Source organism: Carassius auratus, chromosome 13 (genome assembly GCF_003368295.1).
Source record: "Carassius auratus strain Wakin chromosome 13, ASM336829v1, whole genome shotgun sequence".
Lineage (NCBI taxonomy): Eukaryota > Metazoa > Chordata > Actinopteri > Cypriniformes > Cyprinidae > Carassius > Carassius auratus.
In genome coordinates, this window is record NC_039255.1 from 19,231,769 (window position 1) to 19,292,716 (window position 60,948).

At 37.5% G+C, this 60,948-nt stretch overlaps 2 protein-coding genes across 3 annotated transcripts; both read right to left on the bottom strand.

The window, feature by feature from the left end:
• Nucleotides 1-27,067: 27,067 nt before the first annotated feature.
• LOC113112975 (protein LBH-like) lies at nt 27,068-33,459 on the bottom strand. Its single transcript, XM_026278997.1, has 4 exons — nt 33,199-33,459; nt 29,654-29,738; nt 28,888-29,083; nt 27,068-28,697 (listed from the first exon to the last, which is right to left on the bottom strand). Exons 2-4 carry the CDS (start codon nt 29,735-29,737, stop codon nt 28,645-28,647), a joined length of 333 nt encoding a protein of 110 aa, XP_026134782.1. The 5' UTR covers nt 29,738; nt 33,199-33,459; the 3' UTR covers nt 27,068-28,644.
• A 6,043-nt stretch (nt 33,460-39,502) lies between these two features.
• Nucleotides 39,503-58,401, bottom strand: LOC113112976 (protein AHNAK2-like). 2 transcript variants are annotated; one of them, XM_026278998.1, is made up of 7 exons: nt 57,993-58,401; nt 50,565-50,611; nt 50,349-50,447; nt 50,097-50,207; nt 49,842-49,989; nt 49,556-49,722; nt 39,503-49,456 (listed from the first exon to the last, which is right to left on the bottom strand). In XM_026278998.1, exons 1-7 carry the CDS (start codon nt 58,042-58,044, stop codon nt 40,199-40,201), a joined length of 9,882 nt encoding a protein of 3,293 aa, XP_026134783.1. In that variant the 5' UTR covers nt 58,045-58,401; the 3' UTR covers nt 39,503-40,198. The 2 variants fall into 2 exon arrangements, with proteins under 2 accessions (XP_026134783.1, XP_026134784.1); XM_026278999.1 differs by lacking the exon at nt 57,993-58,401 and adding an exon at nt 52,825-52,918.
• Between the last annotated feature and the right edge of the window lie 2,547 nt (nt 58,402-60,948).

The following is a 60,948-nucleotide window of genomic DNA, read 5'->3' on the forward strand; positions in this document are numbered from 1 at the left end:
TTCCTAAGGGGGAAGGGCTTTAAACCTTTGTCTTCACAGAAAAGTCCCTTTGCCAGAGAATGGCAAAGAAACTGCTTTTTGTACATTATATATGGACCAGAATGAACTCAAAAAGACTTATAAATGAATCGTTCCATTGCTTAACTCCATATTCATTTATGTGTAACCCACACCTTTGACTATCATGTATAATCACTTATTGTGTATGTCTTTTGATAACTATAGGATACATAGTCATGTCTAGAATTGATATAATCAAATTTTCTTGCTTGATATTGTCCTGACAATCATTTATTTGTAAAATATATCATAATCATGTTATAGGAATCATGTCCAAAATTAGACCCTGTGAGGCAAGAACCACATGCCTGGTAAGATAAACAAATGATTTATGATACCCCAGAGCCAAGACCATATCTGATTGGTCAAGGCAACATTTGAGGGGTGGCCAACAAGGAAGTTTAAATACTTTGGACACCATGAAATTTTGCTTTTAGTCTGCTTTTAGTCCCTTGCTGCTGCTATTAGCCATGTCTGTTTCTAGTCTCTAGCTATGCTTCTGCTAGCTTGTAGCTTCTAGCCATGCGGTTTAGTCATCACTGTTTGAGCGCAGTTCCTGCGTGCTTCGGCCTGCCTGCTGCTAATATGCCACGATAAGAAGGAACACAACCTAGTCTCGTCAAACTTTATTTCTTTTCTTTTTCCGTTTGAGAGTTTCGTGTTCTGAGTTAAGTTTTGTAACGTCGAGTCTCCGAAGCCTGACCTCGGATGCCCGTTCAACTTCGACCAGCGCACACGACTCTGCACTTTCAGCCAACGCCCAACAACCACGGGCTTCCCAAGACATCACTTCACTACTGAACTTCCAGCCAATCAGCGACACCGGGATACCCCTTTCAATGGGAGTCCCTTTCACAGAAAACGAAGGCAACGTATCCCCAGATATTTGTTGTGCTGGTGTATCTAATATAATTTTAGTCACATTGAGGAACTCAATGCGAGGGCTAATTACGTGATTGATGGTTGTTCATGTCTATGCAATTTAACGTATTGCTGTAAACTTGGAATTCCATATTTCCATTCTCTTAAACTCATCTTTTCCTAACTTTCGATCTTCCTGCAACTTGTGTGAAAGTGTGAGTGCGTGCGTTTATGTGTTAGATTAGTTTATATGTCTTAGATTTATCTAATAAAGCCTTATTCATATTGAAAAGAGAAGTATCTTGTGTTTTGTGCTTACAAATTAATGTCTTAAACTGCCGATCTTGTTACTGTTCTAATTAATAGTGTTTTCACTATAGTTTGGATATTAGTATCCAGCGCAGATTTGATGTTAAACGGCTAGTTCACTGAATCGCAGGGCGTCTCCGTGAACAGCCGTGAAACAGTGATTCTGTTCAAATTCCCTTTAAAATCTTAAATGATTCCCTTTGAGCTAAATTGACCTGTTTCCGTTACAACAAACACACCTGGTGCCCATTGTCAATGAGTATATATTCTCCACTCTCTAACCACTCTGTCAGGCTGTATTAATTGTGTAATGTAAATTGTGATTTGTAAATGTTCCTGGATACTCGTGTTTTTGCATCTTGGCTGCGTCTGCTCTTGTCTCCGTGATTTGTTTCTGTTTTGTTTTGCCTTGTTGGCCTTTTTGTTCTCATTTATTAAAAAGTAATTTATTCCCTGCACTTGGACCCAGACCCTGTTTTTTCCACTGCTCCGTTTCTACCACGCCCTGACATCTTCAAAGGGATAGTTCACCCATAAATGAAAATTCTTTCACCATTTACTGACCTCTGTCATCCCAGATGTTTATGACTTTCTTTCTTCACATGAACACAAGCAAATAATTTTTATTTTTATTTTGAAAATGCAATTCTCTAATCAGCCACTAGGGTTAGAATGAAAGGTTGTGAAAAATGTCCACTCTCTCCCTCTATTGATTGACACTGGTTTCATGTCTCTATGTTCCTGCTGTAGAATGTTATTACAAAAAGGAGGTTAATTTTGGACATACAATTCCCTTTCCTAGCAGTAGGGGTAAAAAGAAAGGTTGTGAAAAATTTCAACTGTCCCCCTCTATTAAATTACACTGGTTTCATGTATCTGTCTCACTGCTGTAGAAAGTTATTATAAAAAGGAGGTTAATTTTGGACATGCAATTCCCTTTCCTACCAGTAAGGGTAAAATTCAGGGTTGTGAAAAATGTCCACTCTCTCCCTCTACTGATTGACATTGGTTTCATGTCTCTGTCTCCCTGCTGTAGAATGTTATTACAAAAAGGAGGTTAATTTTGGACATACAATTCCCTTTCCTAGCAGTAGGGGTAAAAAGAAAGGTTGTGAAAAATTTCAACTGTCCCCCTCTATTGATTGACACTGGTTTCATGTATCTGTCTCTTTGCTGTAGAAAGTTATTACAAAACGAAGGTTAATTTTGGATATGCAATTCCCTTTTTTACCAGTAGGTGTAAAAAGAAAGGTTGTGAAAAATGTCCACTGTCCCCCTCTATTGATTGACAGTGGTTTAATGTCTCTATCTTCCTGCTGTAGAATGTTATTACAAAAAGAAGGTTAATTTTGGACATACAATTCCAGTTCCTAGCAGTAGGGGTAAAAAGAAAGGTTGTGAAAAATTTCAACTGTCCCCCTCTATTAAATTACACTGGTTTCATGTATCTGTCTCACTGCTGTAGAAAGTTATTATAAAAAGGAGGTTAATTTTGGACATGCAATTCCCTTTCCTACCAGTAAGGGTAAAATTCAGGGTTGTGAAAAATGTCCACTCTCTCCCTCTACTGATTGACACTGGTTTCATGCACCTGTCTCACTGCTGTAGAAAGTTATTACAAAAAGAAGGTTCATTTGGACATGCAGTTCCCTTTTTTACCAGTAGGGGTAAAAAGAAAGGTTGTGAAAAATGTCCACTCTCTCCCTCTACTGATTGACACTGGTTTCATGCACCTGTCTCACTGCTGTAGAAAGTTATTACAAAAATAAGGTTAATTTTGGACATGCAATTCCCTAATAAGCCACTTGGGGTAAAACGAAAGGTTGTGAAAAATGTCCACTCTCCCCCTCTATTGATTGACACTGGTTTCATGTCTATGTCTCCCTGCTGTAGAAAGTTATTACAAAAATAATGTACATTCTGGACATGCAATTCCCTTTTCTACCAGTAGGGGTAAAAAGAAAGGTTGTGAAAAATGTCCACTGTCCCCCTCTATTGATTGACAGTGTTTTTTTGTCTCTGTCTCCCTGCTGTAGAAAGTTATTACAAAAAGAAGGTTCATTTTGGACATACAATTCCCTTTTCTACCAGTAGGGGTAAAATTCAGGGATGTGAAAAATGTCCACTCTCTCCCTCTAATGATTGACACTGGTTTCATGTACCTGTCTTACTGCTGTAGAAAGTTATTACAAAAAGAAGGTTCATTTTGGACATGCAATTCCCTTTTTTAACAGTAGGGCTAAAAAGAAAGGTTGTGAAAAATGTCCACTCTCCCCCTCTATTTATTGACACTGGTTTCATGTCTCTGTCTCCCTGCTGTATAAAGTTATTACAAAAAGAATGATAATTTTGGACATGCAGTTCCCTAATCAGCCACTTGGAGTAAAATGAAAGGTTGTGAAAAATGTCCACTGTCCCCCTCTATTGATTGACAGTGGTTTAATGTCTCTATCTTCCTGCTGTAGAATGTTATTACAAAAAGGAGGTTAATTTTGGACATACAATTCCCTTTCCTAGCAGTAGGGGTAAAAAGAAAGGTTGTGAAAAATGTCCACTGTCCCCCTCTATTGATTGACACTGGTTTCATGTATCTGTCTCTTTGCTGTAGAAAGTTATTACAAAACGAAGGTTAATTTTGGACATGCAATTCCCTTTCCTACCAGTAAGGGTAAAATGAAATGTTGTGAAAAATGTCAACTGTCCCCCTCTATTGATTGACACTGGTTTCATGTCTCTGTCTCCCTGCTGTAGAAAGTTATTACAAAAAGAAGGTTAATTTTGTACATGCAATTCCCTTTTCTACCAGTAGGGGTAAAATTCAGGGTTGTGAAAAATGTCCACTCTCTCCCTCTACTGATTGACACTGGTTTCATGCACCTGTCTCACTGCTGTAGAAAGTTATTACAAAAAGAAGGTTCATTTGGACATGCAGTTCCCTTTTTTACCAGTAGGGGTAAAAAGAAAGGTTGTGAAAAATGTCCACTCTCTCCCTCTACTGATTGACACTGGTTTCATGCACCTGTCTCACTGCTGTAGAAAGTTATTACAAAAATAAGGTTAATTTTGGACATGCAATTCCCTAATAAGCCACTTGGGGTAAAACGAAAGGTTGTGAAAAATGTCCACTCTCCCCCTCTATTGATTGACACTGGTTTCATGTCTATGTCTCCCTGCTGTAGAAAGTTATTACAAAAATAATGTACATTCTGGACATGCAATTCCCTTTTCTACCAGTAGGGGTAAAAAGAAAGGTTGTGAAAAATGTCCACTGTCCCCATCTATTGATTGACAGTGTTTTTTTGTCTCTGTCTCCCTGCTGTAGAAAGTTATTACAAAAAGAAGGTTCATTTTGGACATACAATTCCCTTTTCTACCAGTAGGGGTAAAATTCAGGGATGTGAAAAATGTCCACTCTCTCCCTCTAATGATTGACACTGGTTTCATGTACCTGTCTTACTGCTGTAGAAAGTTATTACAAAAAGAAGGTTAATTTTGGACATGCAATTCCCTTTTTTACCAGTAGGGGTAAAAAAAAGGTTGTGAAAAATGTCCACTGTCCCCCTCTATTGATTGACAGTGGTTTCATGTCTCTGTCTCCCTGCTGTAGAAAGTTATTACAAAAAGAAGGTTCATTTGGACATGCAGTTCCCTTTTTTACCAGTAGGGGTAAAAAGAAAGGTTGTGAAAAATGTCCACTCTCTCCCTCTACTGATTGACACTGGTTTCATGCACCTGTCTCACTGCTGTAGAAAGTTATTACAAAAATACGGTTAATTTTGGACATGCAATTCCCTAATAAGCCACTTGGGGTAAAACGAAAGGTTGTGAAAAATATCCACTCTCCCCCTCTATTGATTGACACTGGTTTCATGTCTATGTCTCCCTGCTGTAGAAAGTTATTACAAAAATAATGTACATTCTGGACATGCAATTCCCTTTTCTACCAGTAGGGGTAAAAAGAAAGGTTGTGAAAAATGTCCACTGTCCCCCTCTATTGATTGACAGTGGTTTTTTGTCTCTGTCTCCCTGCTGTAGAAAGTTATTACAAAAAGAAGGTTCATTTTGGACATGCAATTCCCTTTTCTACCAGTAAGGGGAAAAAGTAAGGTTGTGAAAAATGTCCACTCTCCTCCTATCTTGATTGACAGTGGTTTCATGTCTCTGTCTCCCTGCTGTAGAAAGTTATTACAAAAAGAAGGATAATTTTGGACATGCAGTTCCCTAATCAGCCACTTGGGGTAAAATGAAAGGTTGTGAAAAATGTCCACTCTCTCCTTCTACTGATTGACACTTGTTTCATGTCTCTGTCTCACTGCTGTAGAAAGTTATTACAAAAAGGAGGCTAATTTTGGACATGTAATTCCCTTTTCTACCAGTAGGGGTAAAAAGAAAGGTTGTGAAAAATGTGCACTGTCCCCCTCTATTGATTGACACTGGTTTCATGTCTCTGTCTCACTGCTGTAGAAAGTTATTACAAATAGAAGGTTAATTTTGGACATGCATTTCCCTAATCAGCCACTTGGGGTAAAAAGAGAATATTGTGAAAAATGCCCATTGCCCCCCTCTATTGATGGACACTGTCTTTATGTCTCTGTCTCCTTGCTGTAGAAAGTTATTACAAAAAGAATGTTAATTTTGGACATGCAATTCCCGTTTCTGCCCGTAGGGGCAAAAAAAGAGGTTGTGAAAAATGTACACGGTTCCCCACTATTGATTGACACTGTTATCATGTCTATATGCCCTTTAACTAAAAAGCTATTACAAAAACAACGCCTACTGAGCTATAGCAAAAAACGAAGAAAGTTTGCACTTCCCCCACGGTCCCTAACTGAAGGCTCTGCTGAGAGCGTTCTCTCCCGGCTTTCTGCACATTGCGACGGCTTGCACGGGGCCATGCTTATTATATCGAGGGAAATATAGTAAAAGAAGGCTGTGGAACATGATCAGCTCTTCCCTTTTGGAGGTCACACTGTTTAGATTTTTGTAGGGCAATTCGTTTTGGAGTTATTGGCGTTTACTGCTGAATGTGTCACGAATATCGAAAACAAAACCAACTTAACCCCGCTTTCTAAATGGAGTTAAATCTGCAAGCCTGTTTAAGGTTGTGTTTACAAGTAAGCATACTTGTACTTTGATAACTGCATTATTTAAAGTTAAAGAAAAATCAGGAGTTATCTTGTGGTGCTCATAATATACAGTAGCCTAGGCTACCCGGGCTGGGTAACGTTAGGTGCGAATTTTGATTAATAATATGTTCTGTGATAATAAATAAATAAAACGCCATGTGGAATAGCCTATTGCTGACTGTCTTTCCTGTTATTGTTATCCTGCAGTGTTAATTAAGTCGGATGACTGACGTTATTCATTGTCGGGAGTCACGACTTCTAGGTGCATTTAAAGGGGCCGGGGGCTGTGTCTGTCATATGTGAGCCGCTGCAAACTGCTTTTAATTTTTGGTAACGCATGAGTACTCTAACGCGTTACTTTTATGAATAGGTAACGCTGTATCATAACTGATTACTTTTAATTGATGGTAACGTTGTAACCTAACTAACTACTTTCCAAAGTAACTATACCCAACACTGAATGCCGCATACATGTCTTTCAAAGTGTAGATGAAAGTGAAAGTAATTTTCCTGGCTTTTATATACAGCTGCTCTCAGAAGACAAGACATTCCCTACTACTACATTCTACTACTACTATTGCTATAATTAATTTATAAAACTAGAGCAAAAACTATGAAGAACCCTTGTTTTTAGTGTAAATGTTATACCCCCGGAAAAAAGGGAAAGAAATGAATCACATTCCATGATGCATCTCCAATGCGAACTTTATGCATGATGGAGAAACAACCCAAGTTCTCCTTTTAGTGTTCGACAAGGCTCCACTAATAGACTGCACAATTTATTGGACTAAATTAGTTTATCACAGATTAATCAACACAATCAAAGAACATAGTTGCATTTGATGAACCTTTTTAAATGGATTCAGAATAGTCTAAATATTGTATACCTTTAATGTTTTACAGATTTATACATTTTTCAGTATAATTATACAAACATATATTTCAATCTGTCACACACTCCCCCACAAAAACAATATCAGAATAATCATTTTTTTAACACAAAAGTATTTCTATACATTCTCCTTTTTATATCGAAGCAACAGTTTATGAAAATGATTTAAAAAGTCTCAAAGTGCAAAAATTTAAAGATGTATGAAACAACCAGTCCATATTTTATTTGGATTTCAAGAGTCCAATAGCTTCTTAAGATGACAATCCATAAGGCATACAGTCCATTATATTCCCAAAATGTAAACAAAGTTTTAAAGGAAATATTCCTCAGACAAAACAGTCTATGTACTGTATGTATGTATATGTATGTATGTGTATATATATATATATATATGTATGTATGTATGTATGTATGTATGTATGTATGTATATATATATATATATATATATATATATGTATGTATGTATGTATGTATGTATGTATGTATGTATATATATATATATATATATATATATATATATATATATATATATATATATATATATATATGTATATATATATATATATATATATGTATGTATGTATGTATGTATGTATATATATATATATATATATATATATATATATATATATATATATATATATATATATATATATATATATATATATATATATATATATATATATATATATATATATTTTTTTTACATTTAATAGTTCAAGGAATGTCCAAGGCAATATTCTAAAAACAAAACAGTCCACCAGTTTCCTATCAGTATTTTACTCGCCACTTATGGTTGAACCCCACTGGCCTGTTTGGACCTGCATTCGAAAGCTTTGCTGAACACTTCAACGCTGCACATTAGTCATCCCAGGCAATGCTGCACTTTCTGCCAAATCCCTCTAGCTTTGCTTCTGCTTCTAGTTGCTCCAAGTCTGCGCAGACTCAGCAGCCTGTGAATCCTGCGCCTCCTACGGCGCATACTGCACCCAAGCCCGAGCCTCGACAGCACTCCCGCTTAGCGAAAAGCTGCCTGTTTCCTAAGAGTCAGGGCCCCTGGCCCAAGATAGCACTGGATCCTGTGCCTCAGGCGTCATCCTGATCTAAAGGATAGGAAGCAGAAGGGACAAAGTATTTTGCTGCATTCCTCCAAGCACCCCGTTAAGTTCCAGGTGCCGAGATCCATGTGTCTGTTGTGAATGCTGGGCCCGTTTATGGATCCACACACCTATCCGCTGTGATAGCAGGCAAAATAAAATACTAGCATACTCAAAAAAGAGAGCAAACCTCCATCTCCAGCTTATTACAACTGGCAGGTCCCCTCAGAGCGACTTACTACTCAAATCAATCTAACCCCTAATCACGTGGACCGAGGTCTGGTTGGGCATCCCCGGAGTGTCAGACTGGGTCTTGGGGATAATAAAACAGGGTTACTCACTTTAATTTCCTTGAAGACCCAGCAATTAAGCCCAAAGTGGGGAAGTCGTGGTCTAATGGTTAGAGGGTTGGACTCCCAATCGAAGGGTTGTGAGTTCTAGTCTCGGGCTGGAAGGAATTGTGGGTGGGGGTAGTGCATGAACAGCTCTCTCTCCACCTTCAATACCATGACTTAGGTGCCCTTGAGCAAGGCATCGAACCCCCAACTGCTCCCTGGGTGCCGCAGCATAAATGGCTGCCCACTGCTCCGGGTGTGTGCTCACAGTGTGTGTGTGTGTGTTCACTGCTCTGTGTGTGTGCATTTCGGATGGGTTAAATGCAAAGCACAAATTCTGAGTATGGGTCACCATACTTGGCTGAATGTCACTTCACTTTTTTTTTTTTTTTTTTTTTTTTTCAAAGTGAGTCAGGTCTTCTGCCTTTCCCCTTTACCATCCCTGGGAGCTCTTAAAAGCCATCCCTTTGAGCTTTGATGCTACAGTCAACCGACCCAGTTGTCGCTAAAAACTGCTCTGCTACTGGCAGGAACTCTCTGTGAGTCCTACTTGCCTTGAGTTCGGGCCCAGCGATTCCAAGGTAGTCCTGAAGCCAAGGCATGATTATGTACCTAAACTGCTCTCCACTATGTTCAGAGCACGGGTCATTACACTCTCTCTCTCGGAGGAGGAGGACCAGGAGTTTTTCTTGGAATGTCCAGGCCAGGCGTGTCCTCTGTGAGTCTCCGTGTTTCCTTGTATCCCGGTCATGACAGAAGGACTCCGTCTTCTCTGAGATCCAGCGGTATGTCTGTTCATGTTTCCTCCCCAGCCACCGAGGGAGATAGGAATAGTTTTGAGGGAACCCGCCTGGTGGTTTTCCGGGGGACCAGGGGAGGTCGCCACGAGGCAAGACGGCCGCCAGCCCAGCACCACTGCCCAAGATGGCCACTGAGACATTTTTGGATTACTTCTCCATGTTGAACAAGATCCTAGAGATTCCCATGAGTGTTCACGTCATGGCTGCTGAGCCAGCGCCACAGCCTAAGATGGCTGCCAGCCCAGCGCCACAGCACAAGGTGGTCGCCAGCCCAGCACCACAGCACAAGATGGCTGCTAACCCAACGCCAATGCCCAAGATGACCACCGGTCCAGAGCCACGGCGCAAGATGGCTGCTTGCCCAGCGCCTCTGCACAGGTTCCAGTTGACCCTCCAGAGTTGAGTCAGGTTCCAGTTGACCCCCCAGAGTCGAGTCAGGTTCCTGTTGACCCTCCAGAGTCGAGTCAGGTTCCCGTTGACCCTCCAGAATCGAGCCAGGTTCCCGTTGACCCTCCAGAGTCAAGTCAGGTTCCAGTTGACCCTCCAGAGTCGAGTCAGGTTCTTGTTGACCCTCCAGAGTCGAGTCATACTCCAGTTGACCCTCCAGAGTCGAGGCAGGTTCCCATGGACCCTCAAGAGTCAAGTCAGATTCCTGTTGACCTTCCAGAGATGAGGCAGGTGCCCGTTGACTTTCCAGAGTTGAGTCAGGTTCCGGTTGACCCTCCAGAGTCGAGTCAGGTTCCCGTTGACCCTCCAGAATCGAGCCAGGTTCCCGTTGACCCTCCAGAGTCAAGTCAGGTTCCAGTTGACCCTCCAGAGTCGAGTCAGGTTCTTGTTGACCCTCCAGAGTCGAGTCATACTCCAATTGACCCTCCAGAGTCGAGGCAGGTTCCCGTGGACCCTCAAGAGTCAAGTCAGATTCCTGTTGACCTTCCAGAGATGAGGCAGGTGCCCGTTGACTTTCCAGAGTTGAGTCAGATTCCTGTTGACCTTCCAGAGATGAGGCAGGTGCCCGTTGACTTTCCAGAGTCGTGTCAGGTGCTCATGGACCCTCCAGAGTCAGGGTTAGTCACCGTTGACCTTCCAGAGTCAGGGCTAGTCACAGTTGACCCTCCAGAGTCAGGACTAGTCACCGTTGACCTTCCAGAGTCAAGTCAAGTCACTGGTGATCTTCAAGGACAGAGTCAAGTCACTGGTGATCTTCAAGGACAGAGTCAAGTCACGGGTGATCTTTAAGGACAGAGTCAAGTCACGGGTTATCTTCAAGGACAGAGTCAAGTCACCGGGGTTCTTCATGGGAGAATTCAAGTCACCAGTGATCTTCACGAACAAATGCAAGTCACCAATGATCTTCATGAACAAAATCCAAGTCACCAATGACCTCCATGAACAAGTGCAAGTCACAAATGATCTTAATGAGCAGAGTCAGGCCACCAATGATCTTCAGGAGCAGAGTCAAGTCAGCATTGATCTTCTGGAATCCAGTCTAAACTCCATGGGATTACCAGAGCCTCTCCATGTCTCTGCTGAACTACTGGAGCCTCTCCTCGTCTCGGCTGGATTACCGGAGTCTCTCCATGCCTCTGCGGAACTTCTAGAGCCTCGTCACGTCTCAGTCGAACTCTCTGAGCGCCCGACTGATCTTGTCGTGGCCACGGAGGCTACCCTTAACTTGTTCACGTTCTTTGTTTCAGACTTGCCCAACCAGACTTGCTCTCCTGCCAGTCCGATCCCACTGTGGTGGTCTTCGGTGCTGCCCTGGTGAGCTTCAGTTTCGACCACACGGTTGTGGTGGTCTTCTGCTCCGCCCTGGGGGGCTCTGGTCTCGACCACACGGACGTGGTGGTCTTCTGCTCCGCCCTGGGGGGCTTCCATCCCGACCAGACGGTTGTGGTGGTCTTCTGCTCCGCCCTGGGGGGCTTCCATCCCGACCAGACGGTTGTGGTGGTCTTCTGCTCTGCCCTGGGGGGCTTCCATCCCGACCAAACGGTGGTGGTGGTCTTCTGCTCCGCCCTGGGGTCCTGCCTGGTCGGCGCTATCCTGGGTTCCCGAACGCCCTGATCCACCCTGATCTCCTGTTGTGTTGTTGTTGTTTTTTTTTTTTGTTTGTGTTCACTTCCTGTCCCTGTTCCCTCTGTGAGCCTGGCCCTCCGTCCCTCCCCCTGATCCTCCGCCGGTCCACCTCCCTCCTGTTCTCCCTGTTTTGTGTTGCACTTCTTGTCTCTGTTCCCCGCCTTACATGTTCCTCTTGTCTCTGGGTTCCCCATATTTTTTTTTTTACCTGGCCCTCCGTCCCTCCCCCTGAGCCTCCACCTTTCCACCTCCCTCCTGGTCTTGTTTGTCAGTCTGTCTTGGAGCGTCTGGTAGCTGCTCCGTAGTGAGGGGGTATTGTCACAGTGTCTGGTTTGTGTTCCCTGGGTATCCACTAGATGTCCTCCTTCCCCACGGTGTCTGTCACTTCATGAACCACATTCCCCACGTTCTCTGTCTAATCATTGCACTCAGCTGTCACTGGTCATTAATGATTGCACTCTGTCAATTCCCCATTAGCGTTTGTCTCTCCTTGTGTATTTATACCCGGTCTGTCTTAGTATGTGGCATGGAGTTCTTGTTTAATTCACGTCCGTCTTAAGTCTTGCTCTCACCTTGTGTCCTTGTCTGTTTATGTTGGATTGATGTTTGGTATTGACCCCTGCAATGGACTGTTTACTCTTTGGATTACCCTTAATAAAAGACATACTCGCATTTGGATCTCTCACCCGTGTTTCCTTGTATCCCGGTCGTGACACTGATAGACTTCATCCGGCGCTGAAAACTCTCACAGTGTGTTTTTTTTCTTTCTTTTTCTTTTTGCAAAGTTACAAAATGTAAGTTCGCACATCATTAAACAACAGTAAGGATATTAGTACACAATTAATATTGCACACAATATTGCTTGTTTACTTCTTTTGAGAAAGTTTTGTTTACTTCTTTTATTAGCCACGAGTTGTAATAAAACATAACAGTTGGCATAGTGATTATAAAACCTTTTTCCATTTCTCCTTAAATAGCCTGTCTGCCCTTCCAGGTCAAATGTCTTCTCTTGGACATTTTTAAAATCACCAGAAAATTGCCACACAAGCATCAGTTACAACACATCTATTATCTTATATAGTGCTTACACTGCAGTAAATTTTCCTATTATAATGAGTCAAAATATCATGTTTTCAAATTCAATAAATGAATAAAATAAATGTAAAATAAACAAGTGACATGAATCTGATCATATCAATGCAAAGCCTTACTTAAGGATACTTTATAAATGCATATATATACAGTATATATATCTATATATATATATATATATATATATATATATATATATATATATATATATATATATATATATATATATATATATACATGTATTCTAAGTATATAAGTATCCCACTAGTATGTTTACAGTGAGATTTCTCTTGGCCTTTCGAATGCTTCGGGAACCATCAGGAACTCTCATGGGAAATAAACGATTGCGTCATTTTATGAGGCTACTTGTGCTATTTGTCTCTAACCTTCCATTTTTTTTTTGAGCAACTATTTAACTATTTAACTATTTATTGTGCAGCCTTAATTTGGTGCACGTTTTGGTTGTTTGTACATTTACTTGCCAACAGAGGGAGACATTAAACAATAGATACAAACATTGCATTTCCTCCATGTTGCCTAATCATGCATAAAGATACTTGGTGTATTCAGTCTGTTTATCTACTGTGATATCAATTATGTAAATGAGAATTATAAAATATGATGCTGGACAAAACTGAGTGTGCAATATTAACTCCAGGTCGACTCAGCTCTTGCAACAAAACCTATTGGTTGGTTATTCATATTTTTTCACTTCCTCTTCTCTTGTTTAATGCAAATTTAAAAACAGTTTTTTTTTTGCCTAAACCTAATATACCTTCTGATTTTTATCAATGAACAAAACATGTAGATAAAAATCATTTTCACCTCTAACTACAGTGTGTTATTGAACAGGTATTTCCTTTTACATACTTTTGCAATGTTTTTTAGGACATTTATAGATTTATAGATTCTGATGTGAGATGCCATTTTCGTTTACATATTCATGTTTGATTTTGTTTTCATGTCTTAACTATATGAGGTGATGAATTAATAATTAATCACATAATTATTAAAAATGTTCTATGTTTCCACATGCAAATAGAGTGTTTTTGTTTATCTGCTTTAGAGTGTGTTATTTCAGGACAGGCTGGCTTGTGTCCAGATGTCCTGAGGATTACAATCTTATCCACAGTCTCTAGAATTAGATGTCATGAAATGGGTAGGAGGGGATTTTAAAGATATTTGTAGTTCAGAGATTGAATGCCATAGGTCTCTGGCTCGCCCACAAGTCCTTCAGTTAAAAATGACACATTGCTCACTTCCTCTCACCACCACATAAGCATCTCTATCACTTTTGCTTCCTACAAATTCATAATCCCTCTTTTTCTCCAACTTGCCCTACTTAACGCGATCACAAGTCTATTTGCCTTTTTCCTCCTCTCCTGTCTTTCAACAGGATGCAGCTTATTCAAATATCTTCTAGCTGATTTGTATACAGATACTGGAGGCAGCTGATGACTTCCTGGGTGTCATGTCATTGTGAAGATGTGTGTGTTTGTGTGTGTATGAAAATGCATGTCAGGGTTTATGTCTCTGCTGCTCAGTATTATATTTAGCTCATCATAGCATACTTGATGTCAGAGGCGTTCTAGCACTTCTCTGTCTCTCACCCTGCCTTACCTTCTCATGCGGAGCAGGAGTCAAACTCACCAGTCAAATACTATCAGGTTTAATGAAAGTCTCACCAGGTCCACCAGGTCCACTTTACATCACTTCTTTCAATATGGGCTAATGAAGCTAACATCACTTTCAGGATTTAACACTCACATTGTGCTAAGGGAAAAAATGGAAGTTGAAAAGACACATACAAACCCAAAACCAGACATATACAGTAGAATGTAAAGATATCTTTCCTTCTCTCAGTCAGTTTTTATATACATTTCATGTTCTTTTTTTTTTTTTTTTTTGGAGGTTTGGTTTCTTCTCAGACAAAGAGCTTTGATTATTATTACTATTGCACAGAATGTGTGTGTGTTTAAAAAAAAACCCATCCCTATATGCTTAGATGATGAACTTGCACCATGCATTCACATTCACACTAACAACCATCCTGAACACACTTGCAAAAACCTAGCAATGCCATAGCAACTATATAGACTACCCCAGCAACCACTTTTACACAGGCAAACTCCTCTTTTTCAAACACATAAAAATCCATCTTGCTTTGAAGTCTTACATTTTTAAAACCTTCGTTCAGTGGCTGGTGAAGGCTGAGTACTGGTTCAAATGCTGATTATTGCTTCACTAAAAATAAGAGAAGACTGCCCTAGTTTTCTACTTTCATTTTTAGAAACAGCAACATTACTCTTCAAAAGAAGCCTGTATTCAGCCATTCATCTGTTCGTTAGTTCTTAGTTTCAGAAACTCCTTGTGACTAAAGTAAAAAAAAAAAAATTAAGGGTACATAAAGGCATTTTAAGATGCGTTTTAATAAAAAATGACTGACAAATCATAAATACAATATGATTTAATTGTTTATCACTCATACCCAATAGCTGTTACCAAACTGATATGATGTCGAGGGTGAGGTGACAATATATCAAAATTGGCCTCAGATGCAGTTTGGCGTTATGCCATCAAATATGTTAATGCAGTAAATGAAAACTGTTTTGTCTACTGACACAAAATCCATATTCTTTTTTTTTTTTTTTTTTGCTGGCATGGTGTGAAGAATAACTGGAGAAAATTGGAGAAAATTGTCTTAGGTTATGTATATAAATAGTCAACTATTTGTAGTATATGTATAGTTAGACTACCGCTTCAGAAATTTAGCTATGTAGGTCTAAAAATTGTTCGTACATCTAGCATTTTATGTATATATTTATGTTTATGTTAACCTGCGAGACATAACATTTAGTTCCAGTGTATGTCTACACATGTAGCGGAATGACAATAAAGCTGGACTTGACTTGAGTTTGAAAAAGAAGGTTTTCAACATAAATCTAAATGGTGGACATAATTGGCATAATTGGTATTGATGTTCTCTGCATTATCCAGGGAATCTACAAGATCAGTCTCATGTCAATAGACAAAAATAATCCAAAGTTATTAGCATGTTTTGGATTTTTGACCACAAGTGGGCGCTGCCCTGAAACTTTTTGTCGAATTTGTTTGTGTTATCTGAGAACTGTTTGACTAATCATCTTTATTGTCTGTATGGTCTGAAAATGATTTGGTTTTATTTTCATGAAAATAAGAGCAACAGCATAGAAAGAGTTGTAAAAGTTTTTTATTTTAATTTTTTATTATAGCATTCTAAAATCTATTTATCCATTTTATCCTGCCTGATTACGCTTCTGCACTAAAACAGATAACTTACTGTTTTAACCTGTTTACCCTTTGCACAATATTGCATAGACACTAATTGAGTCTGTATTTATAGTTCCCTGTGAAGTGTTGTATGTAGCCTGTGTCTGTCTACTGGTTATGTGTGTTAATTATTGGTCTTGTAAAGACCTGTCATGCTTTAAACATCATCTGCATTGTGGCTCCAGAGACTGTATTTAGCTTTTTTTCTCTGCCACACAGACGAGAAATGACATGACTAACTTAACTGACAAACATCTGTTGCAAACACACTCAGGGGAACTTTTTGCTTGCAAGCAGCTAATTTTGTTGATGCAAATGTAAAGCTTTGCATACATAATGGTCAACAGCCAGAAGCAAAAACAAAGGACTGAAGTGAAATGAGCACAACTTTGCAAACCACCATGGCTGACATGAACAGGGATGAATGAAATTGTTTTCTTACATGTAATCCACAATTTGTTGACCCTGAAACAACCTTTCTCTTTTTTGTTCTCCCTCCATCAGAGATGTTCTCTCATCCTCAAATGTGCTTGTGTCTGGGGATGAAATCAAAGCCGAGCTTGTGTCGCTCCCTGTGCTGTCAGAGAGAAAGATCGTGATTGAGAGTCACCATTGAGAGCTGAACTGCATTATGGGTAAGAACAAACAGAATTGGCAACAAAGTGTAGCCCTCAATTCCCAATGTGTCTCATATGATTCAGTTTTATCTTGATGATGTAGTTTTAAAAATCAATAATAACACGAGAAGATGAATTGACCTAGATTGATCCAAAGCAGGCAGATTCACACTTCGTGACTTACTTTTCATTCAGTTATCCAGAGGCAGTATCTTTTAAGTTGAGTATTTATATGTAGTCTGACTGGGTCCCTTTCATGTAAAAGTATAAATGTTGTTTGACTGTTGAATATGCCACTATGCTCCCTAAATGATTATAAATTAACAAGACCTAAGCCTCACCCTCAGTTCACTGAATGGCTTATAATAGAGTTATCATGAATGCAGTCTTCACAAACAAGCACTGACAGACAAGTGACAAGCTCTTCATGATCCATCTGTCACCTGAGCCAAACATGCCTGAGTAGGTGGAACAGACTACACACACAAAAAATAATATGCGTAGGCATATACAACCAGTAACACAGTGAGAGAAAACAAAGAGGTGTGAAATTAATCAGTGTGCGTTGAGGTCCCGGGATCATCAAAAGGATGACATTTAGGAAACTGTCTATTCAGTGTCATGTCACTGATCCAATTCAAGTCAAGTCGAGTCACCTTTGTTTATATAGCGCTTTATACAAACCAGATTGTGTCAAAGCACCTCTACATTAAAATAGTGTGTTGATAATGTAGGAGGACAACAGTAAACACAACAAGTCAGTTCACTTTGATTCAGTGATGTCACCATTCAACTCAGTTCTTTCCAAACAGTGTCTGTACAATCAATCTGAAAATAAGTTGATGAGGTCTAGTTGACGAGATCTTCACAGAGGATCTGTCTCTAGGGCTCATTTAATTGAGATGGTCTATGCTGACATTCAGGGTGGTAGAAGTCGTCTCAAGGGGCTGATCCACCATCTGGTCTGGATACGGACTGTTTCTGGGTGACAGCTGTGACCATCTGATCTTGATACAGTCTGGATCTGGGTGGCTACAGTGACCTCGGAACAAGAATGAAACAGACTAATATTAGTGTAGATGCAATTCTTCTTATGATGTAACAAGTAGACCGGGTGTTATGGGAAGTGTTCTCGGTTCCGGTTTACCTAATTAATGCAGCCTAACAATCCTTTAACAGATTCGAATTAGAAAAAATGTGAGAGTGTGTTATGGTGTGCCTGGTTAAAGAGATGGGTCTTTCTTTAATCTAGATTTAAACTGACAGAGTGTATCTGTCTCCCAAACAATTACAGGTAGAATGTTCCAGAGTTCAAAAGGAAAATGATCTGCCGCCCGCAGTTGATTTTGATATTTTGATATTTGAAGGACTATAATATGATAAGAGCTCACTCAAGTCCTGAGGAGCCATTCAGGGCTTTATAAGTAATTAGCAAGATAAAATATATAGAATGTTTAATTTGGAGCCAGTACAGTGATGACAGAACCAGAGTAATATGGCCATACTTCCGGGTTCTACTTTTGCTGGTGCATTTTAAACAAGCTGGATTTTGCTTATTAAGAGTGCTGAGCAAACATCCAATAAGGCCTGGTTCACACGGGACGATTTTAAAATTGTCGGCCGATTTTCCAAATATGAGAGACCCCACACACAGCGATAAAAAATCACGGGTTTAACAGTTTTGGTCGTTCCGTGTGTGGTGTGCAGCCACACGGCAATATCAACTCATCACACACGAACCGATTTGACTCCCGAGCATTCCCAGGTCAGACGGGAAATCTCGCAAAATCCCTCGAGATCAAACGTGACTTCAGAGTAAACAATCATGGCGGACAAAGAGGATGCAGTGGCCATAGTTTGTGCTTTGTTTTTTAACGAAAAAAAAAACATAAGAAAAACAAGAAAAGGCGATGGTCAAAGAGGTGGAGACGACGCGAGCATGGACTATACTTGCTATATCATAATATGGAGATAAGTTGTTGTTTTCTCTCATAGAAATGTTGTTACGTACTACACAGATTAATAACCGTTGAAATAAACATTCATATATTCGTTTCCATGTACTCTGGTGGACTGCAGTTGTGGATGTAGTTATGCTCATCGACTTTATTTGTATTTGTTATATTATATACGCCGGCTGTTTTGATTTTGTTTCCCGGTACTATCACTGCCTCGTCACCTCACTTTCTGATTGGCTACACGCCACAGTCCACAGGCTGCGTGATCGTTTGTCCTCGGGGGACACCACACACGAGACGAAATTGGGCCAAATAAATCCAACATGTTGGATATCCCCGATTTGAGATCGGAGCGGTCCCGACATTCTTCCGAGCAGAGGAGAGCAGTCTTAACACACCACACACGGCAGGAATATTTGATCAGATTATTTTACGATAATCGGAGCATCCTAAGATTGTCGGAAGGGGTGAATCGGGGCTAAAATCGGCCTAATTATCCTGCCGTGTGAACCAGCCTTAAAGCATTACAATAACCTTACCTTGAGGTCATAAACACATTAATTAATGTTTCTGCATTTGACATTGAAAGCATAGGTCATAATTTAGATACATTTTAAGATGGAAAAATGCAGTTTTAAAAGAAAGACAGCTTTCAGATAGCACACCCAGATTCCTAACTGGTGATGAAAAATTGACAGAGCCATCAAATGTTAGACAGCTTATTACATGCAGAAGTATCTGGTCCAATAATTCCCTATTAAATAAATAAATAATCAGAATTTTCAGAATTTAGCAGAAGGAAATTACTGGTTATTTAGTTCTTTATATCAACTATGCATTCCATTAGTTTTGCGAATTAGTTTTGGTATGTTTTGTCAGGCCGAGAAGAAATACAGAAGTATCATCAGCATGACAGTGAAAGCTAGCACCAGGTCTCCTGATGATATCTCCCAAGGGTAACATGTGAAGTGTGAAAACCAATGGCCCTAGTACTGAGCCTTGTGGTATCCCATACTGCACTTGTGATTGATATGATACTTCTTTATTCACTGCTACAAATTGATGACGATCAGATCAGAAGGCCATCATAATTGTCCAGTCTATTCAAAAGAATGTTGTGGATGATAGTGTCAAGCGCAGCACTAAGATCCAGTACCAATAATAGATACAACAATGATCAGATGATAAGAGCAGGACATTTGTAACTCTAATGAGAGCAGTTTTAGTATTGACTGAAAATCCTCACCGATACCATTTTTTCTCTCTAGGAAGGAACAATATTGTGAGTATACTGCCTTTTCAAGTATCTTTGACAGAAAATGGAGATTTGAGATCGGTCTATAATTTACTAATTCTCTACGAATGAGTTATGTTTTTTTTTTTAATGAGAGGCTTAATATCAGCCAGTTTAAATGTTTTTGGGACATATCCTAATGATAATGATGAGGTAATAAAATTCAGAAGAGTTTCTATGACTTCTGGAAGTATTCATTTTATTAGCTTAGATGGTATAGTGCAGGGATCCTCAAATCTGGACCTCGAGATACACTTTCCTGTGGAGTTTAGCTCTAACCCTAATTAAACACACCTGAGCCAATCAGTGTCTTTGGGATCATTAGAAAATCACAAGTAGGTGTCTTTGATCAGGGGTGAAGCTAAACTCTGCAGCGCATTGGACCTCCAGGGTAAGATTTGAGGAAGGGGGGTATAGGGTCTAACATACCAATTTGCTGGTTTAGATGATTTAACAAGTTTATAACATTCTTCCTCTCCTATAGCAGAGAATGAGTGGTTGTACCTCAGGGGATTTATTGTGCGCTATCTGATGCGATACTATAGCTGACGGCTGCATTGTATTTATTTTATCTCTAGTATTGATTTTGGAAGTGAAGAATTTCATAAAGTCACTACTACTGTGCTGTTGGGAAATGTCTGCATCTGTTGATGCTTTATTTTTCATTAATTTTGCCACTGTATTGAACTAATACCGGGATTGTGTTTATTTTTCTAAAAAAGAAAGAAAATTAAGCAGATCTAGCAGTTTTTTTTATGCTTTTTTATGCTTTTCTGTAGGAGGAAATACATTCCATCAGTGCAATATGAAATACCTCTAGTTTTGTTTTCTTTAAGCTGTGCTCCATTTTCCGGGCTGCTCTCTTTAGGTGCTGAGTGTGTTCATTATACCTTGGTGTCTGACTGTTGATCCACATATGAACCCTATTTTTATTTTCAAAAGATACAGAACCGAAACAAGGTTCTTGTTTTGTTCACAGAGTTTTGTTAAATAAATATAGAGGAAGGAAAATGTGCTATTTTCTGATTCTAAATTTAAGATGGTCAAATATATATAGCAATATCACAAGAGCATGAGTACTGAAAATCTAGATACATAGACTGACATGTCCTTTACATGCAATCTGCTAGCAGTCACATTATTTACTACGTGATGATTCTGCAGTCAAGGGCTTGCCTGCTCAACATTTAAATAGTCTGGTCCTGTGTATGTGGTAAGCTGGTTTTGTAGCGTGCTATCAGAGCTCCTCTGAAACCCTCCACCTCCCCCACCTATACCTGTCTAGATTTGCTAGGGGATTTATGTATGCCTTTTTGTGTAGCAGCAGTTACATTTATACTAAAACAAATAAAACAAGAATTCTCCCTAATTTATATAGGCTAACTGAGACATAGTAATTCAGAAAAGACATTAAATAACACATACATGGACTGACTCAAAACTTGTTTGAAATCAGTTCCTTCACAATAAAAACAAAAACAAAAAACAAATCGCTAAAATTAATCACACTTTCCAATGTAAATCATGTCATGAGCGATAGATTGCTGAACCATTTCCACATCATTGCTATATTCTGGTAGCTTTAGACTGTCATCTGTCTTCAATGTGGACCAGTGCCACCTTGGTCTTTATGAATCAACAGTAATACAGAGTCACAGAATATTTTAAGTTACTGTCTGTTTCTGCCCCAAACAAATTCAAAGCAGAACACAGTAGTAGTTTTTTGTTTTGTTTTTGATTAACCAGTGTTTTTCAGCTAATTACTGAATGAACGATTCAATGATTCACTCATAAACCAGTCATGAATCAGAGGATTTGAACAAATCATTTAAATGTAGAATTCACTCCTAAAGCTAATTATTTTCACCACCTGATGGTGAAATGATGTAACCTGCAGAAAGAATGACTAAAAAATCCCTACCATTAATAATGTTTTTATGCAATACAAACCAACAGACAAACATGCTCAAATGGAGTATTCATTTAAAAATAAAAATGATTTGAAATATACATGTATGTGGTCATTTAAGTTTTTCTTTTCTTTAATATATATATAAATGTTATAAATATTAATATTATAAATTAATATATTATTATTATTATTATTAATAAGATACTGTACATTAATATTAAGATACTAGATGTTATACTTTTAGGTCACATAGACACTGTATATAATACATGTCTATTGGTATCAGGAAACTAGGTCAAACTAAAGACAGAAACAAGGATGCTCAAACTAAATGAAAACAGAACATAATCCTGACAGTATGTTGTTCAACTGTATTTAGCTTTATTTTCTGTCCAAATGACTTCAGCCTATATTCTCATAATGCACCAGTATGATTTCCTGAAATGTTCAAACACACACACTTACATGCAGATACATGCCTGCAAATGGAGAGCTTCCCATAACGGGATTGTGTAGGTATCATTCTTTCTTAAGAATCAATTTATCTTCTTTTGTGTTTCTTCATCTCCCAAATGATTGAAAATATTTAGTAAATATTTCCTCTTTTAAAAGGTGAACAATGTTTTATCAGGAAAAGCCTTTCCTATTCAAATCTTGAATAAACCTTTTCTGTGCTATGAATGTAATAAAGTACATTCAGACTTATTAAAACATACTACAGTACACACACATGCATGCATACTTGATTTAAAAAACTGTTCATGCTAGCACAAAAAGGAAATATGTACACACACACACACACACACACACACAACCATCTTTAACAGCATGTGTCAACAATTAATGGATGCCATAAGTGTATTTGATTGAAATGACATTTAGCAGGTCTGCCAAGAGGTTAATGGAGAAGAAAAACAACTTTAGTAGAAAGAAAGATGGAGGGAGAACATAACAAGTGAGAGGGAGAACATTAAAGAAAAACATAACTATTTTCTGTGGTTTAAAACACAGACTGCTTTGGCACATTATGCAACACTCATATGAGGGAGTTAAATAAAAACTCTCCTTGTTGATTTCAGGAGAGATGTAGCAATGTGATTCGATAACGAATGAATCAGGCCTTTTCACTGAATCAGATTATATACACAATACCAGTATAATTCATAACTGAATCTCTCCTTAGGTTGTTCAAAACTGTCAGTGTTTGAAATTTTCACAGAAGAAACTATAAAAATGATGTAGAAAACACTTTGTTGATTCTAACTTATCTTACCATATATGTTGAAAAACAGAAATGTATGTTATTCACTAATAATCCAGTGATTTTAAAAAATTTGTGAATAACAAGATTCTGTCTGTTCCTAATAAAGTCACCATTATATCACAATTTAATCATATATTTTTATTAAGTACTATAATGTTAATGCTTATCTTCTGTGATAATACAGGTTGTAAAGCATACAATTGGCCAGTATTCATGTATAGACAAAGTCATACACAAAAAGACAAAACACCTTCAATAACTTGACACTAAAATAATGCAATAAACATGAACTAAATAACAAAATGTAACACAGAACACACCAATGTACATTCCAAATAACAAAAATACATATAAATGTGATGTGTCATCTGGGGACTTTTGGTAATTATTATTATTTATTTGTTTATTTTTACTTGAAAGATGCAGAAATGATTTTATACTTTTTAACACAGTATTTCACCATATATGGTAAGATAAATCAAAATCGACAAGGTTCTTACTACATAATTTTTACAGCTTCTTCTGTGAAAATTACAAACACTTTGATAGTGTTGAACAAACTAAGTGTTTTTAATTTTGGGTGTCTTGCTCCTTTAATTTCTGCTGACTGCAAGATGGGAGGATATTAAATATGTGTATGTTTGCACACGTTTGTGCATATGTGTAGATCAGTGGTTTTCAACCTGTGGTCCGCGGCCCCCTAGTGGGCCGCGGTGGTATTGCAGGTGGGCCGCCAATTATTTTCTGTTCATTTCCAGTCCATTCTAGGGCTGTGCGATTAAAAGAAAAAAATCCTAAAATCACGATTTGAGCGTGCGCATATGCCTAACTCCAGGTTCACACACTGTCTGTGATGCGCCTTTTTTCTGAGCCAATGTTGACGGATCAGAGCGTTCTCACTGCGGTAAAAGGCTAGAAATGAAACGTGCGAAAATAATTCATGTCTAACACATGAGCATAGAGTGAATTTGTTAGTGAACAGGATGCAGTTTAAGTGAGAGGAGACACGTTTTAAGTCCTTGCAAAGCAGCTTGTATCTGAGCAAGCACGACCGGTTTTGTGACAGAGCATAGGAAATCTGCTGCGAACAGAGAGATTATATGCGTTATATTTATGCGCTCTCGCTGCTGACCGCATACACATACTGTATACACACTGCAAACACCTGAGGCACCGCTACAATTAATGAGCTCTATGAACAATGCATGGCAAAAAAGGATACAGGATTTTTTTTTTTTGCCACAAGTCTATACATTTTTTTACATCTTCACTATAGTGATAATTTTGACTTATGCCTGTTCTAGAGATGTTACAACTTTTTGATAAAGCTCTGATTGGTTTTCTTTTGGAAATAGGTTTCAAATTAATCCTGAATGCATTTATGAATGTAAAAGCACAATTGCAAAATTGATAAAAAAAATCGCGATTTTTTTTTTTTTTTTTTGTCCATATCGCACAGCCCTAGTTTATTCAATAAATATAGTTTAAAATCTAGCTTCTGAGTACTAAGTTATTAACCCAACAATAGCGGGGTCAGTTAATTTTTTTGAAGTGGGCCGCGCAAACATATGTGTTTGGTTGTGTGGGCCGCGAGTTGAAAAAGGTTGGGAACCACTGGTGTAGATGGAAGTGTTTCCTCTTTATCATCTCACCTGCCTGTATTTGGGGAAATGAGGGGAAGATAAACCTGAATCTCTCCCTTTAACTACAGAGAGAAACTTCACTAGAGTACCGTTTTATACCCTTAATAGAATATAAAAAAGTGAAATAGATCTCACTAAAAGGCATGAACAAACAATAATGTAAGCTTGAGACTGCAGCTCTGAGGATAATGATGATGAGGAGCATGCAGCTGATAGCTGTGTTGCTAATCAGGCTCCAGCTGAACTAGGTTAAGTGCCACTATCTGTGTCTGATGTAACCAAACCCCTACATTGAACCATCTCCATAGTTACCGAGCATAAGCACAGAGCGGTTTTGACTGAAGTGGAAAAGAGATAAAAAGGAAAACAATGACATTAACTGAGGGCAGGCAATGCAAATCTGGAAATGGCCTACTGGTAGTAGAGTCCCTTTATTCAGCGTTTAAATTCATAAAATAACCAGGCTGAGTTTTGTGTTTTAATACTTAGCACGGTGAATGGGATGCTTTATATGGAATGATATTCCGGACTTTATTCAAAAGGAATTTCAAATTGTATTTGCAATTGCGTTTTCAATTTTTGGACGCATAAAATGTGACATAATCCAAACGCAAATGCAAATCACGCATTACCGTTTACAATTTGCAATTCCTTTTGAATAAAGTCCGGAATATCATTCCATACATTTTAGTATGATCGAAGATAAAACAATTCTACTAGAACAGACTAGAACATATGTGCATTCCCAGAAGAGATGAGAAATGGATTCGTGCTCAGAACCACAAAAAGAACATAAAGTGTCAATATCAGGAAACATCTTTTTTAAGTAAAGCTTCACAGGATAGAAAAGATGAAGTAATTTGTAAGCCACATCCTTAACCTTATTGATTATTAAGTATTTAGATGACAAAGTGCACACTAATTAATTCATATTATTTATTATTATTTAATATTATTATTTATTACCGTCGACTGTGACGTCACTTCCCAATGCAAACACGCCCAATAAAATGGGCCCACCCCTGTCACTTGATTGACAGGTTTCCGTGTAGACGTTGGACATTCAAATGCAAAAGTAATTGCGATTCCATTTGAGTTTTGGCAGTTTACATGCACAGTGCAGAGAGAGTGAAAAGCAAATGTGGTAATTAATATTGCTATTTAAATATGACAGGCTCATAGCTTGTAAGATATGGGAAACACAATTGCAAACGGACTTTGCATTTCCATTTTGAATTTGGCAGACACTGTGCGTTCGTTTTAACGAAAATGAAAACAGTCGTGCATGATTTGCATTTGCGTTTGGATTATGTCACATTTTATGCGTCCACAAATTGAAAACGCAATTGCAAATACAATTTGCAATTCCTTTTGAATAAAGTCTGGAATATCATTCCATACCATAACAATGTAATACTAAATCTGTTCTGATGAACACATTTTTTTGCAAGTAAATTTCAGCATCAACTGTAACCAAACGTAACTTTTTGAGTAATGTGTTCCTTTATTGTTGAAGTGCTAGATGAAATCAGTGCAAGTAGAGTGCATATCATGTTGGCATGGGATTTCTGGATCAGTGGGCAGACAGTGGCCGTCCCATGCTGTGGACTGAACTCGATTCATCAGGGTCATGTTAATCACAGAGAGGTCATCATGCTCCATGGGCAACTTAATCTCTTCATACCCCTTTATCTTTAGGACTCAATGCTCTTATACACAAGGACACTGTGGTCAGCCTCATACTGAACTCAATGGTTCGTAATCATCTTATTTCTGGAATGATTGTGATTTCACTTAAAATACCAACCTTCCCCCTCATGCCTTGTTTGTGTGTTGTTTTTTACACTGGACTCAGAAATTGCTAGTACATTTCAAAATGATTACAAAGAAATAGCAACACATTGCATTTAACATGACATTTTAAAATAGATAGGCCAGCATAAGACCAGCTTTTCTAGTAATAAAATCCTCCAATAATGCTGTGATTGACAGGATCAAATGAATTTGCTCCTCCAATACAAAATTCCCATTATTCCCTGTCATTTTGGGAATAATAGGGATATTGAGCAGAGAAGAGAACTTGTTGTAAAGTACACAAAACAATGCAATAATAGTTTCTAAGAAAGCATTTTTCCGAGCTGAATGGTGCTAATAGAATAGATTACGAATAGATTAAACAAAGGAGAACACAAACTCAGCAGCTATCTAATATTAATCTTTATTTAAACTTACCAAATAAATGAATTAAAAAAAGAAAAAAAGGTGTACATATTAAGACCAAGTTTAATATCAAAATATCAATTCATTTTTACAATGATGAAATTGAAACTCCTAGTTATTTCCAGATTTCCAATTATTCATTTAAAAAGGACTAGAAGTCACAAGTGTCAATGCATGCCATGAAAAAAATAAAATAAAATTATGATAGCGATGGGAAGTGGTGAACACAATGCTTTAGTTACAGGATTACGTAAATATTACAGTAGACAAAATGTGATTTTTAAAATATATGCTATAAACATTGATACACATCAAAGCAGTTTCACTATGGGGTTTAGATACTAAGAAAATATCATGAGTGCAATGTATATTGTGAAGTGGTTTAAGAATCAGTATTACTACAACATCTTAACTATTGTTAAAATAGAGATTATGTTAATTGAAGTGACTTATGTCTGTACAGTATGTGCAATACTCGCAGTCACAAAATCAAAGTTGGCCTCCCCAGTATTTCCCAGCATTATTTGGCTTATCTTCCATGCCTGTTGTACGGTTCAAACTAGTTTTATAATACTCAAGCACAGGTGTCTGTTTGAATTCCTAACCCTAAGACAGAAAATAGTAATAGTACACAAGGCTGGTCTTAGAAGAAATGACTATTTATAACCAGAGGTTGAATTAAGCTGTCTAAAAAGCAGTCTCTGTTTGTAATCCAGTGTGGGACTCTTGCAGTTGTGCTTTGAAAATATTGTGTATATGTGCACAAACGCCTCTAATAATTTCAAGTCTGCAGAAAGTCATACAGGGCTTGTAGATATAAGGAAGTCCTTGTCCTCAGGCGGACATACAGACAGACATGTTTAAAGTTCAGCAGAAGTTATTCCTCACAAGCCTCAGCCAGATTGTGTGAAGAGAGGATGGGGTCTCCTCGCATAAAGTTTTCAGCCGCAAAGCATGTAATGAATCATTTTCACATAAGTGCAAGATTCACAGTGGTCACTGCAATCTTTTTAGACTATGTATTCACAGGCTTCTGTGATATATCAAAGAGCAGGGCATAATAACAAATCAATACATCTCTCACTAGATTGGACTGGATATGCAAAGTGTCCAAATACTATTTTGTATCACTTTGTGATCTTAGACTTCTCACATGTTAAATTAATTTAATTAATTCAGTATTTTACATCCATTTATTTGATAAGTAGCCATGTATTAAGTGAACTAATATAATCAGCTGGTCAAATAATAAGGCAATATTGGCTATCTAACCGTACATTTCTTACTTGAGATCCAGGAACTGTGTTTTTTATACGTTTATTTTGAACAATATTCTGCACATTCATATTTTTTAACTGCTCATACAATTATTATTTTGTGTGTGTGTGTGTGTGTATCATCCATATTCTACACATTTTCAGTATATTCGTAGACATAAATGTAGAGGATACTGTACATGGATGCAGGAGTTTTATAACCAGAATTTCTGCATCAGGAAAAACAATCTAAGCCTTCAAGTCTGAAGGGAATGTAAGAATGTTAAAGCCACTTGCCACAGATAAAATTTATCACAAGTTTAATCTTAAAAAGTACAAAAGACTTTCAAGTGTCTTTTTAAAGCCATGAATGTGTTATGAAGAGTGCTCAGATGTAGCACTGTGAGCTCTTTTCTTATTCACACCTGTCTGCCAGATTGGCTGCTTGTGTTGCTTTGTGAGAAAATGTTGTGAGAACCAAGACTTGTGATAATGATAGACTTGTGACAACGTATTTATTAGATTTCAGTTATGCTCAGCTGCCCCTGATGTTTCCAGGCTGCTGCACTTGACTTCATCTGAGGGGAGAAAATGCATGCAATTCATTTATAAATGAACTTCTCTGAACTGAAACACATATAGGCAGACTTTCAGGAAGTGTATATTTATTTGTTCCTCTTTAGACCATTGCACACTGTAGTGTGGGTTAATGTTAATACCAATAATGAGAGAATACACACCTTTTTCCTGAATTATTGTCTTACACACCTGTACTCTGGCTGTGTGATATCTGGGTTTGTGATGACATGGGTGTGTGTGTTTGGCCGGAAGGGTCTGTGCTTCTCAGGTCATCTGGGGGCCAACGTAACTCTCCGCTCTCCACCTCTCCCTCTGTGGGCTCCACTACGATGGAGGGCAAGCGCTTGAACACCTTGGGGTGGCGCTCCTGTGTGTCTGGGAAAATCTGAAAATGGAGGATGATAGATTTTATCTGTAAGAGAGATGCTGAATGTTCCACTTACAGCAAGTTTATTGGCTTAAAGGAATAGTTCATCTCAATACTGTAAATCTGCTATTACACTCAACACGCATTTTGGTGTAAACTTGTATGACTTTCATTTTTCAGTGGAACAAAAGAGGGAGTTTTTGAAGAATAACTTGGCTGTTTTTGATATATTGAAGGTGAAAGTTGACCAGGGATGTCAAGCAACAAAAGGACTGACAAAACATCAAAAAAGTGTCCATACACTAGCTTTGATTGATATACATGCAGCCAATAATATCTTGAATTCCAGTCAATTATTCACACAAAGCTATTGCATGACATCAGAAGACTTGGAATATATATAAAGAGTCATATAGACATATTTTATGTTTGTGTGTGTGTGTGTGTGTGTGTGTTTTGAAGCTGATAGTTCTCACTCAGTTTCATTATAAGAAAAAGATGTTCTTTGAAAATGCGAGAAAGTTCTGTGGGGTTGAACGACATGAGAGTGTTGTGGTGAAATGACCAATGAAAAGATTAGATACCAACCTGAAATGAAACGCCTTGCTCTGCGGTGTCACTCACAGTGAAGTCTTCCCGACTGTGTTCTGGGTTGTTCATTATATCTGTCATTCTAATAGGAAAATAAAACATAAATCAGCATGAAATTCATCTAAACTACACAGCAATCCATATATATATATATATATATATATATATATATATATATATATATATATATATATATATATATATATATATATATATATATATATATTAATTTTGATACATTTCACTTCTGTACTATAAAAATAAATGGGCTGTTGATTAATGAAATGCAAGTATCTTTGGCAATCGAAAATGATATGGATACTGTAATTAAAAGAGAGCCTAAACTTCAGTTTAAAAGTTAGGGGTTGTTAAAAATGTGTTTGAGGTCTCTAAGGCTAAACTTGATTCTACTTGAGCGTATTTTAAAAAGTCATTTATTCCTGTTATGCAAAACTGATTACTCCAGCTTTCAGTGTCACATGATCCTTCATCATTCTAATATGTCACTTTTGATCAATTTAATGCAACCTTCCAGAATAAAAATAAAATCTTACTGACCCCACTACTTGAACGGTAGTGTATATGTTCTTCGAAACTTTGTATCATAATGAGAACATTCGGATCATAACACTAGCACACAAATACATAAGCTTGAGCAATACTTAAGGAATAGTTCGCCTCAATAATAACATTTCAATCCAGTCTAATTTTCTTCCATGAAACACAAAAGCTAATTTTGTATTGATTATCATGATTAAAACATTAATGGAATTTGGCATTAATGGAGGGGAGTATTATCAATGAATAATTTATAAAAACAACCAAAAAATTTTTTATCCATATGACTATTTGTCATATGGTACTACTTTTATGGTGCTTTTTCGTCCTAGTTACAGCTTGGCAGTATACTGTAAACCCTCCGCCGTTTCTTTTATGGAAAATAGCCACCCAGATATTCTACCAAACATCTAATTTTGGGTTTAACAGTAAAAGAAAAACACAGGGTGGAAGCAGGTGAGTAAATAATCACACAATTTCATTGTGCCTAAACTATTCCTTTTACAAAAAAAAAAAAAACACTTTGATCTAAATCTGTGCTCCAACAAGTCAGTTGCAGCATTTGCGTGTTTGTTCAGTTCGTGATCCCTAAAAAAAAATCCCTTCCTGTCTTCCTTTCAGACTGTCATGGTTTTAACAACATGCACACAACCAAACAAGCCACCTAAACTTTGCTCCAGGCTGCAGTGTGACAGGGACAACACCGGTGTCTGCAGGTGGGTATTCAAATACGAAGCATGGTAAAATAATGAAGAAGGTCTTCATCAAACTCATTCAGCTGATGGTGGTCTGAAGGAACTGACCCTTTTTGTAGTCTATTGGAAAGACAGAAATCATAGTGGAATGCTTAAGGATAATAAAACTGTGAACAGATAAGCCAACCCACTAGTGCACCCACGCTCACGCTCACGCACACGCACACTCACAAATTATGTTCAATTATTCAACAGTTAAAGGCTGGATAGTACAAAGACCGGAAAAAATAAAAAATAATAATATTCATGTTATTTTGACAATGAGACCCAAACTGATCAGATTGCTCTGTCTAAGACAAAAACAATTGTTTTCATTAACTGAAATAAATCTGAAATAAATATTAGGTTATTAGGTGAAAAACTTCATTGTTTAGAACTAAAACTTGAAATGTTGCAGCGAACTGAAATAAAATCAGCTGAAGGAAAAGTAATAAAATTACTAAAACTGAAATCAAATAAAATAAAATCTAAATTGAATTTTAGAACAAAACGAAATCATAAAAATGACAAAAGCACAAAATTACAAACAAAATTACTAAAACAAACTAAAATTAAGATGAAAACTAAAAACATAAAAATAGAAATATTAATAAATATTACAGTAGTAATACAAATCCTAAATAATGCTAAAATAACACTAACAAAGGCATGCTAAAAAAAACAAGTGCAGAAATAATTGAGAGAAGTCTTTTACTTTAGAAAGAAGTGGAACATGTTGCAATGATGGGGAGTTCTGGGTGAACTGTCAAGATGCCCTTCCTGAAGTTTATTACAGGCTATACAACTCAATTTTTTATAACTGTATTGTAAGTTTTTAGATGAGAGGAAAAGTAAATGAAAAGGAGAGTGTGAAAGAGAATATTAAACAGATTTCTGTGGAGAAAAGATATTAGGAGCATGCTGACTCAAATTGTTTGTGTGGTATTTTACAAAGAATGGTGAGGCTGTTGAATACAGTGTGTTTTATGTCTATATTATGGTGTCATTAGAAGAACAATACTGACAGATCCTCTTACTTAGCGCTGTCCTTTAACTATGGCTTTGCTTAGGGTGAATATTGAGGCAGCTTAACTCACGCCCTTTAAAACAGACAAACATGCCATCTAGTATATTACACTGTCCCTTGATCAGTTCACCAGTAGGACATTTTTAAAGTCCTGAAAACCTCTTTTATCATTCTTAACTGTAACCTGTCAAGATTAATAATCATAAAATAACTGCTCTCAGTAAACTCACAAAAGGGCTACTAGACATGATTTGGCATGTATGGTGACGTCTGTGCTGGCAATCCAAAAATCATCTGGCAACGAGAGGCCTTTGGCACTGTGTTTAGTTATTTCAAAGTAATTTTTGTCAGTTTCATCCCTTGCTTATGGGCGCTGATACAAGCACACACACATTTATGTGTGTACACAAATATACTCTAGACCTCATGCATCAAGGTAAGTTAGACTAGACCTAACATACAACAGCCAAGTTTGAAGAATGTTGTGGGAATTATGACATCATATTTAGATTGTATGGTCATTCCAATAAAAAAAAAAAAAAGTCATTATGTCAGTTATATATTTATTTATTCATTTTTGTGAAACTGGACATCATTGTGATAATTATTAGACGTTGGTCAGAGTGAGTTAGGTATTTTGCTAAAACCTCAAATCTAACAAATTTATGATTACCACACATAAGCTTTTATTTTCAGAACCACTGTGCATATTTGATATTACAAAAAGGGGGAAACACAGGGCAGTGGACAGATCAAAAGAGTTTCATGAAGCAAATCAACAGGAAAAAGAATAAAGTTAAAGGATTTTACTAATGTGCTTGGTGAACATGTCTAACACATTGTTAAAAGTTAAATCTTGTTTTCATTGTTACAGTAGCTATAATTTAATATATATAAGAGACACAAAAAGCTTTCATATAGTGGAATGACTAATATGCAACTCCATCAGGGCAAATCCAAGACAATAACATAGCCTACAAAATAAAATAAAAAAGGGACCAAATTTAATTTAGTCACCGATGCATTGATCAATACAATAAATAAATGAATAAATAAATAAATAAATGCAATTTAAGAGACAAGGCTAATTATTTGCTCCGCTACTACTACTCTGTAGAAATATATCACATAGCTTGGTTTCCTTGCTTTCTTTTTCACACTTTATTTTCCAAATTTAATAGACCACAATATTATACTGTATAGGCTAAATACATGTAACATACCTTTGTTTCTCCCCTTCTCTTCTTGAAGCGACAGGAATGTTACTTTATTGAGTATATCCTCCCGTTAAACTCACGCAGCTTCCGTTTGGATCAGTCCGTCGAGCTCGAGCGCGCATCTGACCTGCAGCGGAACTGTTGAATGCTCTCTTAGCGCCTCTGTGTGCTCATCCTGCCAACGTCATTCATTTACATCTTGAGAGCTGCATGGATGCAACATAAATCGCACAGCGATTGGTTATGAGAAGCACGCATCCACATCGTCATCACAGCTTGTTTGTTCATGTAATTTCGGGATCTCTGATTCCAGATGATGATTATTACGCAAGTGTTTGGGTGAGTTTAGAGACCTGGATCACCGAAGCTGATTATTAGAAGAGACAGGGTACAGAAAAAAGCTTAAACTTCCTCAGAAATTTGCGTACACTTCATATTACTGGTTAATGATTAGCTAGTAAAGCTATAGCGTGTTTTAATGTGTACTAGAGTTTGTCTGGATGAATGCTGTTAAAACTCAGCTCTCACATTGTTTGTTATGGATCGCTGATGCCCTCTGCTGCTGAAAGAAATGATCAACCATCTATATATTTTTTCGAGTTTAGCTCGAACCCTAATCCCTGATATAGGCATTTTGTTTGTTTGCGCAATTTTTTCCTGGTCATTTATTTACCCTCTATTTGACCCTCGACGATTTTTTTGCTCAACTATTGGAATGGTGACTTTGTTCAGATTTGGTTCAGATCACTTTAAAGAAATAGTTTTGTTAGTTTTAGTGAAATTCAATGAAAATGCACTCAGGCCATCCGAGATATAGATGAGTTTGTTTCTTCAATGGAACAGATTTGGAGATATTTAGCACATCACTGGCTCATCAATGGATCCTTTGCAGTGAATGGGTGCCGTCAGAATGAGAGTCTATACAGCTCATAAAAAACATCACAGTAATCCACATGACTCTGGTACATTAATTACCGTAATGTGAAGTGAAAAGCTCTGTGTTTGCAATAAACAAAACCGTTGTTTCCTCTATCACTAATATTGCATTCACTGTAGAGGATCCTTTGGCGAGCAAGTGATGTAATACTAAATTTTGAATTCATTTTCTCAATAGCTAAAATCAAAATGTGAGTTACTGTATTATTGTTGCTTTGACTGGACCACATTGTTTTATAGTCTACATACAAACTCCATATGTTGTTTTTATTTATTATTGTTTTTATGTTGTTTTCTACATTTTGCACACTTCATTTTACTCGGTTACCACAGATTATTGTACTGAAATTCTAATGAATGACATTTTTGATTGGCTTTTTTTCCAATGCACTAATTATTAGTGTGTAATGTGTCCTTAGTTTTTTAATCTCCACCACATGTTGTAACTATTTGTCAAAAATATATAATCAAATTTCCTATGTACAATTAATTTACTCCTTGAATATTACAAAATTGTTTTTCAAGTTTGTTTTTTAAATGCTGTATTAAGTGCTGTCTAGTTTATTTTGTAATTTGTTTTTTTTTTTAATGAAAACGTGTGTATTATAAAATATTTTCAGTTAAAATGAACTGATATCGAGCAACACTTCTACAGCATTTATTAATCTTAGTTAACCTTAACTATAACATTTACTAATGCATTATTAAAATCAAATGTTGTGCTTGTTAACATTAGTTAATGTGCTGTGAATTAACATGAACTAACAACGTAATGTTATTAATTACCAAATATTAATAAAACTGTAATAAATGTATTGTTCATTGTTTATTCATGATAGTTAATACATTATCTAACATTAACTAATGGAACCTTATTGTATAGTTTTACCATCACATTTGGTCATTTTTATCTTAAATACCAAAAGCAAAAAAAAGGATATAATAATGTTACACTAAGACGTAATTAATGTGATTTGTAAATTTTTAAATCCCTTGCAAATTATTCTAATGAACAAAACACTTAGTAGCTTCTGCTAGCACAGAAGCGTAGCGGCAAGCTGGTCTGCTCTCAGGAGGAGATTGATCACCACCTGAAGGAAACATACAGCGACCCAGTAAGAGAGCCAGAGTTGGGGGAGTGCAGCACTCTGATAGACCCTCCTGGGCCAAGTGTGCAATTCAACATATCAGAGCTGCAGCTGAAGGAGGTTTGAGAAGTTGTCGGGGAAAGCATGAGCTAGTTCCGCTCCAGGACCAAGCGGCACTTCATACAAAGTGTACAAGAACTGTCCGAAACTCCTGCTGCACCTGTGGAAAATCCTGCGTGTCATCTGGAGGAGGGGCAGGATCCCTGAACAGTGGAGAGTTGTGGAAGGGGTCTGGATTCCGAAGGAGGAGAACTCCAAGAAGATAGACCAGTTCCGCATTATCTCCCTGTTGTGTATTGAAGCTAAGATCTTCTTCAGTTCAGTCTCCAACAGACTGAGCACCTTCCTATCAAAGAATAAGTTTATCGACACATCTGTCCAGAAGGGTGGAATTGCATGATTGTCTGGGTATTTGGAACACACAGGAGTGGTAACACAGCTCATCAGAGAGGCTAGAGAGAACAAGGGAAATATGACAGTGCTGTGGCTCGATCCGGCTAATGCATATGGCTCAATACCACACAAGCTAGTTCAGCTCACCCTCACAAAACATCATGTCCAGTGCAGAGTCAGAGACCTCATCAATGATTACTACAACAATTTCAGGATGAGAACTTATTCAGAAGCAGTGACATCAGGCTGGCACAAAGTCGAGGTTGGAATCATCACAGAATGCACCATCTCTGTAGTTCTGTTCTCCCTGGCCATGAATATGCTCATAAAGTCTGCTGAACCAGAGTGCAGAGGGCCCAAGAAAGAGTCAGCTCTACGCCAGCCACAGATCAGAGCATTTATGGATGACCTCACGGTCACCACAGAATCAGTCCCAGGCTGCCGGTGGATTGTTAAGGGTCTTGAAAAACTAATGGAGTGGACACGGATGCATTTTAAACCAGCCAAGTCAAGATCAATGGTGCTGACATGCCAACATGGCATTCTTCCCAGAATCCTGTGGCCATTACTTGTCTATGATGTGCCAATCTCGATCGTGGAAACCTTAGAGAGGAAGGTCAGTAGCCACCTCAAAAGATGGCTGGGGCTTCCAAAAAGTCTAATATGCATCGCACTCTATGGGCACCGCAACAAACTGCAACTGCCGCTTAAAACATTGAAAACATCTCCAGGTATCTTGGCCACTGCGAGGGACTGGCAACTGTTGGTGGACTTGGAGCAGCAACTCATGATCCCCAACCATGTTGTGATAACCACCTTAAGACCCGTCATTTTACTCTTGTCAGAGTCCACTAAACAAGTCGTTCTGTTGGAGCTTACAGTCCCCTGGGAAGACCGCTTGGAAGAGGCCTTTGAGAGGAAGCTCGCCAAGTACGAAGGACTGGTCAGTGAGTGCAGACAATCCAGATGGAGAGCTAGGTGTCTCCCTATAGAGGTAGGATGCAGGGACTTTATAGCCCGATCCCTGGCCAGAGCCTTCAGCTTGTTAGGTATAGATGTGGTGAGGAGGAGAAGAGCCATCCGCAACACCAGTGAAGCAGCAGAGAAAGCCTCAAGATGGTTATGGCTAAAGAGAGGAGATCCATGGAGGAAGGCTAGCTAGATTTGCCAACTGGACACAAGCTGTGGTCTGATCAACCACAGCTGGGTCGCCTGGATGAGGGTGTATGATGTTGAAAGACCCGAAACACTCAATGAGTCCAGGAACATCACTCAAGATGTGTCCAGTAGCATCAGTAGATGTATTTGCACAGTACATCTTTTAATTAATACTAAGAAGCAGACTACATAACTACTGTAGCACAGCATATGCTTGTGTAAATCCAGTATCTGAGCAAAAACAAGAATGCACCTGTCAGACTTGGTGTTCCTGTTCTCAGTTCTAGGTGTTCCCCGCTTAGTTAATTTTGTTCCAGGTGTGTCCCATCAGTGTCTGTGTATTTAAAGTGTTCTCAGTTCCTAGTTCTCTGTTGGCTTCAGTGAGTTCCTGTGTTTTCCACATCTTTGAATTAAAATTCCATGTTGAAGAAATCTCCAGCGTCTCTTTGCTCCTCGCTCCCCATGAAACGTGACAGCACACAGATTAAATTTAAGGGCATTGCCTCTCCAGGAGAACATACTGTATATCACTATATTGCGAAGGACACAGTGTTTCCTTTTTTAACCCTAAAGTACTAGTTTCTACTGTACCTGTTGAAGTTGCAGTCAAGGCAGACAAACACTAAACATATTTTATATATATATTTTTTTTTTTACAATATCACAACTGTATAATATGGCTTTAAAGTTTCCAGCCTTCCTGAACTAGATTAACAAAAACAACTATAGAAATATACACAGACTTAATAAATGAGCTTGTGGTGACAATTATGGATTTCACTTAGTTTGTAAAAAAAAATGTAACAACTAATGCACATTTGTACACACAAATAGATAGATAGATAGATAGATAGATAGATAGATAGATAGATAGATAGATTCAACTTTATTGTCATTATGCAGAGTACAAGTACAGAGCTAATGAAATGCAGTTAGCATCTAACCAGAAGTGCAAGAATATAGTGTTATATATACATAAAAGTGCAGAGTAAGTAAAGCTTATGATATACAGAATGTACAGTGGAGTTGCTATATACAATATTGATCAGAGTATATACAGAATATAAATATGAATGTAATGTAGGGATTGTATGTACATTATGAACAGAGCAAAGAAGGATTATATATACATTATGAATAGCAGGAACTTGAGAACAGTAATAATAAATACAGTTGAATGAGTGTGCAAAAGTATTGTTTAACAATTATATGCAAAATAACAGTAGTGCAATTATATTTTTTGTAGAATAGTTTACTGTGCTTGTACAGTAACAGCTTTAGACAGTTTATAGTGTAATGGATTTAACCATGTGCAGTCTGTGCAAAATATGAGTAGTGCAATACATGTATGTAAAGTACTGTGACCAGTGCAGTAAAAGAGCAGGTGCAGGTTAGATTGGTGGTGTGGCGTTCAGGAGTGTCACAGCCTCAGGAAAGAAGCTCTTCCTGAGCCTACTTGTTCGAGAGCGTAGGCTTCTGTAACGCCTGCCGGATGGAAGGAGGGTGAAAAGTCCATGGTTAGGGTGAGAGGCATCCTTGATGATGTTTCTTGCCCTGCCCAGACAGCGCTTCTGATAAATGTTCTCGATGGAAGTTAACTGGGTGCCGGTGATCCGTTAAGCAGTTTTCACCACCCACTGGAGTGCTTTGCGGTCAGATGCAGAGATATTGCTGTACCATACTGAGATGCAGTTTGTGAGTATGCTGAGTATGTCCACAATGATCTCCTTAGTCTTCTGGGTGTTTAGTTCCAGGTTGTTGGTGGCACACCACTCTGCCAGGTGCTGCACCTCATCCCTGTAGGCTGACTCGTCATCATCCTTGATCAGACCTACCACCGTGGTGTCATCTGCGAATTTGATTATGGTGTTGGAGCCATAAACAGGAACACAGTCATGGGTGAATAGGGAGTACAGGAGAGGGCTAAGTACGCAGCCTTGTGGCACTCCAGTGTTCAGGGTTATGATGGAGGAGGAGAGGTTATCTAACTTAACAGACTGAGGTCTGTTAGTCAGAAAATCTAGAATCCAGTTGCAGATGGGTGTGCTGATTCCAAGATGGCTGAGTTTGGAGATCAGCTTGGAGGGGATTACCGTATTAAATGCAGAACTGAAATCTATGAACAGCAATCTCACATGTGTGTTCTGACTGTCCAGGTGGGTGAGGGCAGAGTGAAGTGCCGTTGAGATGGCGTCCTCAGTTGACCTATTGTTGCGATAGGCAAATTGGAATGGGTCTAATGTAGCAGGGAGACAGGATTTTAAGTGGGATGCGACCAGTTTCTCAAAGCACTTGGCAATGATGGGGGTGAGTGCAACAGGACGGAAGTCGTTAGGGACCGAGGCAGTGGAGTGGGATGATATTGCAATGAAAGTGCACGCAATGGGTTCATAAGCAGGCACAGGCTAACCATAAACAGAAATAAAGTTACAAAGTACTGGAGCACAGACCACATTAAGCAAAAAAAGTGTACCATATGTAGGACTACACCGTTTTATCTGTTTCACAAATTCTGTCACAACATTGAATTCGTTAATCACTGGCAGACACTCAGGTACATAAAAAGAACAAAAGTACATGACCTCTTATTTCAGTGCTCATTTCGTTCAGTGTTCTTATGTTAATTATTCAGAACCCACCCCGAACAATTCAGATTTAGGTTCACACAAGAAAAACAGAGACACAGAGTATAATTTCACTTATTTCTTTATTTTGCAGAAACCAATAAAAGTATTTCTCTTACAACATCAAAATTTATTATTTTGACTATGTTAAAAGAAAAGTCATTGCTTATTAAGAAAATGATTTGTATTTGAAAATATGCATTGGGTATTTTGCAAGTCCATTGATTCCATCATACCATACCATAGGTGCAAAAGCTTTGTGGTGAATAAAACACATTTACACAATGTTTTTATTCTTTCTCAAGGCTGCAGAAAAAAAGAATTATAATTGCAATTACACAGTTTTCCCGAAATAACTTTAAAGAAACAAATGCCACAAAATGTGATACTGCCACATCAACTTTGAAATTAATTTTATATGAATATATCTGTTTAATTGGTGATTGGGTGATCTCCAAGACCCATGATGACAGATTTACAATAAAGCACACTGACAACCTGCACATAAATAATAATATATTTGTTTTTCTATTATTCCATGTTCATACATAATTTTTCCAGTGGATATAGTTTTTTAAAGGCTATTAAGCATAACATTTCTGTTAGCTAAACAATACTCATAAGTATATGTTTATAATTATCAGCGTTGTTGCATAATAGTGTTACAATTCAGCTGGCTTACATGACAATAAAGAACACTGAAACATACATTCAAAAGCATAAAATCAACCCAGCCATATCCCATGTTCATTTCCCCCCATTATCATCGGTAGAGGATTCCATATGTCTTAGAGATGTTTTAGTGCTCACTAATGTGACCTCTTCAATTGTTGCTGCACTGTCAAAAAAACTAATTTTTTCGGTGTGTACCGTGTCTCTAAGCCTGCAAATTGAAGAAGCTGTCTCATCAGAAATGGGTTCTGCAGAGTCTCCTTCAAATACACATGTTCTCTGTGTCACAAGTTTTGTCTCTTTGTCATCATGTAGAGTCTCTTTCACAACATGCCTTTCTACCAATGTGGGCATCCCACTTTGTTCTCTGGTTTCCACCACTGTCAAAACTGAATCTGAGCCTACTGTTACTTGTAAAGGCGAGGTGTGAATTCCACAGGCATCTAAATTAGTAAGGATTGAGGCTTGCTGTGTTTCTGGTATAGCTTGTATGTTCGATGTGATGACATGAATTTCCCCTGACATCTGTTTCAGGGTGTCGGCTGAGGCTGAGCACATATCCGATAAGAAAGGGATGTTGACTTTCTCTGGCTGGTGAGGCTCCATTGATATCAGTTTACACCTGGCTGTGGAAGTCACAACATCATTTTGTACATCATTGACCCCAACAGTGACAGTGGGTTCAGCATATCTCACTTTAACCTTTGTAGGTGAGGTCTGTGACATGCCAATCTGCTCAGTGGTTACTGTAGAACTTATATCTGCAAAAGCTTCAGATGACTTCGGTGACAGTGGTGGGCTGAGGCTTTCCTCCACAGCCTCACTGAGTGAAATCTTCTCAGGTTCCTTGTGTGCCTTGCTTAATTCTTTCTCAACATCATCAAGCTTCTCAGCCTCTTCAGGCGGTTGGATTATTTCTTTCACATCGTTTTTTGATGTTTTGGTTGGAGAAGAAAATGAGAACTTGAACCAGCCCCATTTCTCTGTTTTTATTTGTTCTTTGCTTGCAGTTGCTTTCTGATCTGCTGAAGCCTCCAAATGCTTTTCACTTTCTTCAATCTTAACATCAACCAATTTATCGCTTTCATCTGAAGACTGGCTGAATCCTAATTTTGGAAATTTAAATGTAAACTTTGATTTCTCCTGAGCTCCTTTGTCTTTATATTCTGCAGTTTCCTCAGCTTTGGCTTCAGCCTCCTGATCTTGCTTAACAGATAAATCATCCTTTTGTGCTTCCATTTCCTCTATTGTTGGAACATTAAATTCAACCTCAAAGCCCCTGAGGACATCCTCAAGTGTAGGCATTGTAAATTTGGGTGATTTTCCAGGTTGTGTATCATCTTTGGTTTCTGTTTTAGCATCTGGAGCATTCGCTTTGGTAGTTGTGTCATCTTCTCCTTCCTGAGATTTTGTTCTTGAAATGCTGATCTTTGGCGTATTTATTGTAGGAAGATTGAATTTACTTGTGGAGCCTTTGTCCCCATCCAGTTTTTTAGTAGCAGTGTCTGGAAGCTGTTCAGTGGTTTCTTTAATTTCACTCTCTCTTTGTAATTCTTTAGACACTTGTACACTCTTGTCTTCAATATTTAATTCAGTGTTACTATCTGGTTCATCTACTTCTGCTTCTTTTAATTTTCCATCAGATGCTTTTTGAGTTGAAATTCCAAATTTTGGCATTTTAAAAGTAGGAAATTTGAATTTACTTGGAGAACCTGAAACAACTGTATCATCTTTCAACTCAGTCTCTACCTCTTTTTTTTCAAGACTGGAACTTTCTTCTAGAGCCATGTCTACTTTTGGGAGAATTGCATCTTCTGCTTGCATCTTGATTTCTGGTTCAGTCATCCCAATTTCAGGTGTTTCTGTCTTTACCTCTTTTGCAGTTACTGTCATCTCAGGAACTTTTACTTTTGGCAACGAAATCCCAAATTTTGGACGTTTAAATATAATTTCCTGTCCCTCTTGATTAACCTCTTTTTCTTTTATATTAATATCAATAGATGGGGTTTCAGTCTCTACAGTTTTGCCTTTGATGTGACCTGAAAGATCCAACTTTGAAGTCTCTATCTCATAATCCACAGAACTAACTTTCATTTCCTTGGTTTCAGAATCAGCCTTTGTTGCATTACTAGGGACCTTTGGAGTGGAGAGTCCAAATTTGGGTAATTTCATTGTTGGGAGTTTAAATTTAGTTGGCGAGCCAAATTTGGGATCTGTTATTTCGGTTTTGCCTTCTTTTTCACTTTCTCCTATTTCTGTATTGCCCCCTGGCAAAGATATATTTGGTGTCATTTCACTGGCTTGAATATCTTGGGCCTTGCCATCAGATTTTGAAAATCCAAAATTTGGAAATCCAAAGCTTGGTTTCTTCATTTTTACACTAAGTCCCTTAGAACTCATTTCAGTTAAATCTGCTGGTTCCTCAACCACAACATCTTTTTCTGTACCAGCTTCTCTTACGTCATATTTAGAAACCTCTGCTTTTGAAACACTAATATCAAATTCTGGACTTTCTGATGCTTGTAGAGAAATTTCAAACTGTGGTAGTTTGGTTTGACTTTCTTCTACTTCAAGTTCAGCTCCTTTAGCCTCCACATCCACTTCCACTGATCCTTTGGGTAACATTAGCTCTTCCTTGTCTATAGATAGTACATCCCCTGACATTTTCAATTTGGTTTCAGTCAGAGCTTTCTTAGGCCCTTGGTCACTGTCTTGACCTTTAATTGCTGGAAGAGCAATCCCAAATTTTGGAAGCTTAAATTTGCCCTCTTGTTGCTTTTTATCATCCCCCTTAATGTTTATGTCAATGAATGGATCATCTATTGTTGGCCCTTTCATTTCAACACTTGACACTTCTCCTGACATGTTAAACTTCTTATCTGGAAGGCTTACTTCAGGAACTTTGATGTCCACATGTGCCGTAGGTATATCAACTGTATCCTTTGATGCTTTGGTTCCAAATTTTGGGAAACTGAATGTTGGAAGTTTAAATCTGGTTGGAGAGGCAAAAGTGTCCTCCTTCAAATAAGGACCGTGTTCTGGTACATTAATGTCTGCAAATTGCTTTGAAACATCAACATTTCCCACTGATGTGCCCATGTCAGCTTTGGGTAAACTCACATCAACTTTAGGAGCCTTAAGGTCTGGTTTTGAAAATCCCATTTCTGGAAGTTTCACTTTGTAGTCAGCATCAACTTTATCTGTTTTCCCCTCAATGGTCAAATTTTGAATTTCATCACCAGGCTTTTGTACAATTACATTTTCTTCACATAGCAGGCCAGTCTCTATGTTTATTTCTTTACCCTCCATATCTATTTCCTTTACTTTTGGCATGCCAATTCCAAATTTTGGCAATTTGAACTTACTCCCCATTCCATCATCATCAGTCTCACTGACATTAATGTCCACATCAACAGCAGGCCCTTTAATATCTGTGGTTGTTTCTGTGTCAGTGGTTTGCACCTCTCCTTTTCCTGGGAAACTGATTTCAGGTTCTTTGATATCTACTTCAGCTGATGGAATATCAGGTGTAGCTTTTGGATATTTGAGTCCAAACTTTGGAAAGTTGATTGTAGGCAGCTTAAATTTTGTCTGAGTTGTTGTATCTCCTTGTAATTTCACTTCTTCTTTGATGGTGATTTCTGCATCTTTGTCTACAACAGGCATGATATGCTCTTGCATATATATATCTGCCTTTAGTTGACTGGCATCAACATCTATCTCCTTAATTTCTGTCTTTGAAAAACCTAATTTTGGTAGTGAAAAGCCTGGCTTCTTCAGTTTCACATCATGCCCTTTCAAGTCAACTTCAGGCATATCTGCTTTACCTTCAATGGATATGTCTTGAACGTCAGCATCAGGTTTAGGTAGTATTACTTTTTCTTCTGCTAGATGAACATCAGTTTCTCCTTTTGTGGCATGTATATCGGTCTCTATTTCTTTTACATCTAAGTCAGCTTTTTGAATTTGACATGACACCTTGATGTCCTCATCTGCTGATGGTAAATTTACTGTACCTTTTGAAGTTTTGACTCCAAATATTGGCAGGTCAACTTCTGTCAGTTTAGATTTGGTTGGGGAACTAACAATAATTGCATCTTTATGTTCAGCCTCTCCTCCTGGAAGTGTTTGTTCTTTAACAGGTACATTGACCTCTGGTATGGATACTTCAGCCTTTGGTATACTGATATTAACTTCTGGATTTGCTGTGTCTGGTTTAGAAAACCCAAACTTGGGGAATGAAAAGCTTGGTCTCTTCACTTTTACTTGCATTCCTTTGGAATCATCCTCAGGCATATCTGCACTCCCTTCAACTTTAGGTTCAGTTTTGGGTGGCTGTACTTCTGATTTCACATCAGGTTTGGAAATATCTGTTTTCATATATGTTCCCTCTAGCTCTGAATCTGCCACATTAATGTCTAATGCTACTTTTTGTGATCTAACACCAAATTTCGGGAGGCTCATTGATGGGAGTTTAAACTTTGTTGGAGATCCAAAAATTGTTGAACCCTTTTGGTCAGATTCCATCTTTGACACTTTAATATCCACGTTTGCTTCATCTAGGTCCATACTGCCTTCTGTGGGGATATCTGTTTTTTGAATACTTATATCAACTTCAGGGGCTTTTACTTCTGGTTTTGAAAACCCAAATTCAGGTGATGTCTTCATCTGCACATCTAGACATTCTGATTCTGGTAACTGAACCATCCCCTTAGATGTTATCTCTGGCTTTTCTATAAGAATTTCTTTCTTGGATGTATTTAAATCAAACCCTTTTACTTTAGGAAGGCCAACACCGAACTTTGGCAACTTAAACTTTCCCCCCTGTTTTCCAAGTTCAGCATCTTCAACATTTAAATCAACACTTACAGATTGACCCTCTGTGGCTAGATGGGGTCCCTTAATATCTACTGATGGGGATTCACTTGATATTTTTATTTGTGTACCTGTACCAGTCACTTCAGGTCCTTTAATAGCTATATCTACAATTGGAATAGTTTTCTCTTCCTTTATAGTTTGTCCTCCAATCTTTGGGATGTTAATTGAGGGGAGTTGAAATTTTGCTGTGGCACCGAGCGCTGTTGTATCTTTTTGATCATCCTCAACATTTGACACTGTGGTATTCATAATTTGTTCTTCAATTTTCAGGTCACTTTCTGGTTTGGAGATATCAACTGGTGCAAGACTGACATCAATCTCTGGGGACTTGATATCTGGTTTAGAAAATCCAAATTTAGGAAGTGAAAAGCCTGGCTTTTTCATTTTCATACCTGTGTTTTTTAAATCAACTTCTTGATCCATTTTGCTTTCTAGAGTGGCTTGTGATACTTCTGCTTTAGTTGACGGTTCCCCAAGTTTTGCCTGTGGTGAAGAAATATAGCCTTTTGCCTTTGATACACTGGCCTCTGTAATTGACAGGGTATATTGATCTCCACTATCTACCTTTGTCTGATCAGCACTGATTGAGAGTTTCTTCAGCTCTTGACTGGGCACATTAGAGTCAATTTTGACATCTGATGGTTCTACTGATGTGATTAAATCTTCAGTCTCCAAAGTAATTTCCTCACCCCTCAAATCCATTATTTCAGCTTTTTCTTTGGTAGATGAACTTCTGAATTTGGGTAATTTGAAAGTAGGAAGTTTGAATTTGATCTGTGACCCTCCCAAGGTTGGATCATCTTTTAACATATCTGTTGTCTGAATGGACTCAAGATTCACATCCACTTCACCTACTTCCACAGATGTATCACCCCTCTCAATATTAATCTCTGGAGATTTAATGACTTGTTCATAAAATTCATGCTCTGACCTTGGCATTTTAAGCATATTAACCTCCATTTCCACAGATGCTTCAGGTATGTCTGCTTTTCCTTCAGCACTCTCCTTGTCATGTTTCAGTAGAACCTCTGATATTTTTGCATCTTTTCTTGATGCACCCTTTTTAAATTCTGATCCCTTTACCTTTGAAAATAAGAATTCAAATTTGGGCATCATAAATCGACTCCCTTGACTAGGATCAGTGTCTTTAGTTTTCATTTCAGCATCCACCGGTAGGGTTTCTAAAGTTAACTTAGACGGTTCTGTATCTTGTGATCCTGTATCTTTATCCTGTGATGCTACTGCTGATACTGCCTTTATTTCTGACTGTGCATCATCCTCATCTTTTGCAACAGATTCTTCCCCAGTCTTTGAAATGGAAATATCAGATTTAGGGAGATGCTTTGTTGGCATCTTGAATTTAGATGTAGAACCAGAAGTACTTTTGTTTTTCAACTGGACTTCAACCTCTGGAGCAGGAGAAGTCATTTCAGTCTCTTCGATCACAGTGTCAGGCACTGGAAGACTAACATCAACACCTGCAGCTTTGATGTCTTGTTTTGAAAATGCAACAGCTGGAATTTCTTCAGTATCATGACCAGTCAGGCTAGCATCAATATCTGGTTTAGTTAATGACATTTCTTCAGATGATTTTATTTCTTTTTTCTGAACATTTTTGATATCTGCCTTTGCCTCAGGAAGAGACAAGTCAACTTCAGGTTTGGATACCTCATCTTTTGCAACAGATTCTTCCCCAGTCATGGAAATGGAAATATCAGATTTAGGGAGATGCATTGTTGGAATCTTCAATTTAGATGTAGAACCAGAAGTACTTTTGTTTTTCAACTGGACTTCAACCTCTGGAGCAGGAGAAGTCATTTCAGTGCCAGAAAGTGCTTTTGCTTCTACAGGTAGTTTAGCTTCATCTGTGCTGACAGTGGGCATTTGAATATCACCATCAGCATCAGTTGTCTTGGGAAATGAGACTCCAAATCTTGGAAATTTAATTATAGGAAGTTTAAATTTTGTTGGAGAATCTGTCGAATCCTTGAATTCAGCCTCTACATCTGTGGTCTTACTTTCAACATGTAATTCTGTCCCATCTGCATCATGTAAAGAGACCTGTATGGCTGGGAGAGTTATGTTAGCATCAGATACTTCTGATTTAGAGAATCCAAATTTGGGGAAAGATATTTTCCTTTTCTTCATTTTAGACTCTGCTTCTTTTATTTCAGCTTGTGGAAGTTCAGATGGCTCCACTTCAGTTTTTCCACTAACCTTGATGATGGATTTTTCAGATTCATCTGGTAACAGGCCACCTTCTTCTGTCTTTTTGATATTGTCTTCATCAAGAGATATTTTAGCCTCAGTTGTCCTCTCCTTGATTGTGCCACTATCACTTTTAGGTGACGTGGCCTTTATTGGTAATTCAATCGCAATACCTGGCAAGTGAATGTCAGGTGTCATGATTTCAGAACTTGGCATTGATAACTTTGATTTCTTTTCATGCACAATTTTGTCAGCTTTGATATTTGCATCAGTATAGTCTTTCAAAGCCTCATCTTGGATGTTTATATCTTTGGCTATTATGATTTTTGTTGGTTGAACTGATTGTTCAATGGCTTCCATTCCTGGTATTTCAATGTCTTCACGCTTTGGAAGTTTGAATTTTACACCTGGAGATGTACTTGGCTTATCATCCCTTGCTAACATTTTGCCAGTTTTGGGTTGGTGGTCAGCAAGTTTCATTTTTGATAGGTCTGTTTTGCTCTCGATTTTAACCGTTTCTTCAAAATGCAATTGTTCAATTTTTGGTAATACGAAGGCTTGATCTTTTGTAGCAACAGGAGAAAGTCTCTGTTTTTCTTTATCCATTGTGTCAGGTAACTTAATGTTTATTTCTGTGCTCATGCTCGGAATTTTAGGTGACATGCCAGTCTTGTCTGACTTAATTTCCATGATTGTTACCTCTCTCTGTACAAGGACTCCAGTGATGTCTCTCTCAGGTAATTTAAAGGCAGGGAATTTTGATACTGCATCCTTTACATCCTCAACATTAAACTCTTCTGCTTCCACCTGAGCTTGCTTTTCTCCTGCTTTTGAGATTTTGATTATATTCTCAACTTTTTGTTCTTTAATTCTAGGAGACTTAACCTTAGCTTTTGATCCTATGCCCTCCATGCCAGGAATTTCAATTTCCTCTCGTTTCAGAAGAGACACTTTGGTTGAGTCTTTCTGTCTTACAGTTATTGATTCTTGGTGGTCTAGTTCAGAGACATCCACTTTAGGCAGTTTAAAATTTGATTCAGTGTCTGTGCTACCTCCAGTGCTCTTCGTGCTTTTGTCCACAACCAGAACATGTGATTTTGGCTGGGATATAACAGGAGTTGGAGTGATTGGTTTCTTTGTGTCTGTTGAGGGCCTATCCTCTCTCGTTTGGATCTCAAAAGTTAAAGTGTCTGATGTAAAATCTATTTTGTTTACTGCATTTGAAAAATTACTCTTTGATGTGGCTATGTCTGCCAATGGTCCTCTGGTTCGAATCCCATAACTTTCTGTTTCTAGAATGTTTCTTTCTTTTTTTTCCTTGTCACTGCCAGTTATTGGTGTTTTGCTTATTGGTCCTACCTCTGGCATGTCAAGAGAAACATCAACTTTAGGAATAGTCGTGTCTGTTTTTCCTGACTCTTGGGTCTTTTCTAAAATGTCTTGATTTATTGGTTTGCTATCGGAATCCACTTGATGTCCAACTGGTTCTGTGTGTGATATTACATTAGGACTGTCCAAAATATTGTCAAATGTTGATGGATCCAAAGTTCTCATTCCACTTGTGGAGGATTTTAATTGGCTTTCTGTTTCTATTTCATATTTATCCTTTCCTGGAATGCTATCCCTCAGTTCTGATTTCTCTCTCCTTTCTTTGCCATCATCTCCAAGAGCGACTGTAATATCAGTAGTCTTTGATGTGGTGTCCACACTGATAAGCTCAACCTTATGCAGTGATTCAGTCGCTGGCAAAGTCAGGAATGTATATTTATTTCCTGTTTTATTTGAGTCGGTATTTTCAGCTACATTCAATATTTTAGGACTCTCTATCACCTTAGTCATTGGCACTTTCTCTTCGACTATATTCATAATAATTTCATTGTCCAAGACCTCCATATTGTCTGTTGCAAGTGCCTCTTCGTTTTCTTGGGTTTCTTCGACAGATTTGCTCCTGCGGCCTGCCATACGCTTCTTAGGTTTCATTTTATGCTTCTTTTTCTTGTCTTTTCCATCTGGGGATTTTAATGGAGACTTAAGAGGAGACTCTGTGTCACTTGTTGGTGGACTTATCTCTAATTTTCTCTGTTCCTCTGCTTCTGACGTGCTGTGAGATCTTTTAAAATTCCCCCTGCGACCTCTGCTAAAGGTAGGGAATTTGGGCCAAGAGATGCGATCATGTTGTTTTTTTGTCTTTCTTCGACCTCTCATCTCTGGTCCGCTACCTTCCTCTATTTGCTCAGCCTCCTCGCCCTGCAAACATTGATGAAGCAGATGTAAGGTCAATAAAACTTCAGAAGAAGCTTTGCAGTATTCTGTAATTAAGAATGTAATGAACAGTATTATAATTACAATGGTTGTATCTGGCCTCTCTGCCTCAGCATCTTCCTGGGTTCTTGGAGGTGGTTTGCGTTTTAAACAGAATGCCATTTTATATGGTTGAGCATGCTCAAGAATCTGGAGGGCGTCTTCATATGACACATTATCAAAGTATACTGTAGCACTGAGTATTTGATCACCTGAAAGGCCAGATGGAAGGGCACAAATAAGGATGCAAGGGAACAGATGGAAGAATAACCAATTTAGCTGTATTCTAGCTTCAGAAATGTTCTGTAATGTGCTATAATAAAAACCCCACCTTCTTTCACACTTAGCTTTGAGGCAGGTGACTCTGGTTTTACTTCCTTGATGAAGATGCCATCCTTTCCTCCACTCACAACCAAACCCTCAGCACAGACTTCTTTTACAGTTTTCACTATTATTTCTGACTGATCACTTTGTGTATCCTGAAACAGAATCCAAAGTAATTTAGAAATTGGGATCATGTTTTCCCAGTATTTACATTCCTAATCATCTGTATTCTTCATTAGAGAGAACTTTTGGTGTTTCAGACCTCTGTTTGATTCATCTTGGCAGAGGAACGCTTGTCAAACAGCGAGCCGAAACCAATCCTTTTGCTTTTCTTGGAACTCTTGGTGGGTGAGTCATAGAAATCACCTTCAGCCTGGCAAAATAGCATGTGGTATATTTTATAGATAATAGTTAGATGATCAAATACAACATTATGCAGTTATAAATTTGGTTTATTGTACTGTGCATTGCGTTATATAGTTAACATAAGAGTCTTTTCTAATGTAAGGCTCACCTGTTTTGCGTATTTCTCTGTGGTGGGGAATTCCTCAACAGGAGAGGAACCCTGTGGACGAGGTCTTTCCTCCTCTAAAACTTCAGGGTCCTCACATACCTAGTGTATTAAATACCAATTAGTTTGTTTAAACCATTGATCAGTTTAAAACAGAGAGACCTATAGCACATGTATATTTTATATTTGCTGAATGTGCTCTACTGGATTGATACTCACTAAATCATCATCTGTGTCTTCCGGTCCCTTCAGCCTTCGCCTTCCTCCTGTTGTGATAAAAAAAAAAAAAAAAAAAATGTGGATTAAGGTCTCCCATCTGAGTGGTAAGCATTATGGTGCATTATGGTGCATTATGTTGTCTGCACAACCATCCTGAAAACCTAAGCCTGTTAGTTATGCATGAAATCTATACTTTAGATATTTGCTGTTTTGTAGTTTACACTAATTGGAGAGTCAGTGAGGGATCTATTTTGCCAGACCAAAAGTATTTTATTTGCAAAAGTTGACATAATCTAAGGCAATATTTCTGTGTGAAAGATTTCCTAGCAAATATTCCCACAGGATCCACACAGTCTACCTTCTTCTGTTGTTTCCTGTAAAGTGAGGTACTCTATTGATCTGAAGGGGTTGGCTTACACTGCATGCAATAAGACCAACATGGAAACATTTGATCCGAAACATTAGGCTTCAATAGACCCGAAAAAGAACAGTGAAAAAATGGTTACAAATATCTGAAATAACTGTGATTTGATTTAAAAAATACAAATAATATATATTTCAATTTGACGCAATGAAGAAATGATTCCGTTGCACATTTTTTTATACTTTAATGGCCCTCTTTTCTTCTTAGAAAGGAATGCATTTCCAATTTCCCAAAACAGAATGCACTTTAAATATAAGGATTGTTTACGTACATAAACATTTTTTATAAGCCTCACTCTGCCCTGGCCATTGACCTGCACTTTCCTTAAAGCACTTATCCAGGCATCAGGTCTAGATGGCATTGAAGCACACTGGAGATTTATGTGTGTGCACTGTATGTCATGTCGCACATAAACAATATTAAACCAGCACCATCTTTTCACAGTTTCTAATGATCTGACACTAAACTTGCGAATGCACCAATGTATAGACATTTGGGGAAAAGCAATGCTAAATGTGCATTATCCACAGTTAAGACAATAAGCAAAGTAAACAAACTTGTTACAGGGTGTAGAAAACTCTTTGTTGATGTCAAAGGCTTTGAGAACAATGCAGCTCAATGGTATTCTGGTGATTAATATGTCATTTATCTATCATTCTGTCATTATCATTGATGTTTTCCATGACACACCTCCAATTTATAGAATTAAAAACTAAATTACGCAAGTTTTATGATGACCTCAGTTAGGCTGTTTAATATCTGCTTTTAACCACAGGTAATGCAATATTGAACTTGAAAGGGGCTTGGAAACCACTTTTGCTAATTGAACGTGAAACTCAGCACCTGGATAACAACTGGATGTTCAGTGAGAAATAAATAAGGTCAAATGATAAGCAAGAGCAAGAAAAGCTGTCATTTAAACAGATCATGTACTGTGTTCCTTCACTCAGTGATGCTGACAAAACCAATGGTTTGAATAACCTGATGTAAACTGATGTGCATAGGAGAGATCAGAGATGACACTTTGTTTCTGACTAAGATTAACTGAGGCTTTTGGTTTTAACATATACCGTACATGTATGATGAACAAGCAGAAGAATGGCATTGCTGTGGTATTGATGTTTGAGGTTGTGTTGCAAATCAACAAGTTTCAACAAGGTGTATTTTCTGGCTGCTATTGTAGCTAAACAGGCTTAAGTAGTTGTTTTTTTAATAATATCTGTCAAAAACCAACACAGTGAATTGAACAAGCCTAAACAACATGCCATGCTTTCTTAATTTTTTTTTTATGCTTTCAGGCACCCCACCCCTGTCAGGTATAATGAGGTTGATTGTTTGTCAGTATATGTAATAATTACTGAATAAAATACATTAAATTCTTTAAAAGACCATTGTCCATCATAAGTTATTTAAAATAAGATCAATAAACCAATTTGCAGTCATATCTGAGCTCATATACTTCATATATCTCTATTAGGATTACAAATTATATATGTGAGCTCTGTAAAAACTGAAGTTTTTTACAAAACGTTTTTCAAAACGTTTTGACTGAATATTCAGGAAACATACTATGCTATGCACAACATATTGCTTTTAAAACATGCTGTATACTTCAGTATACTACTTAAATATCTTGAAGTACAAACAAAGTATCTAATATTTACCTAATACTAGGTAAATATGAAAATAGCCTAGTTTAGCTGAATTGTAACAAAATAATAAGAATAAAAAGAATAATTGTTTGTATGTCCAACATGTTGCTGCATTTAAATTACAATGATGCAAGTTCTTCGCCAGCTGAACATTAAAGGTAAACAATGATAGGTTTGCACTTACCTGATCTGTGGTTTACTTGCAGAAATATACGTTTCACTGTTTTCCAGACAGTAATTTACCAAGTGCACAGCATGCAATGACAAAACTGTTTGTGGGTAGTTGTTAGTTTTTGTGGAGAAGATGAAGGGACCTGCCCTTTCTTCTAAAGTTATGGCACAACCCTGTTTCAGGGCTGTGGTTCAAGCTCCTGCTAATGCTATTGTTCTGAAGAACAAACATCTGAATGTGTTACATCGCTTACATTCACAAATGAATATATCGTTCGATTTTTAAGCTAATGAAACGCCAAGTATTTTGTTGCAAAGGTCTTTATGTCCTTCTGTTCTCCAGTGAATGTTGCCTGTGTTTGTTTAGTATAAATTCGAGTTCTAATTAGTGAGACTAATTAGTGTACAGTGGGAAATAAATGCAGAAAGAAGACAAGATCTCATGCAGTTCAGAGTTTTTCATTGTGCTTTTTTGCCAAAGTTAATAAACAATAAGACTTTGAAGAATAGATCAGTTTACTCAATACAAAGCAAGCTGTCAATCACATGATGTTTGTGCAGTATGTGTGTGTGCACATGGCTGACTGTGTGTTTAAATATCATTTCAAAATCCAAGAACTCCCTTTATCCACACATAATTTTAATTTGGCTTTATATTTGTTATAAAATCACCATGCAACTGATTTAGCAAGCAACAAACCACTAATAGAAAGAAACCTGAACTATATAAAAAAGCCTATTTTATTTTTAAGCAAAATCATTGATCCTTAACTTGAAATGTCTGAGAAATTCAGTGTTCATAAATTTGTAACGTAGTTGCTCCTTAATCACATTTTTGCTTTCAGGGTGTCGATCAAAAAGTGATAAAGTATTTAATGAATTTGACTATACTTTAACGTAGTTTTACAGTATATAATGTATGAGAAAGATTTTAAAAAAAATTTATACTACTTATAAAGTACAGAAAGTGCATACAACCATGGATTCTCTATGTATATTTATAAAGTTATGAAAGATAACAATAAAACTGACCTTATATATATGGGGTGGGAGAGGAGGAGTGGGACCACAGCTTTTACAAGGAAGCTCTTCAAAGTATGAATATGAAGATGCATACGTTGTTCATTTCAGTTTATTCCTATTCTTGTGGATGTGGACGTGTTGATTAAACAATTACATCATCAGATTTGAACAATGAGCTGTTAGATGTCGTTTAGGGGTGTGGACACTCACAGCACTGTGACTAGCTGTTGACAATTCATAGTTTTCCTGAACATAGAACATATACACCAGAACATAGTTTTCAATGGGGGGCAAAGGTCATTTCATCTGCTGACTTGGTTTGCTGCACTGAATATGTGACATCAGCAAACTGAACTAAATTTTATTGACATCATTTGTGAAGATTTTATGCTTGTGTGCCCAGATGTTTCAAACAAATATGTTGGAATTATGAGGAATTTATGCTTTTGTGTGCAAATGTTTCTTCAAATAATTTTAGCAAAAGCTCTGAAATCACATTTAAAGTACATAGGTTGGAAGGAAAGTTATTTTGAACTTGAAAGGGATGGTCATTTTGAAATGTGTTTGTGGAAATGAGCTTGAAATTTCTTGAAATATTCTCCGGGAAAAATAACAGCATATGGGTTTGGAACAATATGAGGGTGAGTAAATAATGGATTTTCATTTTGGGGTGAAGTATTGAGTATTATTATTACATAGTATTAGCTATATGATTTTTTTAAATGCAGGATTACAGGCATTAGAGGTTGTTATTTTGCTCCTGAGGCCCAGAGCTCTGCTCCTTCAATAAACTAATACGGTTAATTAGCTGCTCAGCCAGATATAGGGAGCAGGAACATCAACTCCTGCTCTCATAACATCATACACAAGCCTCTTTCAGAGTCAAGCGGGAAATACTTGTTTGTATTCCAAATATAATTGAATTTCAGGGCTGGAGAGGGAAAATAAACTGAAAACAATTAAGAACATGGGACCAAGTTCCCTCATGTTTCCAATCAATCAGGAGCATTAATTGATGCATTTACTGTATGTGCCAAAGAGATTATGGCTTTGGAATTAGAGGATTAAACAGAGAGTTTGCACAAAAATACAACTTCTGTATTTATTTAATAACCTCATGTCATTCCTAACCTGTATAATAAGATATTTTCTTTGCCATAAAATGTTGTTTGGACCCCATTAACTTTAAAGATATATTCTTGTTCCGCAGATGAAAGAAAGTCGATTTGGAATGACATGAGGGTAAGTAAATGATGACAGACTTACTTATGTATGTAGTTATTTTTTTTTTTTTTAACTATGCCTTTAATGCAAATATTCTCACAAGTAAAAATAAAGTATGACATGTCAACACACACACACACACACACACACAAACACACATACACACACACAAAAGATACAGAATGAGATGTCAATGCATGACCTGTTCTCAGTTTTTAAGTAACTTCAGTCAATTCCGAGAAACCAAAGCATGAAAAATGCAAACACTCTCAAATTCATAATTTATTCATCAGCAGGAGGACATTAGTGAGATGCTAATAGAGTGGACTCTAAGTTGGCAAAATCAATGAGTATTTTATGGCCTACTGATGCACTAATATTTTAGGAGCTTCTTTGTAAATATGATTTTTAAAGTAAGATTATATATGATTATGTATGAAAGTATGCAAGTATGATTCTTTAGGGTCTTCATGTCTGCTACATACTTTAGTTAAAATTCCTCAATTGTGGTGAAAAACAACAAATTTTTTATCTTGTCAAAAACCAGGGGCGTAGCTATATGGTGGCCATGGGTGGTCATTGTCACCCCTGATTGAAGCTTGGCCACCCCATATTTCTTTCATTTTTATTGAAATTAAATTATTTCCGATCTGATATGTGATGGGAAAAGAGAGAAGAATGAGCTCAGCAGAAGGTGCATTCGAACTCAGGTTGGTCACATCAAATAATGCGACCAATTGTTTTACGCCTTATGCCACAGAAGTGGATGAGACTTTTGTCTTTTTGTTTTTAGGCCACCCCAAATTGCTGGGTCTTATCTGGCCCCCCTTGTGTATTCAGTGTGGTTTCACACTGTAAGCAAAAATAAACTTGGCGCTGAAACCTACCCATCTCCACCCCCTAATCCCTAACCAACCAATCTCCACCTCTAAACCCACCCATCTTCACCCCTAAACCTACCAATCTCCACCTGTAGATCTGGATCCAACCACGCCCCCTGCATCTTGTGTTTTGAATTGAATGCACTACTTTTTAAACACCATGTAAAAGTGAATTTTGCATCCAATGTGTCCTTTAAAAAAAAATTTTTTTTGTGAAGTTACATGTATTATAATGTCTTGCTCCATATAGAATGACTTTTAACCGTATAAGATAATTTAGGGTTTTTACTGAAGTGTTTTTTTTTCCATTGTGAAAATATCAGCTGGCCTATGCATTAATTCAGAGGATTCATTCTTATCCACGTCTTGCTCATTATGCTCAGGTGGTGTACTTTGGCAATTGTCCAAGTCCCACTAGTCTAAATCCTTCACAAAAACCTTGAGTTGATCCCACAAGCATTTATACTGTCCTGCAGCGTCAAACCACAGAGTCACCAACTAGAGAAAAGTTCTTTGATTGAATGATGATTGATCTTATAACAAATTTCACACTTTAGAATATGATCATAGCAGAGCCAAACCCATCTGTCATAGGATAGACTTGATTTGGCTCAAAACTCAATTTTGACAAAATGTACAGTTTTTGTTTGCCACTTGTACATGTGTACAGAAGTATATAATAATGTCGTTTTAAGTCTGTTCTACTGACATGACAGTTTTGCAATGCATACATCTTAGTGTGACCATAATTAAATCATTATCTCAGATTGCAGATATTGTATGTTAATGCAATCTCACAAACATTAAGCATCATGGAAAAGCTGTACAGCAAGTTCATAAAAACAGATTTTATTTAATTAAATACTCTGTATGTCATTCTTGGTTATATTTATAGGAATTAAGCTGCCATGCAGCCGTTGTATTGTGAGATGTATTTGTTGCTCACTGCAGCTTGTAGGATCTCTAACATATAACTCTTGCCTCATCTAAGTCACTTTAAGTGTTTGTTTGTATAATTAAAGAGCTTGAAGTTCATTTGAAGGTCAAAAAAAAAAAAAGCAGATAAGCTCCTAGTTTAATTAAATTAGACAAGGTGACCAAATGACTTAGAGCTGTTTGGTTAACGCATTAATTGGATTTCAAAGTCCATTGATAATGAAGCCAAAAGGAGTACCATCAAGTCACTGTAATATAGAATGACACAACCAAAGAAGATACATGCAAGGTAAGATGCATAAAGTGTATTTAAAAAAAAAAAAAAAAAAAAACTTATTAAAACACTTATTACATTAATTACTATTACTAATAATTACTAAATCGGTTTATATATATATTCATAGACAGAGAGAGAGAGATAAATAACTGAGCATATATTTTTATATTTTTATATTTATATATATATATATATATATAACTATATTATTAACATTTTTATAGAATTATAAGTAAAATTATAAAATGTATATGTGTTATATAATTATATAAAAATGTGCATCATATTTAATAAAATTATATTAATACAAATATACTGTCAATATATTTTTGATATTATACATATGTATTGATTTCTTATTAAACATCATAAAAATCGTTGAAATAAAATGTGCTTTTCATTAAAATAAAAAAATATTAGGGAAAATATGAAAGAAAAAAAAAAAAAAAAAAGCCCGTAAGCTTTCATAAATCCTTGTAGACAATACTATTCAAATTCAACCATTCCTAAACGCTCATAACAACCAAACACACTGCAGATGCTGTTGATAAAGTACTGCATAACTCAGCTGACAGCCACACAGTCACACCCCCTTTACTGCAGACACACCCAGATCACATGCAGTGCAGCGTCATCTCAGCAGACAAATGCAGTGATGCTTGTCAACAGACTCAGCACCAGTGTCCCACTAACTCACACATCCACAACTCAACTCCACAATTATATTGTCCTGCCCTCAGAGGTGCCGAGTGCGGAGATAAAAATAGCACAGAGCATGCAGTGTGAGACACACAGAGAGAAAAGCTAAAGAGATAGAGCAAAATAAAGAGTGATGCCCACCCGCGGCTGATGCATGCCAGTTGGGAAATGCCAGGTGAAAACAGTCACACATGGTGGCTGTCTTCTGGGGTTCTTGTCCAGGCTGTCAGTACTGGTTTCTGGTGACGCACTTTTTTGGGAAGCCCTGCTCTCTTCCTCCGAGGCTGAAAAACTGGCTTCTTCCTTTTTCCTCTCAGTCAGTCACTTTAAATGCAGTGGACAAAATAAAGTCACCGCCGGTGAATGATGATAAAGTCAGTCTGACTTGGCATGCGAAGGTGGGACGGAGAGAGATGTCGTGCTCCATCCACCCTAGTTGGTACTTCACAAGAGTGAGGCTGCACTCTCTACCCTGCCCGAATAAACTCGCTCTCTCTAACACGCAAAAACAATTAAAGGGGGTATGGCTGACTTGGGACAGGGGGCTGTCCTAAAAAATGCAAATCCCTCCTTCTAAGCATCTCATGCTACCCTTATGATCACTTTTGACCAATTGATACTCTGGACCATCTGACAGCTGATTACAACAAGAGAAAAACATTCCAGCTTCATAGGCATGCAGCAGAGATGTGTAATTGGATTTTTCACCACACAGTACGTTTTCATGTCTGCTGGGTGACAGAAAGGGAACTGAGGATGCGGTTTGTCAGGTGACTAGACTAATGTGTTTGAGAGCAGCTGTGTACCTGAGCTGGCTGACATTCACAAACTTCTGATAAATAGTTTTGTATGGTATAGGGTTACGAGACATGTCTGTGGGAATGCCTCCCCTTGTTTCTGCTCGACTCTGTCCTTCTGAGGATGGCATGTAAGTTCATGGCTAACAGATTTATGATTTCATGTCTAAGAATAAAAAATTATCTCTGATAGGTACCAGACTGAGTCCAGTTCAGCATGCCAGATATACACACTCAGACTACAGCAGTTGTGTTTAAATCAAACCAGGATTTCTAGGTTTTTGATTATGCTAGGTTTTTTTTTTTTTTTTTTTTTTTGGAGACTTATAATATTGTCTACATTTAAAAAATATTGTCTTTGAAACAATAATAAAAAAAATTGCTGGTATATTTCACAAATAATTACAAAGAAGCAGTAAGTAAAAACATGACAGGACATTTTGAAGTAGAAGTAGTTTTTTCTTGCAAAACACATTCCATTAATCTTTATTTTCAAAAAAAAAGGGGGAAACAAAAGTTGACTTTCAAAGAGATCTTCTGAACAATAGCTATTTGTATGAACGCATGTATTCCATTTATAATCAATTTGATGGCTTAATTGGACTGAAAAGCCTATGTAAACACCTCAATTCTGAATGAAAGTCCATGTGGATTGGAAGGTGTGTAGACCTGGAATTATCTGACTGACAGAAAAAATTAAGCGGAGTCCATATTTAAGGTGGAGTCCATATTAACTAAATATTACATACAACATAGTGGTCGTCTTTATTTATTTGGAATGCATATGTAAACAAATATATGAATCAGATTAGTATGTTTAGGGTTCATAGAAATGCATGCAAACATACCTAATGTCTCAAACTGTACTCAGATTTGCAGATAGAAATGTCTGCCAACAAAAGACCATAATCTCAGCATGAGTTCAAACTCTTATCAAATGCTTCCAAGACCAAATTAAGTATGTTGAAAACATATATAAATATATATATATTCAAACCACTAGACATGTTTATTTTGCATGTTCTCATTGCTCGATATTTGTGATACATTATGAATTAAATACATTAGTGTAAGACAAGTAAAACATGGTTTGAAATTTAGAGTATTAATAGACATATATTCCCTGTGCATGTATACACTCTTGATGTTAATTCCTCTGTCTTAGGGCCTTGAAAACAGAAGGATGTCTGTGTTTCATATTCAGCACATACTGTATGTCCATCTCTCTTTATGCTTCTGCATCTGAGAAAGGGAGTGGCAGGACGATACTGCATTAGCCCCTGGCTGCTGCCCAAGAAACTCCACACCAAAATCAATTTAGGCACTTGAGAAAAACAGAATGTGCCCTGCCACCATCTTTGCCTACACTTCTTCCACCAAGCTTCTGCAAAGACGTATCATCTTCAGCCATTGTGCACTCCAAATTCTGTGAACACTGAAAAGCTAATTCATCCTCCATATGATTTATATACAATAACAAAAATCATAGGATTGGAAAGTTTGAGTATGGGAGGAATCGAAAAGACTGTTGCAGGATTTCTGCTGATAAGCAGATGCTTTTAACCTAATGCAAATAACACGTCACTGTAGGGCTGGATGATATGGCCAAAATTTGTATCACAATATATTTCTTAATTTCAGTCGATACGATATGTTTCCTACATCGATATGAACATTTATCTGAAATAGAAATCTCCTGTTACATTATAAATGCCTTTAGCATCCTTGCTTAATAAAAGTATTAACTTCTATAATTTATTTCCCTCCCAAAAATAATAAAAATTATACTGACTCCAAGCTTTTGAATGGAATAGTGTAATGTATGTTACAAAGGTTTTTTTTTTTTTTTTTTTTCAGATAAATGCTGATCTTTGGATCTTTCTATTCTTCAAAGAATCCTGAAAAAAAAATTATTCAACTGTTTTAAATATTGAACATTCATTCATAGATTTGCGCTGTGCAGTGTCTTCACACACGGACAAGTGTGACATCATATACTTCTGTAAATAAATAGATTTTAAATTCATTTCTCGCACACTTCAATGCACTTTGAATGGAACATATACATTCACTTCAAACTGGAATCATGGTGGAATATCCTGTGATGTCCACTTCTCAAGGCACTTATTTTCTGAAGCCATAAGAGAAACATACACAATGTGCCGAGCAGGGGGGTGTAAGGTCCAGGCCCACGGCCCTAGGAAGGTATCCGGTGCTGGCTGAAGGTTTCTTGCGTGCTCGGTCTTTACAGCGCATAGAATTATTCAATTTAGGTTAATCTCAAATCTGACTCCATTTTA

Bases quoted from the DNA above. Each gene is read 5' to 3' on its own strand.
- LOC113112975 (XM_026278997.1), bottom strand. From the start codon at position 29,737: ATGACAGATATAATGAACAACCCAGAACACAGTCGGGAAGACTTCACT. The intron at 29,084-29,653 runs GTTGGTATCTAA...CTCCATTTTCAG, and splicing joins AGCAAGGCGTTTCATTTCAG to ATTTTCCCAGACACACAGGA. The intron at 28,698-28,887 runs GTGTGTAAGACA...TTCTCCCCTCAG, and splicing joins ATCACACAGCCAGAGTACAG to ATGAAGTCAAGTGCAGCAGC.
- LOC113112976 (XM_026278998.1), bottom strand. From the start codon at position 58,044: ATGTGTGACTGTTTTCACCTGGCATTTCCCAACTGGCATGCATCAGCC. The intron at 50,612-57,992 runs GTGGGCATCACT...TTATCACAACAG, and splicing joins CTGGCATGCATCAGCCGCGG to GAGGAAGGCGAAGGCTGAAG. The intron at 49,990-50,096 runs GTCTGAAACACC...ATTCTGTTTCAG, and splicing joins CCAAGATGAATCAAACAGAG to GATACACAAAGTGATCAGTC.